Below are 72,089 nucleotides of genomic sequence, written 5' to 3' on the forward strand. Positions count from 1 at the left end.
ACCTCATTTGAACCTTCCAGCAACCCGATGAAGCAGCTTACTATTAAAGAACATGCCAGGCCCCAAAGCTCAGGGGTTAGAGCACTGATCTTGTAAAGAACATGCCCAAGATTACCTAGTTAGCTATAGCATTCGAGCCCAGGTCACGCCAACTCCGGTATTGATAACTCCGCACTGCTCTGCTGTAGAGGGAGGAAAATTATGTCTGTGCACAATGTCTACAAAACCCAAAGCCAATCAGTTTGAAGAGACACCAACTGCTATTTTTGAAACGAAACATCTTTTTCTTTCTTAATTTCAGAAGGCTAACTGTGGAGCTGAGCTCATTATTTGAGCCTTAATCAAGGACCAGCCACTCCCTGAAGCAGTTGTCCCGGCCATTCTACTGCCTCTAGAAAGTCCCTTGGGTTGGCTGGATGTTGGCTCGGGTCTAAACCTCAAATCCCAGCCCCCAGAAGTGAGGACGTATAGGGCTGAAAGGATCCTTGGAGATCATCCAGCCTGTTCCCTTCATCCCCTCTAAAGACGAGGAAACTGAGGCCCAGAGAGGTCAAGTGACTTGTCTGAGGGCACTCCGTGCGTCGGACACGCAGCCAGGTCTCCGAATTCCCATGCAAGTATTCTTTCCACTACACCATGCTGCAGTTGCTAAAAATTCCCCAGAGCTGCCTCCCTCGGCTCTCCTCTTGACAAAGCTGCTTCCCCCACCCCGCACAACTACACACTGTCACATTTGGCAAGAGGTCCTACCAGCCCTGCTCTGCTCATGAAACGCTGTTTTGCAGTGGGGCCTCTTTGTTCGTGAGCAACACAGACAAAGAAAACTGTAGCGCAGTCTTCTCAGAAGGAGATGTTTCTTGTTTTAAAGACGGGAAGAGAGCTTCCTGGCTGAATATGGCTTGAATCAGGAAAGAACGCAGAGGAGGTTTAGGTCTTTGCAAAATTTCTAGAACATACAAGGAGGGCACATGGCAGGAAGAAGCTTATGGGAAATGTTTCAGAAAGTATTAAAATGTACGCCTAAACAGAGTAAACAGAGCAGATTGGTTACCATCTTGTGGTATGAAGTAATTAGAAGGGGGGGAACCAGACTCATTAAAAACTCCCATGAAGTAATTGGCCTTCCCATTCTGGATTCCTGCTCCAGGCCTGGTTCCCAGCGTTCCTTCCCTTACAGTTTTCCTATCTGAGGTCTTTCCTTTCTAGACTCTAAACAAGCTACTTTGGTGCTTAGGGCCTTGAGTATAAGCTGCTATCCCAACTCACCCATTTTGTGCCTCTCCCCTCCAGCTCCACATTATTCATTGTTTTTGTTTTTTTGTTTTTGTTGTTGTTTTGTTTTGTAGGTTTTTTGGCACTAAATTTGGTCCCTCTTCTATCTCCCTAGCTTCCCAGACTGGCAGAGGCTTCCTAAAAGGGTGAGAGATCTTTATTCTGGATCAACGCTATGAACAAGGCTGACATGAGAGGGGGCAAACTTCTCAGGAGGTCGCCTCCTATGATTTCTCTAAGACACTTATCTGTCCAGGTGGCTGGATCAGTGGGGAAGGAGTAGACCAGATGATCCCTAGAGATACCTCCAAAGCCTAAAAATCTCTTGGCTAGGGAAGGAAACGAGATGGGGGAGGGACAGAGCCGAGTTCCACTGCAGAAATACAGGATTTTTCAGCTGGCAGCAGATGGAACGAAAACCGCCAGCTTCTAGTAGGAGGAGATGTGGTGTACACATTTCTCAGGGCTATTACAAGCCGCAGGCCTTCCAATCCAAAGGACCAGGTGAATGTCGCCTGAGAACCAGCCTCCTCTACATACACACAGCACTAGGTCCCAGGCACAAGATGACATCTCCAACAAGAAACTGGGCCAAATCAAAGTTCTCAGCTTCCCCTTCCCCTCTAAGCTTAGTCTAGCACATAGCCCAGCCCTCTCGCAGGCAAACCTGCACAAAGAGCACATACCAGTCCAAAGCCCCCTGTTTCATTTTCCCCTGGGAAAATCCCTACCTGCTTGTTAAACCTAAAAGAGAAGAAAGGGAATTAGCACCACAGGGAAACAGGGTCTAGTGGTCTAGCAACAGCCGCAAGCACCCAGGAGGGGAAGCTGGCGGCGCAGAGGAGGCCCTGGATCTCCTCGTGGCCTCCAATGCTGCTGCGCTGTGTGTCAGTGTTTATGAAATGCTTCTCAAATAAGGTCAGTGTTCTACACAGAGTTAGGGCTCTAATAAAATGCAGAACTGGTGCTGTTTGCCAGCTAGCTGCAGAGGCATACTTAAACGCTTTCTCGGATACAATTGTTCTCAGATTAATATTTTCCCCATGAGTTTTTTTAATTCTACTTGTACTTTTTTTTTTATTTTTTTGTGACATGTGAGTTTTTCTGCATATTTGTATCCACTAAAAGGGATGAGTGGACCTAGTTTTCATCAGTGGTTCCTGAGGGCTTGGTGTCGCCTCCCTTATTGTTCTAGCATCTCCCCCCACCATTCCATCCTCTCTGAACCTAGCATGGTGGCCTTTGCCTTGTCAGTCACTGGGTGGGAAGCAACAGCCCAGACTGCATTCCATGTCATTTTGAGCTATTCTAGTTATGAGGACAGTTCACTTGCTTTATTCATTGTTGTTCCTGGCACATAGTAGGCATTCAATCAATAGCTCCTTTAAACACCTCCATCCTTCATACAGCCCCTACTGTGGTTCTACTTTCTTGGAAACTGTCATTTCTCAATTACTCAGGCGAAAATTCCTCTAAACTTCCCCTGGTTGGGTGGCTGACTTGGCTGGTGAGGTGCTTTATTTGCATTTGTAAAAGATGCCCCTTAAGAAGTGAAAAGGAAAACCTAACAAGAGTCTGAAGGCATGGGTGACTTTGAACTCATTATTGAGTTTTCTCTTCTGAAAATGCACGCTGATCGTCTTTCAGATATAGGATTTAGTGGTTAAAATCAGATATCGTGGGTGGACTCATTAAGGTATTCACAGAGCTCTAAATTTAGGAGGCATCTGCAGACATCTGATCTCATATAAACCTTGCATCAGCCCCACAGGAGAAGGGTTAGTCCTACCATTCTGAAGGTTTCAGATGAGAAAACTGAGACTCAGAAAGACACTTGTGCAAGGTCCCACAGTTAAAAGAAAAAGTGGGGGTGGTGATAGAAACCAGGATTTGGCCTCAGTCTTTTTACTCAGTTAAGGTTACATCAAATTGTACTCATTATTGGTTTCTCATTAATACCAGTTAAAAACCCCATATATATCACATGCCCTCCTTAATCCCGACACCCAGGAGCACTGGATGTTATACACAACTGATGAATTATTGAACACTACATCTGAAACTAATGATGTACTATGTTGGTTAATTGAATTTAAATTAAAAAAAAGAAACCCCATATTTAAACACTTATCTATGTACACTCTAGAGCTGGGCAGAGATGGGGAGGAGAAGAAAGAATATCAGCAAAGTGCTAGACAGGCCAGAAACTTCTGTACCACATTTCTGAACAGGACATCTCTTCAATGAAATCATCACTGCTGAGCTTTTCAACTGCAGAAAAATCTGCTCTACTCTCTCTTTGGGTTGTAGGAAACTCGGCAGCACACTGTAAGTAATAGATCATGCACAGCGCCCAGCCCTGGATCATCTCTACACTTCACCCTGGGCATCATAAATGCCTTCAGGTGGCCATGAAAAGGAACTCTGAGGTGTTTCCAGGACACAACCGCAAGCTGGGCGTCTCCAGTCTCCAGCGAAGGTCCAGGCCACAAAGAACCTCCTGAAATCCAATTCCAGGACCCGAGGCTTTAGGTGGTAAATGTCCAGATTCAGTGTCGATGCTATGGAGAGCTACTTGAAAGGGAGGGGAGGGTGAGAAGGCAAGAAGTCAAGCTGGAAGGGTCAAGGCAGGGGCCAGGAGCAGCTCAAGTTCAAGGAGGGAAGCACAAAATGTACAGGTCCATGGTTAAGCCCACGTATCTCAAATTAGAAGAGGACCATGGGCTCCACATCTTGTAGACCAGCCCGAGTCAGGGCATACGCTAATTCTAGAGGGCAGGGGAGCAAGGAGTGAGTATGCCAGGTAGCAGACAGGAAGTACAGGAAGTAGGGAGCCCGAAAAACTCAAGAGGGAGTCAAGGTGGGTGGTTAAATGTGCTGGCTGAATTTCAGGAACCACAATCCACACTACTGCCAAAGTGCAGAATGAATCAGGGGTCGAGAAGCCAGACTGGCGTTTTGGACAAGAGGAGTCGAAGCCCACACAGGCAGTATAAGGCTGTGGAAAGTGGAGGCATATTTACGCCAACTGGGATGCATCTTCTACAAGTCCTATTCTATCAGGACCCGATCTCAGGGTGGGGGAGCCCAGAGATCAAGGCGGAGAGAAGCCCAGTGGTACATTTAACTGGGAAGGAAGGCAATCCCAGCAAAAATTTAAGCAAATACTTTTGGGGAAAACACTGGTCAAGAAGCCTCCTCAGAATTCTTCTTAAGGAGTTTATCCCCTCAAATCCAAAATAAAAATATTAGCCATCTAATCATGGTGATACTTTTCCTCAGACTTGACCTAATGGATTCTTCTCTAAACACCCTTGTTAGATGACACTTCTTCAAGAACAGTTTCTATTCACTCTAAATTGGGCTCAGGCTCTCTTTTGTTCAACATAACCATGAACTCCTGCAAATCTGTACCACGTTTCCATCACTCCCAATGGGAACGCTATTCATCCTTCAAGCTCCAATCTGAATGCCGCCTGCTGCCCCAAACTGGACATGACGGCTCTACCACCAACTATCCAGAACGCAGCCCCAGCATTCCTTTCGGAATGCCTCGCATCAAACAGGTGCTCACTGTTTCAACCGGGACTCATTTTTTTTTTCTCCTTCTTTCCTCCTTCTTATTTGAGAATTGGGTTTGGCAGACAAGCAAGGGGCTGACTTAGAAGGCTAGTTGAGGAATGATGGCACGATCAGCGGAGGGAGCTCAGACCTGAGACCAGTCTGCTTGAATGAGCCCTGACTCTACTGCTCAAACCTGGGAAAATTACTTCACCTCTCTTAGTTTCCTTATCCGTCAAATGAGGACAGGATGGGTTTCTGCCTTGCATGATTGTTAAATTAAATGACAGAAAGTATGTAAAGAAAGTGTAAGAGTAGGGCCAGGCACAATGAGGGGGTTAACAACCCGCAGCTGTTGTGGTGGCAGTGACTGTGGTTGTCATTAGCATTATCATTGGTTCAAAATTTGGGGAGAGCCTGTGCACCTCTATGCCTCATTCCCCATCACGTCCATGCCCAGCACTGCTCAAGCAAATGTGCTCCGTGCCAGTGGGCGCCCAAGATGTTAAAGGAAATCACTTCGCAAGAGTGAGGCTTCTCCGCGGAACTCTGCTGCTGAGAGAAGAGCTAACTTCACACGTTACAGTACTTTACAGGAGAGAACACACACATGTCACATCAAGGCCCATCCCATGCTGGTGGGGCTTCTGGCACCAGCCTAATAGGACAAGGATGAAACTCAAATCACAACGGAAAGGGCCAAGAGTAACCAAGATTTTAGAAAGTATTTGACAAACAGAGGAATTAAGCATTAACAGGAAATCATTCCAGAGAAAATATGAAAAACAGAACCTCAGGGGAAGAAGATGCTACTGGCCAACAAGACCGCAACATTTCTATGCATCCCAGCCAGAAAGAACAGGACAATATATTCATGTAATCCAAACCCCAGCCATAGAAAGACTTTAAACAAGCAGAGAGGACTCTGCTGATTCCATTGACAACCTGGATAAAGATCCACGGGCCAAGCTCAGGAACCCTGCACAGGGAGAAGGGGGAGGGGTAGTAACACACTAGATGAGAGAATCCAAATAGAAAATGTCGCTGAAGAGCTGATGAAATTAAACTATTTGCCAAAATTTAATTACGATAATGCAGAGTGTTGCACTTAGACTCCAAAAAGTCAACTGTGCAAATCTGGGATGGAGAAAATAGGACCAACGGCAGGGAGGGCTGGGAGACACCAGGGACGCAATGAATAGCCTGGTGGGAATGAGCCTAAGCCAGGGGTGTGGCTCTCTGAAGTGAAAATGTCCCTTTGGGATGTTGATAGAAGTTCAGATAGCAAGGGAGTGGAAGGACTCATTCTAACTCTTAAGACCAGCAAAGAAGACTGGAACCTATTTGGAGGAAGATAACTAGGAACGGGAAGAGGGCCTGTCTCAGAGCCTAACACACACAGAATAGTTGAGGCAATTATAAAAATTTATGGAAGAAAGAAGAAGACTAAGATAAGTGGGTAGTGAGAAGCACGACAGCAGTAACATTTTTGAAATCCTACCATTTGGAAGAAGGATTATATTTGCTCTGTGTAACAACAGTCAGGGGGAGATAAGTTCAACCCCCAGGCAAAGAAAATTTTCTTGTTAAAACTGTTTTCTAAAATGGAATAAATTGCTTTAGGGAAAACTGAGTTCCTCCCCACTAGCTGTAATCCAGCAAAGGAGAATGGCCGCTCTCTCCTAAATTATGTCGGTGGAAGATCAGTCTGCACGTGGTTGGAACATGAACCAGAGGAGACCTTTCAATCCTGACAGTCTATGTTGTTCCCATCAGGCTGTGACTTGGGCTTGCTCCGGAAGGATAGCTACAGTCAGTAAGAATCACTATGAAAACCACACTAGGAATACTTCGGGAGGATGCACTGTGATCCGGGCAGTCCGTGTGAGTAAATTCAGTACTCACAGCATCCTACGAAGGGGGTAGTTTTATCATCCCCACCTTACAGATGAGAAAACTGAGGTCACCCAACTGGTAAGCGGAGAAACGGGGAGTGGGCCCTGTCTGCCTCTGAAGTCTAGGCCTTTACCCAAAGGTTGTTCGTTTTCCCACCTCTCCATCCACTCACTACTGAGGGCTTTTAATGACACAATCCTGACGAATGTTTTCCAGGGAATGCTGTATCAAATATAGTGCTGGCCACAGAGCTACAAAGACCACAGTGAGTGGGAAGGAAAGGACAGCCTTTGGCAGACCAGCCCTAGCAGTACTTACGAAACACAATCCAGGTCTTCAGAACCGAGAAGCAGAGGATTCCCACTATGAGCGCTTCCCACCTGGGCAAGGCTGATTTGAATTTAAGGCTGGAGAATGCCTTGGAAACTCAACGCCATGCTCCCGAGCAGGATACCCTCTGCATCTATCCTATCTGGGATTAGTAATGGTCCAGAAAAGCGTCCTGGAAAAGCCTTCCTGCCTCACTTTTTCCTTTTCAGCCGTTCTGAAAAGGGTTAAGACCACCTTACGTAAGGAGGGTGGAGCGTACTAGTAAATACAGCTGTTTCAAGTAAAAGCAGTAACAGAGGCAGACACGGGAAGTCAGTAAAAGGTATTTAGGGAAAGACAGAAAGAATGAGCTTTGAAAAAAAAAAAAGTCAGGGCCAAAAATTCCCCCATGAAAATGCAACCCCCCAAAATAAATAAATAAAATACATTCCTTATTTAAATATACCACAGAGCAGCACGCCCATGTTAAAGATATAAACCACTTCAACCGTAATCCCCTTTTCATGGAACGGAGGCCAACCTGGGTTTAGCTGGAGAGGAGAGGGAGGGGACCAGGCACGAGTTACGCCGGGCACAGCGTATGGGCAGGCGAGGAGCTTGCCTCAGTGGAGCACACTGAAACAGTGGGCATCTCCAACTTTCCAGTTGGATGGGGCCTGAGATGAAGCAACAGAAGAAACGGCCATAGTCACTACTACGGATAGCTGGTGGAGGCCTAAGTGCCAGGTACTGTGTTAAGCACTTCCTGTTCATTATTTTCTCCCCGAGAGGAGCATTTATTACGCACACCTTACGGGTAAAGAGCAGTAGCTAGAGAACTGGGCACTGTGCTGAGTGCCCGACATGGCTCGTCCGGGGCCACACTCACAGCATGCTCACAGGGCCAACGCGATCATCATCCCAGTATTACGGCTGCGGAAATGCAGTACAAAGGGATTAAACAGACTATAGCCCAGAGGAGCAGAGTCATTCACCCAGGGTGCAACAGCAAAGCCCTGACAGAGACAGAATTCAAACCAGAGCTGCCTGTCTGCAGAGCCCACAGCCTGAACTGGGAGGCATGGGGTTCTGAAACCTTGCCACAGCCAACTTGGTCCTTGCAAAAGATCCCATTGCTCTCAGATCTACCATTCTCACTTTGCAGGGGAGGAAGAACTCAGAGACAACAAACAGAACCGGAGAGAAACAAAATAACAATCAAAATGCAAAAAATGCAGAAATATACAAGACCCAGATGATGTGCAAAAGCAAAACTTAATAATGATCCTACAAATACATCAATTAATACAAGAAGAGCAGCAATCAAAAACCACAGAGAGCTCAGGATGATGCTGATGAGGTTCTGATTAGAAAGGCCTACAGTTTAAGTGTTTAGGACTGCCAGCTCTTTTCATGGGCATGTGCACAGTAGGAGTTTTGCAAGGTTGCTAAGCAACGCCTGGCAACCAGACTCCAGAGTGCATCCCTCATTAGGAGTCCTTGGTAACTCTAGTAAGGCAATAATTTTAGTTCATGAAAGCCAAATTTTAGAAACCCTTAATAACTCATGTAATAGGTTACTAGTAAGTCGCCCTTGGCATACATAAAAAACACAAAACCATAATCACCCATCTTTTACTTGTAAGAACTAAAGAAAAACTTGTATTTTTGAGACTTACTTATTTAATCAACACATACCGGTTGAAAACCTACCATGTGTCAGGCACTGGGGAAGAGGACCATACAGGGAAAACTATTAGGACTACACTAGACTTCTGCTTTCAGGAAAGGGAAGCCCAGAAAGGCAAAGCAATCCATCCAGTAGCACAGCACACTGGAGGCAGGTGCGCTTAACTGCCCCCGTCCAGCCCACGGGTTCACCAAGAGAGCACCGTGCTTCCCTGAAAGGCCACATCACCATGGGTGGCTCAGAGAGGGCCCGTGATTCACCGAACTGCCCCTCGTCTGCTGGGCTGGCTCCAAGGCTAGAAGTACCAGGATGCAGGGCTTGGCTGTAGAGCATCTTGGAACGTCTCCCACTTGACCTGGAGACCTCTGTGGTCAAGTGAGGGAAAGCCTGTGACACGGTGTCGGTTTTTATTGGACCCAACCACCGGCAAAGCTTGCCATCATCTGGAGTGATGGAGAAAATTAAGTTACCACATTCTCACGTTTCAGCCTTTCGCCCGTTTTCCTTCGCAAACAGGAAATGTTTATTTAAATACAGCAGTCTCCAGCATGTTCCAGAGCCAAGTGAAAAACCAAAGATGTCCACTCTTGCCCCATTCCGCTGTTTAGGCCACCACCTCGCTGCGGGTGAGAAGTAGGCCTCTGCCTGCCTTGAGGCGGCATGGGGAGAAGGGGCCCCTTGTGAGAGTTCGTTTTCATCTGTCTCCTCTTTTTCCAGGCTGAGATTGTGGTTGGAGAAGAATTACATCTGTGGGCTCCTTTTGTACTCAGAAGGGTAAATGCGACATCTGTTTACTCTGTGCTCCATGGTAAATGTTTTGTTTCAAGCACCACCATTCACTTCCTCTCCTCTTGTCCTCTATCTTTGCTGCACGGATAATAAATTACACTGAATTCTCCCCTGCGTTTATTTAGTTTTCTTGTGGGTGTCACCTCTTCACTGAGGAGGAAGAAATGTCAGTAGTTTATAAACGATAGAGAGTTTCTCTTTCTGTGTAATGTGCTGACATTATGGAGAAGAAGCTGGAACACAGACCCCCAACTCTGATACCAGCTTAATTATGAATAATGAAACAAGCCCCATTCCAGGCCTGAAGCAAAAAGTCCACATGGTGACCACATTATCCCCATACAGATTTTCCCTAAGGAGTAGCATGAGCACATAAGGCCTCAGAAGTTAAAACCCCCAGAGAGACAATGACACACATTTGCACATGTATGTGCACACACATACACACACACACACACACACATACACACACTCCTACAGAAAAGCCTCTCTGGGAGGCCAAGTAGTAGGAATGGAAAAAGGGAGAAAATGCTTCTCCTTTGTTATAAAATACAACATAAACATTAGAGATCAGAAAACTGGATTTGAGGAAAGTCCTGAGCATGTCATGCCAAGGCTGACAGACCATATGCCCCGTGAAGAAAACGAGTCCTGGGGAGTTTCAAAGCCTGACTAAAGGAAGTTTCCTTCTTCTGTCCTCTGCTTACATTCTTTAAGCTGAATTGCTGGTTTTCTTCTGTATATGCAATGATTTTATATACAGTTACTGGAATGCACAGAGGTTCAAGTAATGTTTGTTGAATGAATGAAGAAAGGAATGAATGAGAAATTCCTCCCTTAAAAAAATCCTTCCCATGCTTAGAAATGCCAAACATCCCCCCCAAGAGTTTGCAGAACTCAAACGTTCCATCTGCGTTGACTGACAGAGGATGAGAGGTGGTGAAGGACTGTGGGTGGGCTGGTCCTCCCCCTGCAGCCCTCCTGACCAAGCTTTCTTCTAAAGGCTGTCCCCTCTCCCAGGGTAGGAAGCCCAAAATGAGGAGCCAGCCTTGGTAGCCACGTCACTCCACACACCCCAGCCCAAGAGGCACCAGTGCAAGGTAGTTGAGACTCAGATATTCCAAAGCACGTCCCACTCTGCCAGTGCCTGCGAATGACCGTGACTGCAGCAGGGGGCCATGGGAATCCCCAAGACTCAGTCTCCACCCAGTGTCTCCAGTGGTAGAGCAGATGGGGCGCTCCAAGCTGCCTGGGTCTCTCTCCCGGGGAAGGTGGGTCGATGGCATACTGACTGCAGTGCTGTGTCTATAGCTTTTGAAGACTTCCTACCTGCCAGCAGGAGAAGGGCCCATCCCCACCCCCAGCCCCGGTTTCCCAAACAGATACCATGATTTTGAGGATGGAGGAGAGGTAGTCTCACGATTCCAGACAGGAGAGCCAATGTCATAGCAAGCTGAATGTTGGCGGGGTCCACCCGAAAGAGTAACAAGAGCAAGCTACCCTAAGACCCAAGCCCAGCCAGAACCCTCCCAGGACCATCTATTTACAGATCTTGGTCCCAACTGACCCTTGTTCCAAAGATGGCTAGTAGAGTGGGAGATACCCAAAAATACCACGACGACAAGTTTTTAACTGGTACTGTAAAATATAAGATCTGAATTAAGCTGTGGACACCTGGATTGTGGCCCCTTTATTGCCACTAACTTGCTGCATTACCTTGGACAAGTCTTTTCAAATGTCTGAAACTCCTTTTCTACATATGTTAATGAAGGTTCGGCTCCAGTGTTCTAGAATTGCATGACCACACAGAATAATGAATGCACTTGGAAAAAAAAATGTATGTTTTGAGCCACAGGAAAGCTCCAGGAGAAAGGAAAGCAGTTATACTGAGTCTCTGCCTAGGGACACACGGAGTTAGAGGAAGAGAAGTGAGGTGACAGGAGGTGATCAACAGGAATAACATGCTGCAGGAGAATTCAGTCTCGCGCCACTCTCTTCCAGCCTCAAGTCAAGAGAGCAGAATGGAAGACCCAATGCACCCACCCCTAAGATGCAATGGGCAAGGGAGACAGAAGGAGAGCAAGACACGGAGAAGTTGATTACACTGGAGCAAACCCTCACCCACTTCTGGGCTGTGTTCCCAGGCCGGTTCCAACCCCCTCCTCCATTTCTCCTTCTTTCCTTACTCCCCAAGTGTGGGCTGGGAAGAGCCCACCCTCGGAGTCCAAGTTTTGAATTTGGTCCGAGGATCAAAATGATAAATGTTTCCAAAACGTTGACATATGAAAAGTAAATATTTGGTTGCACAATTGGGGTTAAAACGAGGGTCAATCCACCCCACTCTCCAAACGCCTCTCCTCTCGCTGCCAAACCCGGGATCCGAGGCTGAGTGCGGTTTGTAAGATTATAGCGCTCGGTCTCATTTAAAGGGCTGTCAGCATTTCCATTCTCCGGCCCGTTTGGGGAGGCATTTATAACCAAGCCATAAAAAATTCACCCCGGCTGCAACTTGGCATCTGGGAGGCTGCGCTCCAGGCAGGGCGGGTTTTGCAAGCACCCACTCTCAATTCGTTTGGTTCCTCAGAAGTTAGACCTTTACACACACTCTCAACTTCGCTTCTAAGGGCAGCCGGAAAGTGACTGGCCCTTTCTGATCTTCGGGCAGGTCGGAGTCTCGGCCCTCTCCGGCCTCCGTGCCCTTACGCCCCATCACCTTTCGGCTTTCTCCTTCGCCCACCTCTTAAATGTGCGCGGATCCCTTGCCCTCGTCCTAAGACCTCACTGACTGCAGTGTTCCTTCCTCCCCTCGCTTCCTGCCAGCGTTCTGCTGGAAGCTGTCACCCGGCCCTGCGTCTGGAGCCTTCACCCCTGGAGAAGCACTGCTTTTTGCCCATCGCAGTGGGCTTCAAGACCTCTCTCCCTAGACCTGCCCAACGCCACAGACCCCAACTCAGGGGATGAGGGATCCGACCCAGGAGAGGTGACAGCAGAGACTGCACCCAGTGCGGCCAAGGGGAGAGGAAAGATCTGGTGCCTGGGGGCCCCACTGTGGACCCAGGTGGGTGGCCCGGGTTGGGTGGGGCGGGGGTACTCACAGGCGTTCGGCGTTGCGGGGTATGCCCCGGGGAACCCCCCGGAGGCCCAGCCCGTGGCAGTCCACGCTGGCGGCGGAGCAGGTACACTTGGTGGGGCAGGCGGCGGTTGGGGGCCCGCTCAGGACGCTCGCCAGCGCCAAGGCCAGCGCCAGGCGGGCGCGCACGGCGGCGCCGGCCCCTGTCCGCCCGGGGGCCATGGTGTGCAGAGGCCCGCGCCCAGAGGAGGCTGCCTTGGCGGGACAAGACGCGTGGAGCCCGGGGAATCGCGCGCGGAGCCCAAGCGGCCTGGGGAGCGGGCGGCGGAGTTGGCGCGGAGGAGGAGCGAGCTCGGCGCTCAGGCGCACGGGGCGCGGGCGGAGCGGGGCGCGCCGGGCGGCGGCGGCGGCGGCAGCAGCTCCATCCGCGGGGCTGCTGCTGCCCCGCTGCGCATCGCTCGGAGTGCCCAGGTACAGAGCGCCTCCTGGGCCCGCTGGCCCGCTGCCCCGGGCGTGGGCCGGGTCGGGGACCTGGGGGCGAGCGCAGTGGGGCACGGCGCTCGAGGAGGTCCGACTTGGGGCTGAGCTCGGGAGCGCGGCGGCGGCGGCTGGGGCACAGGGCGGCCGGGTGAGCTGGCCGGCGCTCGCTCTCTCCATTCACTGAGCAGGGCAGACACCGGAGACGCGGGGCCCACCCCTCCCCCCCCCCCCCAAAAACGCCAGCTCCGCCTCTCATTGGCTGCGCCGCACGTCATGTCGACTAAGTTGGGAACTTTGCTGGAGCAACCCAGAGCCGCGAGGGGAGGAGGCAGGAGATGTGTTAGAGGGAAGGAAAAGGGGCTCGGCCAGCAGGGTCCCAAAATTGAGACCCATTCACTGTTACGGAGCCAAGGTGATAAGGCTGGTGGCACTTTCTCTTTCTGGCACTGAGCTAGGCACTCAGCTCAGTTTTCTTTCCTTGGGTTTCAACACCGTCCCGCAAGAGGGCATCTGAGTACCCCGTTTTATAAATGAAACAAAGTTCAGAGAAGTAAAGGGACTTGCTCAAGGCCACACAGCTCCTAGGTACCCCAAACCGCAGTCCTCACATTCACTCATATTTTACACCACAGCCCATCGAAGCTGTGTCCGTCACTCATCTAGGAAGATCCTCAAAGATCCTACCTCATCTTGGCAAAGATCCGCAACTTCTTCCTAAAGGACCTGTTTTGTTGATACTAACGCATTTCACAGTCACACGTGTCACATAAAATATTTGATAGTGTTGTTCATCAGGCTGCTGCTGACAAACCCTACACGCAGACGGGTCCTGCTTTGCCTAGACCCAACGCCCGCTGTGCAGGTAAAAGTCGCGATGGCCGGAACTAGGGCCCCTGGACTGACAATGCGTGTCCATAGTCAGCTTTCGCTTCCTGACTTGGTGACTCCGGGCCAATCATGTCCCCTCTGAGCCTCAGTTTCCTCAAAGCAAGGGGCCACAGCTCTGTTTGGGACCACCTCACTGGGTTGTTTGGAGCATCAAAGAAGAGAAAGTGTTTTTACAAAACAGACATTCACGTGTGAGACATCCCTTCGCCCCCCAGAGCCTTCATTGTTCCATAGCGCTCTAAATTGGCCAGGTCTGAGTTTTTCCAGATGCTGGTGGGGAGGGGCGCGTGTGTTAGAGGCTCCATAAATACTTGTAGGAATGATTTTGTTTGTTTGTTTGGAGGGAGAGGGCAGCAACTGGAGGAAGTATTGCCCAGACTTCCTTAAGGTCTGCTCACACTGGAAAAGTCTAAATGAGCCCTGAACATGCACGTGCGTGCACACGCCCCCCCACACACACACTTGCATGCACACACATGCTTATACTGAGGCTCACACACACACCCATATACACCCTCACACTCAATCACATACACACATGTGTACATGCATCGCCTCACACTATGCACAATCACACATACCACAATAATAATTACGCTACTGAGAGCTCTTTCCTTTTCTTTCATATAAATGCTATTCTAATTCCTTCTGCCTCATTTTCCTTGAAGGAAATTTTCAACGACTTGACCGTATCCTGTGAATTTAGAGTAGAGGTGTAGATTTTATTTTATACCATTTAACATATTTTCAAAATCATAGTTCCAGGCACCCCACTGCACGTACGTGTACGCGTACATACACAGTCACACACCCTTCAGCCCCTCCATCATTCATAAACACATTAGGCGTAATTTACTGCTGTTTTTCTTGGGAGCAGCTTTCCGTACCGATGCTGTTCTCAGCGCCCTCTGGTGGCCATAGAGAGTCTAAGCCCTGGTCCATAGAGTGACTTCAGCTTTTAAGAACTCTAAACATCCTTTCCTCTGAAACTTTCCTCCAAACCTTGAACCAATTTAGTACCAGGACTGAGGCAGATGAGAGAACTGGGCAAAGAACCAAGGGCACAAAAGCGTCTCAGACTGTCTGGAGCAGAAAAGAGTGGAGTTTTCTTTGTTTTCCCAAATGCACGCTAGAGCATGTTTTGCAATCCTTTTAGGCTGGGCCTGGGTCTGTGCTCTGAGCACAGTGTGAGGGTGGGGTGGGGGGCAGGGACTTTGTTTTCCATTTAAGCTGATGGGAAATTTCATGAGCCTGACTAGATCTTTAAGTGACTTAATAGGCATTCAAGTGTGCTTGCTTTTCTTTGGGAGAACACTTTAGAACAGAGCCTGGGAGTCAACCATCCCAAAGAAAGAGGCAGTAAAGAGGGCATGGGCCATACAAAATTAGGAAGCAGGGCTGGAACCACCTTGAAAGCCACCTGATCCAGCATTTCTGCAAGTGTGTTCTGACGACTACTAGTTCTATGTGTTTCTTCAAGAAAGTGGGGAAGGGGGGTTCTTGGGCAAAAATAGGGTGAGAAATGCTCGCTTTCACCACTCTTGGAGATTTGTATCACCCATGAGCATATTTAAGATTCTGAGAAGTCCTGCAGTAAGGAAACTGGTTTAAGGTTTGTTGAACCCAGTTTCCCTGGTATAGCTGACCCTTTTACATATAAACTTAAAATTCTTTTGAAATTTTTGGAGAACACCCAATATAATTCAGCCTCTGTATTCAATAATGTGGAAACTGAGGCTCAGAGAGGGAGGGTCACTGGTACAAGGTTATCCAGCTAATTAATGAAAGAGCCAGAGCCGGGACCCAGGGCTCCCAGTGCTTAGAATTAGGCTCTACCCACTCTCCCCTACGGCTTCTGAAGCATTACTCTTCCCAGAGAAGTATGAGTAAGTCCTTAGGAGGCGAGTTTGTTGGGTAGGACTTATTATGTCTAAGTACCAGAGATGGCATTTACACCTTATGGTGTCATTTTCAGAGTTCCGCATAAGCCTCCAGGGCCAACTTTTGGATTTTTTCCTTTAGTTCTCTCAAGGCTTCTCAAAAGCAAACTGCCCACCCATTCCCCAAAGAAACTCACCTCAAACTTTCTCCTCCACTTGTTTTCTCTCTCTCAGTGGAAGGCACCATTATTTACATGGCTACTATAATCAATTGATGTTTTCTGGTTTCAGCAATAGAAAATAGCTCATTGAAGATAAAAAGAAATAATTGTTATGAACGCCTTTGGGTAGCATACAAAATTAAGGAGGAAGAAACTAAAGAAGGAAGTTTTTAAAAAGACACAAACCAAGCAGGATCTAGGATCAAGCCCAAACCCAAACTTCCAAATTCCCAAGACACAAAGACTGGCCTGGCTTAGGTTATGTAACCACCCTGTTAACCACAGAAGGCCAGAATCTGTGGATAATAGTTCCGTGAAAGCTATACTCAGCGAGGCAGGCAGGAGCAGTGTTCTCAAAGGAAAACTGGGGAGCTGTAAGCTGAAAAAGTAAGGGGATGACGAGAAGGCAAAACAGCACCAAAGCATCTTCCCTCTGTTTCACACCACTTCAGTTCCCGAGTCCCGTTAATTATTCCTCATGAGTATCACTTGATCTGTCCCTCTTCATCGTTGGGTGTCCAGCTCTATTGTTCACATCCTTGTTTCGGGTATTGCCATTGCTCACACCAGCCCCCAACTCAATTCTCTATCTTTGTTTTTGTTGTTGTTGTTGTTGTTGTTATTCCAACAATTCATCCTTGGCCCGGATGATCAAGGGATTTTTTCTAAAATGCACACATTGTAATGCAAACCTGAACTTTGAAGGAGATTTCTTCCTCTATATCTCAGCTCCTCCCGCTCTCCCACACCCACTCAACATAACATCTCTCCTGAACATTCTTCCTGGCTCTTTCCTGTCTGGCTAGCCCAGAGTTAGTTGAGCCTTTCATTTCTCCAGGAAACCTTGCTGATCCAGTCTATTAGATTTTCAAAGTCAGGGAATCTACAGAATCTATTAATTCCAACATTTATTATAGAAATTTTCAAACATACAGAAGTATCTAATTCATTTTTGCATGCGTGATGCCTAGAGGTACAAATTCATCTCTGATGATTGGTGAATGACTAATTTACAAGTATGCAAATGAATCATCTCTCCAATCACCTAGCTTATTTGACACCCTCTTGCTGCAGTTTTACTTATTTCGATCAGTGGTACTTGATCTTCTGTGGGAGGAGGATGAGACTATACTCTTCTAGAAACTCTGAGTGGGTGGTTTTTTTTTTTTTTTTTTTGAAAACTATATACATTCTCCGTCCCACCCAACATTCTGATATATTTGCTCCCATCCCGCTCAAACTTACCATTTGTGCTGGTTGTTCCCCAGTGAATTGTCCAGACTGCTCTGCCCACTGTATGGACTGTATCACCTGTGCTCCCTTGGGTCTGCCCATGTGGGGAACTAGCCCAGAAATCTGGAGGAAAGTCAGCGCTTCCTCTATAAGGACAGCAGTGTGGCAGTGCCTCCCTTCCTTTACTGAAGGTCAGAGTTCATGTCCTCCAGCTGCCATTCCCATCCCTTTATCTCTTTAGAGGGTAGGAGTAGCTTCCCGTTATTGCTAAACCTTGGGCAGTCCCCATCTCTTGATTCCTTAACCCTATCTCACTTTTCTAAATAGCCCCTCTACTTCACCTTCTTCAAATTACTCCTTTGGGTTGCGTTGTCTGCTTCTTACCAGGGGCCCTGAAACTGACACACTCCCTCACTGAGCCATCCTAGTAGATCTCTGAGGAATATGTGAACGGGGAGGGAAGGGAAAGATGGCAAAAACTCCAATCTGAGATTAAGACTGTGATTCCTACTAAATCTTCCCAGGGGAGGGAAAAACTCACATATGTGAATTTTAGGTCATTTCTGGGGAGCAGGATTGAGTAAAGGTACCATCAGCTGGACCTGGAAGGTCATTTTTTTCCCTGCAAAGGCTTCTTTTTCTCTCTGTTGAGAAAAAAAGAGTATTAAAGTTTTACTGCCAGTTACACTATTGAGCTTTCCCAGGGGGCAAGATCTACTCTGAATAGATAAATGTTTGCTGACTGAATACATAACTTTAAAATTTATAACCTATCCTGGGGAACAAGATAAAGCAATAGAACCTTCCAAAATCCAGAGTGGCCTGTAATGGACAACTCTTACTTCATCTTTCACTCCAACTATGTGATTATAATTTAGAACTTCCTTGTTATATGATCTTGCCTCCCTCTCATGATAGTGATTTTCTAGGGGGGAGCACTGACATAAAGCCAATCAGAGTCTTCCCTGAAATTTTTCCAACTGGAACTGGAGAAAGAGATTCAGTTCCTCTGTGACTGTAAAGTTGGAACATGTGAGAAACTAGAATGAGTAGACGTATTTTCAGTTGTGTGGCCCAGCTGGTATAATAAAATGGATTTGACCCATTTTCTAGAAGCGTAAGTGGCATGTAGCTTAATTTAGCAATCGAACAGCCATTTATTGGGAACTTTATATATGCCCAGAAGAAGACACAGCTCACAGCAGCCAACAATCCAATTAGGAAGAGAAGTTTAAGATATATGAAAGAAGATAAAAGATATGGTATATCATTAAATGCTAATTAATGTGAGTCAGATAGTAAGTGCTACAAAAATTCTAAAAAGGAAGAAAAAAATCACTTCAAGCTGGATTGGAAGTGCTGAGGAATGCCAGTCAGTTTTTGGATAATACACAGATTTGATGAGCTCAATGTGAGGGAAAAGGGTCTTCCTCTTGAGGGAAGCAAAGGCTATGAACCTATGCCTATGAACAGGCAGGAAAAGAATGGTATATGAGTGTAAGGAAAGGGCTTTGGGAATGTGGAATATAAGAGAGTTTAGGACAGATTCCTATTGGTCTGAGAGCAAATTCGAGAAAAAGCTCTGATACTTGATTTGCTTTTGGACATGGGTTGGCCATCTGGGCTCTATGAGAGATGATACAGATTGGAATCCCCAGAAAGGAACCAGAAATATATCCCAGATCAGCTTTGCCCTGGTCTGAAAGGAGGCTAGATGAAGTGAAGAGCTCTTTTTTCTCTAAACTGGTACATCAAGATGGTGGTGATTCAGCCAGATATGGGGTCAGGCTCTTGGTCCTCAGCACCAGAGGGCGGACCTGAGAGGCCTGGCAGACAGGTGAGTGCAATCATGGGTCTGTCCAAACTATGCAATGAAGCTTTGTCTCATATTTGAGCAAAGCAAGAACTGTCACTGGGGAAATGGCTCTCCAATTTGAAGAGTATTAATCACCTAATTAACCAGAACACCTGCTCATAAAATTCATCCCACCCAGGGAAACAAATTAAACAAAGCATGAGGATGTGCCACACGGACTTGGCGGTGGCATCTGCATTCTTGGCTGGCTTCCTTGGGCACTGGGGCTCAAAAAACTCTCCAGCCAGCTGTTGAGTTTGACAGAAACTTTAGAATACCACCCTTGTTTAGCAAGCAGTGATTAGTGCAAAATCAGAGAAACTCCTCTTGCAACTTAACCTGACATCATGGATGCCCCCAATATGCTGGGCCTGTTCTGAGTATTTTACATATATTAACTCTCTAATCTTAATAACAACCAAATGAAGTCCCCTCTTGTGGCAGAGGCCAGCTTGATGCTCACAGATCCAGTTTCTTCTTTCTGGGAATACAAAAAGACTATATTTACCAGCCTCCCTCCCAGCCTTCCCAGCAGTTAGGGTGAGGTCATATGCTTCATTCTGACCAATAAAGTTTGTGTAGAAGTGATGCACACCACGTCCAGACTTGATCTTTGAAACCTCTTATGTAATCAGGCAGGCCTTCTCTCTTTGCCTGTTCGCTACACAAACAGAGGGGATCCAGTGAAGAATCACAGTGTCCCGCCCGAGAGGATGGTGGAGCCACAGAAAGGAAGACACTGGAATCCTTGAATCACTACATAGAAGGCAATGACCATACAGTCTGTAATAGGAGAATAACCCAACACCCCCGCTAAGATTTGGGGTTGTTCATTATTATTATAGGCTGATATACCAATGCAATCTTTTTTTTTTAATGTTATGTTAGTCACCACACAGTACTTCATTAGTTTTTGATGTAGCATTCCATGATTCATTGTTTGCATATAACACCCAGTGCTCATTACAATATGTGCCCTCCTTAATACCCATTACCAGGTTAACCCATCCCCACACCCCCTCCCCTCTGAAACCCTCAGTTTCTTTCCCAGAGTCAAGAGTCTCTCATGGTTCATCTCCCCCTCAGATTTCCCCTCCTTCATCTTCCCCTTCCTTCTCCTAATGTCCTCCAAGCTATTCCTTATTTTCCACAAGTAAGTGAAACCATATGATAATTGTCTTTCTCTGCTTGGCTTATTTCACTTAGCATAATCCCCTCCAGTTCCATCCATGTTGATGCAAAAGTTGGGTATTCATCCTTTCTGATGGCTAAGTAATATTCCATTGCATATGTGGACCACATCTTCTTTATCCATTCTTCTGTTGAATGCACTCAGCTCCTTCCACAGTTTGGCTATTGTAGACATTGCTGCTATGAACATTGGGGTGCCCCTTATTTTCACTCTATCTGTATCTTTGAGGTAAACACCCAGTAGTACAATTGCCGGGTCATAAGTTAGCTTTATTTTTAACTTCCTAAGGAAGCTCCATACTGTTTTCCAAAGTGGCTATACCAACTTGCATTCCCACCAGCAGTGTAAGAGGGTTCCCCTTTTCTCCACATCCTCTCCAACATTTGTTGTTTCCTGCCTTGTTAATCTTTGCCATTCTAACTGGTGTAAGGTATCTCAAAGTGGTTTTGATTTGAATTTCCCTGATGGCTAATGATGTTGAACATTTTTTTTCATGTGTCTGTTAGCCATTCATATATCTTCTTTGGAGAAGTGTCTGTTCATGTTTTCTGCCCATTTTTTGACTTGGTTATTTGTTTTTTGGGGGGTGTCAAGTTTGAGAAGTTCTTTATAGATCTTGGATACCAGCCGTTTATCTGTAATGTCATTTGCAATATCTTCTCCCATTCTGTGGGTTGCCTTTTGTTTTGTTAAGTTTCCTTTGCTGTGCAGAAGATTTTTCTCTTGATAAAGTCCCCAAAGTTCATTTTTGCTCTGCAAAAGCAAGGGATAACAATGCAATTTTGAAATTATGTCTTCCCCAAATCACACAGGATGAGTCTTAGGAAAAGCCATTATCTATGTGGTATGATTTCAGAAACAACAGGAAATTTCTCCCTTCCCAAAATAATACCTCCTCCTATTGGTTAATTAATGAAATGTTTTTAAATAGTAACCCTAATTGTCTGACTTATTTATTTCTTATTTATTGATTCAACATATATTTACTGTGTACTTTTTGGATAAAGGTCACGTCATATATGTTCTAGTGAAGACAAGGTAAATCATAATTGTTACTCTTATAGAGTCTTATTTGGGCAATAGATGTAAAACAATCAATTAACTGTAAAACAATCAATTAATAATAATATATAATTAGAAATTATAAAGTGTTGAGAAGGGAATCAACAAGGTGATATGATAAAGACTAACTGAGGCTGGAAATATTTCAAAAATGGCCATGGAAGGAGATGCAAAAGACCTGAAGAATATGATATATACATATGTATATATGTATATATCCATATATGTATATATGTATATATCATATATATGATATATATATGATATAGAGCTATGATATAATAAGGTATGGGATAGGTCACTATTCCAAGAGACAAACATCCAAAGGCCCTATGCTGTGAGTTCACTAGTTGAGGAACATAAAAAAGGGCACTGTATGAATCCTAGAATATGAAAGACACTTTTTCTGGGAAGGCCAGAATTATTTCTTCTTCACCGTTGTACTGATCCTGGGCTATGTGAAGTACTACAGTGAGTGGTATTACCCCTATTATTTGTATGTATGAAGAGAAGCCTAAATTTTTGGACTAATCTGACTGGACACAAAATCAGTTGCAATTCCAGGGATATTTGTAGATAAAGAGGCTAGTAAATGCACATGAATTAGGGGATTTGAGTTAAAGGTATGTTGCATAAGTAGCAACATATTTTTTTCCCACAGCTTTTAAGTTTTTAATGTGGCTAGGGGATAAGGGATGGAGTTAATGAAGTCCACTAGAGTAGGAGGTTAAGGACCTTCTAACCCACTCTTGGAGCCACCAGCTCATTGAGGGATTATCTAGTCTTGGGAAAGGAGTGTGCTTTTCTGTAAAATATTTTATTTCCCAACTTTAGCTAATGGCATCACCATCTACCCAGTTGGCCAAGAAAAAAACCTAAACATCATCTTTAACTTTCCCCTTTTATTCCTTTTAATTTACCCCATCCATCAGCTCACCCAGACCTCTTGACTCCTCAGCTTAAAATGTTGTGAGTTCATACCCCAAATGTTCCCTCTCCTTGGATTTGTTCTGCCCATAATGGCCTCTCACCCAGGCTCTTACCTGGCTTCCCTGCTCAACTCCTCCAGTCACATTTCAGAGCCTTAAAAGTATTTCCATTACTTACAGTGTAGTCTAAACTATGTACATGGTAAAGAAAGGTCTTTGTCTCTGCCTTTATCTTTTGCTTCACTTTGTCACAAATCCTTCTTCCCTCTTTAGGCTGAGCCATAGAGAATTAGAATTTCCTGAAAGTGTTGAGGTATCTACCATCTGTCAAGTTATCCCATTCTCTTCACACTTTCTGCAATGCCATTGCCCACCTCCTCTGGTGAAATTGTCCCGGTTCTTTGCCATGCAGCTAAAGCATCTCCACCTCTGTGAAGTATTTTATGCTTCCCTCCTATATTAGAGACTTCTTCATTTGATTGGTGGCTGTAAACCTCTATTCTGCACTCCTACACTGATGTAATTATCTACTTATGGATATTCCTCTTGCCCAACTAGATTGTGGGTCTCTTGACAGATGGAATGTAATTGATTGACCTCCTTGAGAGAGCTGTCTATCCTCACTGTGTCTAACTCCTCTATTCTTTCTTCAATCCACCACCCCTTTCAGAATTTCTCCCCAAAGCTGAAACTGTTGTTTCCAATGACTTCCCCATTTTCTAGTTAAGTAAAAAGTCTTAGAGTCATCCTTCATTTCTCCCTTCTTTTCATACACAACTAAATAATCAGCAAGTCGCATTTATTTTTTCTTCGAGTCCAGAATTCAATCCTTTTGTTTCATGTCTACCATTACAACAAATGATGGTCACTTCTGGCCTGGATTCTGGCAATCATCTCCTAACTCCTTGCCTCCATCACTCCCCGCCTTCTATAGCCAACCTTTAACTCAGCAGCCCCACATTGTTAAAATATACATCAGATCATGTAATTCTTATGATCCAAAACTTCCTATGGAAACTTCTGCTTCTATCTATGATGGAATAACTGAAACTAGATTTACCTTTCCACCTTAAGCCTATAGAAAATAGGACACAATATATAAAAAAGATGATTTTCAAACATCGAAAGATAAGAAGTATATGACCCCTCCCTAAAATGAGAAACAAGTGAGGTGAGCTGTACAGTTACACCTTACTTCCTATAGATAATTTCCAGATTGCAGTATAGGGATGAGAACTCAGCATTCTAAGTTGAAGTTGAAGAGACAGACTGGAAAGACAACTTTGTCTAGAGTTTTAACACTACAACTAGAGTTGTAACCACGAGGTGGGAGCTGAACAGAAGAGAATTCTAGGATCTACTGAGAGATTTCCTTGAGTCTTTGGTGAAGTATTTATTAGAGAAAAATACATGAGGCTGAGGAGCGAACTCTCTGACAGGAATAAGCTGAATTATTCTCACAGTTCACATAAGACTAGGAATAGTGTTTCCACCAGCCACACTGAAAGACCCTCATAATATAAGGCATTGAGTAGAAACCTCAGAATAATATTACCTTTGTAGTGGAGCTGAAGACACTTGGGGCCCACCCCAAGAAAAGCTTAAAAACAAGACTCAAATGTCTCCAACTGATTCTGTGTAACTTAACGTCAGAAGAACAAAGTCCATGCTTTTTATTATTTATTTATTTATTTATTATTGTTTTTTATTAAGTTATGTTAGTTACCATATAGGACTAGTTAGTTTTTGATGTAGTGTTCCAAGATTAATTGTTTACGTATAACACCCAGTGCTCCATGCAATACATGCCCTCCTTAATACCCATCATGGGCCAACACATCCCCCTAACCACTCCCCTCTAAAGCCCTCAGTTTGTTTCTCAGAGTCCACAGTCTCTCATGGCTCATCTCCCCCTATGGTTCCCCCCCCCTTCATTTTTCCATCTTTCTCCTAATGTCCTTCATGCTATTGCTTATGTTCCACATGTAAGTGAAACATATGCTAATTGACTTTTTCTGCTTGACTTATTTCACTCAGCATAATCTCCTCCAGTCCCATCCATGTTGTTGCAAAAGTTGAGTATTCATCCTTTCTGATGGCTGAGTAATATTCCATTGCATATATAGACCACATCTTCTTTATCCATTTATCTGTTGAAGGGCATCTCGGCTCTTTCCACAGTTTGACTATTCCATGCTTTTTAAAGAAATAGTAGAGCAACCAACAATGGAAATTTCACAATGACTGCCATCCAATCAAAAATCACCTGGAACACAAAGAAGCCTGAAAAATATGATTTACCAAAAAAAAAAAAGAAGAAAAAAAAACAATACAAACAGACACAGAAATGGTAGAGATGATAATAATTAATAGACAAGAATATTAAAAGAGCTATTTTAAACATAACTTGTATATTTACAAAAACAAAAGAAGATATAAAAAGAAGCAAATGGAACTTCTATAGATGTAAAATATAGTATTTAACATGTAAAGGCGCTAGATGGTATTGGCAGCAGGTAAAATTCACCAAAATCTTGTACCCAGAATTTATTTTAAAAAAACCCCCAAAACTAATATAGCTCCATAATTAAAAGACAAATAGCCAAATTAAAAATAAACCCAAGATTTAAAGAGGTACTTCATCCAAGGAGGTAGATGAAGAGATATGAATAACAAGTAGACACATGGAAGAATGCTCAAAATCAGTCATAAGGGAAATGCAAATTAAAATCACAATGAGAGACTACTACACAGACATTAAAAAGGCTAGCACCAAAAAGACTGAAATTACTAAGTGTTGACGAGAATAAATAGAAACTTGAGCACCCATTCAGTGCTAATAGGAATAAAAATGGTACAAACACTTTGGATAACAGCTTGGCAGTTTCTTAAAAGTTAAACATATACTTATCATATGACCCAATAATTTCACTCCTAAATGCCTACCAAACAAAAAAGGGAAATATATGTCTACACAAAATCTTGTATAGCAATATTATTCATAATAGCTCAAAATTAGAAACCATCCATATGTCCATCAACTGATGACCAGATAAAACAAAATTAAAAATGATATATCTACACAATGGAGTATTACTCACTCATTTAAAGGAACAAACTCCTGATACATGCAATGATGTGGATGCAGATCAAAATCATAATGCTAATTGCAATAATCCAGATGCAAATATAAGACTACATTTTGTATGAATCCACTTACATCAGATATAAAGAAAAGGAAAGTTATAGATACAGAAAGCAAATAAGTGGTTTCCTGGAGCTGGGTGTGGGGTAGGATGGGCAGTAGAAATTAACTGCTAACAGGTATAAAGGAAATTTTTGGAATTGTTCAAGAGTGGATTGTGGTGATGATAGTCACTCAACTATATACTTACCCAAACTCAAAAGTCAACTGGACTTAAAAATGTTTGCTGTATTTAGGAGGAGTCAAGATGGCGGAGAAGTAGCAGGCTGAGATGACATCAGGTAGAAGGAGATCAGCTAGATATTTTATCAAACCATTCCGAACACCTGCAAATCCAACAGGAGATCAAAGAGAAGAAGATCAGCAATTCTAGAAACAGAAAATCGAACACTTTCTGAAAAGTAGGACCGGCGGAGAAGTGAATCCAAAGCTACGGGGAAGATAGACTGCGGGGGGGAGGGACTGGCTCCCAGCAAGCGGACTTAAATTATACCTCAATAAAGCTGCTAAAAAGGTAATTGTTTAAAGTAAAATGATAAAAGTGTACCACTGAGTTTATAATATGTGCAAAAGTAGAGGATATGAAAATAATAGCACAAAGGACAGGAGAAGGTAATGGGAGTATACTGTGTAAGGTTACTATACTATAGGAAAAGTGGTATAATATTATTGGAGAGTAGAAGATAAACTATGAAAATTTAAAATATGTGTTATAAACAATATTTTAAGGAAATCATAAAACAAAACAAAACAAAACAAAGACATATAAGTAAATGCCAGTAGAAGAAATAAAATGAAGTGATAAAAATTTCTCACTATATCTAAAATAAGAAAATAAGAAAAAAGGCAAGAAAGAGCAGATGGAACAAATATTAAACAAATAGCAAGACAGTAGACTCAAACCCATATGGCCATAATAACGTTAGATATAAATGGTCTAAACAATCCAATTTAAAGCCAGATACTTGGGGCACCTGGGTAGCTTAGTTGATTAAATGTCTGCCTTCAGCTCAGGTCATAATCTCAGAGTCCTGGGATCAAGTCCGTCCTGCATCAGGGTCCCTGCTCAGTGGGGACCCTGCTTCTCTCTTTCTTCCCCACCTGTGATCTCTGTCTCTCTATCTCTCTGTCTCAAATGAATAATTAAAAATCCTTTTTTAAATATTTTTATTTATTTAACATACAGAGAGAGATCACAAGTAGGCAGAGAGGCAGGCAGAGAGAGAAGGGGAAGCAGGATCCCTTCTGAGCAGAAAGCCCAATGCCGGGCTCGATCGCAGGACCCTGGGACCATGACCTGAGCTGAAGGCAGAGGCTTGACCCTCTGAGCCACCCAGGCACCTCAAATAATTAAAAATCTTAACAAATAAATAAAAAAAATAAACATAGCCAGAGACTTGTGAGATTGGATGAAACAAAGCAAGACCCAACTGAATGATGTCTATAATAAATCCTCTTTAAATATAAAGACACAGAAAGTGTAATAATAAAAGGATGGAAAAGAATGCAGCATGAAAACACTAGTCAAAGAAACCTAGAGTGGCTATATTATTATTAGAGAAAGCAGAATTTAAAATTTGAATAAATTCAAATTAACAGAGAAAGATAATTTTCATATGATTTTACTTAGATGTAGAATTTAAGAAACAAAACAGATGATCGTAGGGGAAAGGAGGGAAAAAAAAATAAGACAAAGTCAGAGAGGGAGACAAACCATAAGAGACTCCTAATTATAGGAAACAAACCGAGGGTTGCTGGAGGGGAAGTACGTAGGGGGGATGGGGTAGCTGGGAGACGGGCAATAGGAGGGCATGTGATGTAATGAGCACTGGGTGTTATAATGCAACTGATGGATCACTAAACTCTACCTCTGAAACTAGTACTACACTATATGTTAATTAATTGAATTTACATAAAACTTTTTAAAAAGAAACAAATAAAAGAAGCATTATTTTCCTCGATAAAGAGAATATGTTTCATAATGATAAAGGTGTCAATTCCCCAAGAGAACATAACAATCCTAAATGTGGATGTGCCGAACAACAGAGCTTCAAAATACATGAAAATAAAATGCAGTAGAACTAAAAAAAAGAATAGACCATTCCACAGTTATGTTGTGGGTATCAACATTCTTATCTCAGTAATTGCTACAAGTAGACAAGAAATCATTAAAGATATATGAAACTGAAAAAAAAATTAGTAACCAAATAAGACTAATTGACATTAGAGAACTCTCCACCCAACAATAGCAGAATACACATTATTTTCAAATCCACTTAGCATATTCACTAAGATAAACAATAGTCTGGGTCATAAAGTAAGTTCCAATAATTTTAAAAGGATTCAAATTGTATAAAAATATTCTCTGACCACAACGGAATTAAGTTAGAAATCAAAGACACAAAAGATACATGGAAAATCACTTAAAATGTTGAAAATTAAACATCACTCTTCTAAATAAACTATGGTGAAAGAAGAAATCACAAGGGAAATTAGAAAATATTTTTAATTCAATGAAAATGAAAACACCACATGTGAATATTTGTGGAATGAAGCTAAAGTAGTGTTTAAAGGGAACATTTTGGCATTAAATGCTTTTATTAGATAAGAAAGAAGGATGAAAATCAATAACCTAAGTTTCTACTTTAAGGAACTAGCTAAAGAAGAATGTGTCAAACCCAAAGTAAACAGGAGGAAGTAAATAATGGAGAACAGAAATCACTAAAATTGAAACAGGAATGCAACGGAGAAAACCAATGAAATCATGTTTTTTTTCTTTGAAGCGATAAAGTGGAAGATCTCTAAAATAACAATCATGAAAAAAAGAGAAGATATAAGTGATCAATACCAGGAATTAAACAGGAGACATCTCTATAAAGCCAATGAACATTAAAGGAAGAATAATAGAATATTATGAAAAGCTTTATGCCAAACATTTGATTATTTAGATGGAATGGACAAATTCCTTGAAGAACACAAACTACAAAAGCTTATTCAAGAAGAAATAACCTAATTAGCCCTACATCTATTAAAATTTGAATTCATGGTTTAAAAACCTTACCACAAAGACAATCCAGGTTAGATATTTTCACTGGCAAATATAACCAACTTCACATAAACTGTTCAAGAAAACAGAAAAAAAGAGAAGAGTTTCTAACTCATTAGTGAGGTTAGAATTATCATGACATCAAAAAAGTTAACAAAATTTCACATCTATTCATGATAGAAATTTTCAGAAAATGGGAAAGATGAAACTTCCTCAGACCAATAGCATATATCTACAAAAACTCTACAGTTAGCTAAGATTAAAAAAAAAAAAAAAAAAAGGCTTTCTTCTTAAGATCAGGAGCAAGGAAAGGATGTCTGATTCAACACTCACTTCCAACACTATGCTGGAGGTCCCAACCGATGTTGTAATATTAGAAAAAGTAAAAAGGCATGCAGATTTTAAAGGAAGACATAAACTTGTATTTACAGACAACGTGATTGTCTACATAAGAAATCCTAAAGAATCTACTTATAAGTGAATTCAGTAAGGTTGTATGATATAAGGTCAATATATGAAAATCAATTGTTTTCTCAGATACTAGCAATGAATAACTGGAAACTGAAATTACAAAAATAGTACCATTTACAACAGCATTAAAAAGTATGGTGACTAAAATAACAATAAAAAATAATAAAATTTAAAATAAATAAATAAAAACAAAAAATAGCATTAAAAAACATGAAATACTTAGAGGCAAAACTATGTACAGGATTTAAAAGCTGAAAATGACAAAAAGGTTGATTAGAGAAATCAAGAGGACCTTGTAAATGGATAGCTATATACCTGTACTCATGGATTAGAAAATTCAATATTGGTAAGCTGTCAATTCTCCTCAAATTCATTTATACATTCAGTGTAATCCCAATCAAAATCCTGGTGTGAATTTTTTTCTTGTAGAAATTTACAGGTTAATTCTAAAATTTATATAGAAAAATGAAAGAACTAAAAGACGTAAAGTAGGTAATTTTGGACATGAAGAACAAAGTTGGAGATTTCAGATAACCTGATTTGGAGGTTTACCATAAGGCTGTAATAATCAAGACAGTGTCGTATTAGCTGTAAGAGAGACAGAGATGGAGGGAATAGAATCTGCAGTTTAGAAACAGACCCTTACATATGCTCCCTGATCTTCAACCAAAGTGGTAAGGTAATTCAACAGACAAAAGATCATCTTTTTGGCAATGGGTGCTGGAAGGATTGGCTACTTATATGCTAAATAAGGAAACAACCTTGACCTTTTCCTGCATCATATACAAAATTAACTTGAAATGGCCTATATTTAAATGTCAGTGTAAAATGTATAAAAACTTCTAGAAGATGAGACATAGGAGAAAATCCTTTTGCTCTCGAATTAGGTAAGGATTTATTAAATAATATGCATAAAGCACAGACCAGAAAAGAAAAAAAATTGATAAGTTGAACTGAATCAAAATTAAAAACATCTGTTCTTTGCAAGATACTGTAACATACATAAAGAGGTAAGTAGCGCATATCTGATAATGGGTTCATGTCCAGAATATATAAAGAGGTCTCGAAATTCAATAAGACAAGAAACCAAATAAAAATGGGGTAAAAGCTTTACCAAAGAAGACACACATATGACAAATAACTTGTGAAAAGAAACTACACATCACCAGTTACTGAGGAAATGAAAGTTAAAATCATAATGAGATATCACTAGATACCCATTAGAAGAGCTTGAACTGAAAAGTGCTCTTGACTATATAAGGCATCTGGAAGCCTCATACACATGAATTATGGGAAGACAAAATGGTAAAGTGTCTGGTGCTTTCTAGGAAAGTTAAGCATTCACTTACTGTGTGACCCAGAAACCCTACTCCTAATACTTATCCAAGAAAATGGAAAACCTATGTCCACAAAACATGTATATGCAAAGGTTTGTGGAAACTTTGTTTATAATAAAGAAATAGAAGCAACTCAGATGCTCATCAACTGCTAAATGGATAACCGATTCGTGGTACATTAATATAATAGAACACAATTCGGCAATAAAAAAAATAAAGCATCAAAACAGGCAAAAAGTAGGTGAATGTCAAAAGCACTATGCCACTATGTGACTGAAATAAAGATAAAATATATTTATGACTAAACTTACATACTTTATGATTACATTCATATGACATATTGATAAGGCAAAAAGCAGATCAGAAACCAGATCGCTGAGTGCTAGGGACTGGGGGTGAAGGGAGATAATTGACTATAAATAGACACAAAGGAACTTTCTGCAGTAATAGAAATGTTCTGTCTTAGTTATGGTTTGGTTATAGGACTATACCCATTTGTCAAAACTTACTTCACTATACTCTTAAAAAGGAAATATATTATTGTCTATAAATATCTCAATGAACCTGATTCCTCAAAATTTCATCTTAAGTCTCAGTTTCTTCATCTATATAATTGCAGCTACTGTTATAATTTTTTTAAAATGATCTTTTCCATGAAAATATCATTCTGGCCCTGGTTTCTAATTCATTGCTCTGATTACTATTTGCTATTTTGTGTCATTAAAATAAAGATAAAATATATTTATGACCAGCATCTTTTATTATGCTCCATATGTACTGGTAAATTGGGCAATACTTAAGTGAGCATGACATTTAATAAAAGAGGAAGACAGAGTCAGTCTTCTCAGGGTCAAGCAGATACCCTGGAATTCAGACTGTAGCGAATACATTCTGCTTCTTGAATTCACACCCTAATCTCTTTTCTTAGTTTGCATTGGAATGTTGTCTGGGTTGAAGGAAAAATTCTAGAAAAATGTTTCTATTTATTTCTCGTGGCCTAGGAGGTATCAGAGTTCTGACATACAACAGTACAACATGTAAATGCATTTTCATAGCTGACATAATTACACTTATAGTAACTGAATACATTTTGTGTTTTCTTCCACTTTCTCTGGAGGTGGGCTTACTCCTTCATTTGGTCTCAGAACTCAGCCTGTGTCTAGGTCCCATTACAACTCTAACAGTAATGCTTGTGGTTTGACCTTTGTATCTACTGCCTTCACAGATTTTCTCCCCCAACTGTCCTGAGGTATCACATCTTATGGGCCCAATTTCTAGTCATTTATTTCAACTGGAGACAAACTCCTTAAGCATACCCATAGCTAAATGTTCTATACCAGACCTATCTGCAAACTGCACCGCCATAATCATTATTTTGCTTTTTAATTATAACAATTATAATAATGATAATAACATGGCAATCATTACCATTCATTGGTAATTGTATGCAGGATGATACTAAATACTTAGAACTAACCCCCACAACTATCAGGTGACGTAGATATGGTTCCTATTTCACAATGATGAATTAAGGCACAGAGCATCTCATTGGCTTTGCCTTGGGCCATATACCCTGTGCATCACAGATCTGGGCTCTAGTACCTATGTTTGTTGTCCAAAACCTATATTCTTCCCTGGCTGAAAAGGAGCAAGAGCTCACTCTATCAGCAAGGACATGTTGACCCAGGAATTAATTTAGATCAAACTTTTGAAAAGAGGGGAAGAAATGAGACTTAAAAAAAAAAAAAGAGCAGTTTGACAAAACTTTCCTTTTAAGCCACTTATAACCTTTAGATCTCTTCTTTTATTGTAATAGGGTCAATCTCCAGAGAGCTGAATGCCTGGTCTTCCCTCTAAAACTTTGTTGTCTTCCCCATCTCAGTGAATGGCAACTTTATCCTTCCAGTCTCTCAGCCCAAAAACTTTGTAATCATCCCTGACTCCTTCCCTTTTCTCACCTCTACATCCAATTTTTCAGGAAATCCTGTCAGTTTCATTTTCAAAATACATTCAGATTCTGGCTAATTCTCACCCTTCCATGACCCTTCTCTAAACCATAACGACATTTTTCTTTGTTTTTTTGCAATAGTCCCTTAACTGGGTTTTTTCTATCATTGCTGCCACAACACTCCAGTGACTTCCAATTTCACTCAAAGTCAAAGTCTTTATAGTGTCCTAAACTCCACATAGTCTGACACACACCCCGATTACAACTTTGACCTTCCTTATTATTCCCCACTTTGTGTATTCCACTCCAGCCCCACTGACTTCCTTCCTGTTCTTTGAATATACCAGGCACCCTTTTGTCTTGCTTTGCTCCAGACTTTCCCTAAGCCTAGAGCAAACTTCCCCTAAATACCCCCTTGTCTCACCCTCCCCTCTTACAAGCCTTTGTTCCTATCTGACTATTCAATGAGTCCTATGCTGACCATGTTATTTAATATAGCAATCTACCTCCATTTCCCTACCTATTCTCCTGACTCCTCCTTGCACTATTCTATTTTTTTCCTTTTTGCCAAGCACTTATCTTTTTTTTTTTTTTTGGTACAATATGTCACTTATTTTTCATGTGTATTGTTTATTGACTATCTCCTATGCTAGAATATGAACTTCCTGAGGGAAGGACCCTCTATTTTGATTAGTAATATAACCCAATGCTAAGAATAGAGCTTGGCATGTAATAGGTATTCAAAACAGTGTCACTGAATAAATAAACTAATAAACAGATTGCTTAATTTCACGTGGTAGGTTATAGAGCTGGGTCTATCTGAGTCCCAAACCCAAGCTTTTCCATTCAACCCATGCTAATATAAGCTATTCATATGCTTGGAGAAAACCATTTATTGAAATAAAATCTTGAAAAGAATAATAGGCATGTTGTATTTCAAGGATCCTTAGAAATCTCTGTTCTTCTTTCAAATATGCTTTGAGGAAGTCTCTTCCCATCTTTAACTCTGGGTTTAGGCTTCGTGATTCTGAAGGTAGATCCCTGTAGCTACATCATGTGTGTAGGAAGGAAGTTATTATACTATACTGCCCATTAATCTCTAAACATTAGTACGTAAAAATGGCTGTCCATGAGGTGGGGCCATAAATATCTTATGGTAGGCCATAAAATATCTTATGGTAACTGGAATGAGAGATTGGAAAGATCTTAGATCTATGAGATGCTAAAGCTTAGGGAGAAGAGCCTTAAACTCAGGAAAGCAAGCAGGACAGGCCCTCACAGTACAGCTTTGGAAGGAATCAGACCCAGATTAGAGATCCGGGCTTTCCATTTGCTAGGAAAAATTACTTAATAAACAAGAGTTTCATTTTCCTTATCTATGAAAAAGGATTCCAGTTGTACTCTTTACACTAGGAAGCTATAAAAAATTAATTTTAGGGGTACCTGGGTGGCTTAGTCAGTTAAGCATCCAACTCTTGATTTTGGCTCAGATCATGATCTCAGAGTTGTGATATCAAGTTTCCTGTCAGGATCCACACTCAGCGGGGAGTCTGCTTGGGAATCTCTCTCCTTCTCCCTCTGCCCTTCCCTCCACTCACACACACTCTCTCTAAATAAATAAATAAATAAAATATTTTAAAAAATAATTCTATGATTCAACCAAATAGCTTAGTACAATATCATTGTACTGTTAGTATTTATCATTTGTCATAAGTGTGATGTTAGTTGTAGAGTTTTGTAGATACATTATTACTAAACAACTGAATGTTTTCTCAAGAATAACGTGAGGATATTTATGTGAGGCATGAAACAAAAGCTTTTATGTTAAAGAGGAAGAAATAAAAATTGTCTATATTCACAGATAATATGATTGCCATATAGAAAATCTCAAAGAATCTCCAAAAATCTGCCAGAGTAACATGTTACAGGATAAAGAATTAAAAAATCAAATGTTTTTCTATATGCTAGCAATGAAAAATTAGAACTTTAAATAGCAGTGTAATTTATATCACCAAAAGTCATGAAGTAAATAGGTATACATCTAATAACATTTGTGCAAGATCTATATGCTAAAATTACAAAATATTGAAAAACAGTTTTAAAGACTTAAAATAGATTCTTCAGAATTATAGAGTGATAAACACAATATTCTACAGATGTAAATCCTTCCCCAAATTGACAATATAGATTTAAGATAATCTTAACCAACATTCTGGTAGAAATTGACAAATCGCATCTAAAATCTATTTGTAAAGGAAAAAAAAAAACTAGAATAGTCAAAACAATTAGAAAAAGAAGAACAAAGATGGAAAACTTAAACCACTTGATTTCAAGACTTAATGTCAAGCTATAGTATTTAAGATAGTGTGCTATTGGTGAAAAAGTAGACATTTGAATCAATAGTACAGAATAGTGTCCAGAAAAAGTCCCACCCATATATAGACAATAGATAAATGCATAAAGGTAATTCAGTAGAGAAGGTTGGTCTTTTTAACAATTTGTGATGGAATAATTGGGCATCCACATGAAAAAATAAAATAAAAAACAAAAGCCCTCCACCCATATCTCGTACCACAAACAACAATGAATTTAAAATAGATACAGACCTAAAGGCAAATCCTAAAACTATCAAATCCCTAGAAAAGAGCATAGGAAAAATTTTTTGTAATCTAAGATTAGGCAAATATTTCTTAGATAGGACATCAAGAGCATCATATATTTAAAAAATCCACAAATTGGGCTTCATTTAAATTAAAAATTTTTGTTCTTCAAAATATAGTTAAAACAATTAAAAGACAAAACCAACAACTGAACTAAAATGGGCAAGGACTTGAATACTTAACCCATGAAATATACCAGTGATAAATGAGTACATGCAAGGATACAAATTAAAATGGCAATGAAATATCACCACACACATTTTTAGAAGAAAAAATGGGTACTACAAAGTGCTGGTGAGGATATAGAGAAAACAAAATTCTCATATGTTGCTGGTAGGAATGCAAAATGGTACAGATACTCACAGAATGGTACAGAAAATCATTAGTTTCCTCACATAGTTGAATATACACTTGTCATATATGACCCAGCAATCCCGTCCCAAAAGAATGGAAACATGTTTACACAGAACTTTGTATGCATATATTTACAGTATTTTTTTCCATAAATTTTATTGACTAGAAACAACCCAAATGCCTTTCTACTTGGTGAATAGATAAATAAACTGAATTACATATATTCAATGGAATACTTCTCAGCAATAAAAAAAAAAATGACTCTAGATACACACAACTTAGATGAATTACAAATGCATTATATTGAGTGAAATTAGTTTTTCTGAAAAACCCACGTTCTGTATGATTCCATTTATATGATGTTCTGGAAAATGAAAATTACAGAGACAGAAAATAGATCAGCGGTTGCCATGGACTGGGTGGGAGGAGGGGTTGATCACAATGAGGCATGAGGGAATTTGTGTGTGTGTGACGGAAACATTCTGTAGCTTGACTATAGTAGAGTTTGCATGACTGTATGCATTTCTCAAATCTCACACAACCATACGCTAAAAAGACAGAATTTTACCTTACGGAAACTATATTTAATACACCTGAGTTAAAAAAAAATACATAGGCTGACTGCTCTGCTTCTGCCTCAGAACTTTGAACTTATTATTCCACTGCTCTCAATCCTCTGTTGTTGATAATGGTATTTCTAGGCTTAACTACAATATATAAAGGGACGCATTTATTTTCATCTTTTTAAACCCTGCTTTCTAAATCTGAAGTCTCCTATCTTCTATTAAGCCTGGACAATTTTCAGCATTATCTCTTTGAATATTCCCTCTTCTATTTTCTCTACTCTCTCTTTATGTAGCATCTATTAAAGATAAACTTGATCTTTCTCATTCTTACACTCCTTTCTATATTTTCCACCTTTTTATCCTCTAGTTGCATTCTGGAGAATTTCTTCAGATTCACTTCTCAATTTTCAATTTTCACCCTTATTGTGTCGATCTGCTTTTTAAACAATCTACTGCCTTTTTAAAGTAAAACTAGTTATTGAAATAAAAAATACATACACAACTATACATAAATCACAGATTTCAACTCATTTTCCACAAAACAAACACTGAGACCACCACCCAGATCAAGAAATTGAGTGTTGCTAGCACCAGTAGACCTGTTTTGCACCCTTTTTCAGTTATCCAGACACCTGCCAAGGCAACCACAATTCTGATTATAACACCATAGGTTAGTTATACTAATCTTAAGCTTAATAGAAATGGAATTTTCTACTTGAGCTCTGTTGGCTTCTTTTATTCAACATTATGTTTGTGAGAGCCATCTCACCATTGTGTGCAGCATTCATTTTTCACTGTGGTTTAGTATTCCATTGTATTAAGACATTACACATGATCCATTTGACATTTATGTAAATGTGGGTAGTTTCTCATTTTAGGTAATTATGAATAAAGCCATGTGAACCTTCTTGTACATGTCTTTTTTGTGTATGCATCTCTGCATTCCTGTGAGTACCTATCTGGGAGTAGAATTACTGGGTCACAGGATAGATTCATTTTGATATTGTGACAAACTGCCACAGACAAAGTGGCCTAAGACAACAAAAATTTAATAACGTACAGTCTGTAGGTCAGAAGTCCCACATGAATCTCACTGGGCTAAGAGCAAGATATTTGAGGGCCTACCTTTCTTTCTGGAGATTCTAGGAGATAATCCATTTCCTTGTCTTTTCCAACTTCTAGAACCCACCAGCTTTCCTTGGCTTACACCTGACTTCCTCTAGTAACTTCAATATGGATCCTTCTTGTTTCATCCATTCTCTCTTCCGACTCCTTCTTCCACTTTTAAGGACTCCTGTGATTACAATGGACACATTCCAGCAATCTCCCTCTTTTAAGGTCAGGTGATTTGTGAACTTAATTCCTCTTTGCCATGTAACCTAACCCAGGTTCTGGAGATTAGGACACCAATATCTCTGGGGATCCATTATTCTACCACATAGAATATGTGTATGTATATATATATATATTACTCTGTAATAGTTCTCTAAATTATCTCTACCAATTTACACTCCTATAGCAGTAGAGGGGAGTTCCATTGCTTGATATCTTTGCCAATACTTATTTTATTTTTTCATTTTACTCATTTTGGTGGATTGTTATCTTACTGATGTTTTAATTTGTTTCTTTTAAAGATGGATTTATTTATTTATAGTTGGGGGAGAGGCAGGAGAGGGAGAGAGAAAATCCTCAAACAGACTCCCTACTGAGCTTGAAGCCCAATGTGGGGCTTGATCCCAGGACCCTGAGATCATGACCTGAGCCAAAATCAAGAGTAGGCTGTTCAGCCAACTAAGCCACCCAGGCACCCCACTGATGTTTTAATTTGTATTCCTCTGATTACTAATAATATTGAATATCTTTTTCAGTGCTAAGTGGCTTTTGGAAAGCTTTCTTTCTGAAATACTTATTTTAAGTCTTTTGCCCATTTCTCTATTGAGTTTATGTCTTTACCATTATTCTGTGGTAGTTCCTTTGATATTTTGTCAGATATACATACTGTAAATATCTTATCCCATTCTATGGTTTGCCTTTTCACTTTCATAGTGGCATTTTCAGACAAGCAGGAATTTTTATTTCTAACACAGTCCAAAATGTCTTTAATTAATATTTTATAGTTATTCTACTTAGGAAATCTTTGCCATGAAATATTTTCCATATTTTCATGTAGAAACTTTATTGTTATATTTAGATCTGCAATATACCTGGAATTTTTTTTATAATGTGAGATATAAATCAAAATTCATTTTTCTCATATGGGTATCTGATTGATGAAAAATTAAATTATTGAAAAGAGACTCTACTTCCTACTACATTTCAGTTTCACTTCTGTCATAAAATGAGTAAACATATGTGTGTGTGTGTGTGTGTGTCTTCTTTTCTTTTCAATTTGAAATGCAATGCTTTTCCTTTTTAACAGGTCAGTTAATTTTGTTTTCAAATAAATTTTTAAAAAATTTCCCAATACTACCCTGTATCTCTGTAAATGGCACTTTAAGTATCTAAAATTTACTTTTTAATATATTCTCTATCATATAGTTCCATTATTTCAGACTTCTGGGGCATTATTCCCATTTTGCTATATCTGCTGTTCTCCTTATAGTGGATGGCCTTCCATGGTAATTTTAATTTTTGTATGAGATCTTCTTTTCTTTCTTTTTTTATTTTTTTTTAAGATTTTATTTATTCATTTGACAGAGATCACAAGTAGGCAGAGAGGCAGGCAGAGAGAGAGGAAGGGAAGCAGCCTCCCTGCTGAGCAGAGAGCCCGATGTGGGGCTCGATCCCAGGACCCTGAGATCATGACCTGAGCCGAAGGCAGAGGCTTTAACCCACTGAGCCACCCAGGCGCCCCAGTATGAGATCTTTTAAATGAGCATTGGTTGTGTGTGCATTTGTGTATAAGAGTCACACGCAGTACAAGTTTGGGCTTAACACATGAAAGTTTATTTTTCTCTCACGGAAAGTCAGCAGCTCCTTCCAAGCTGTGATCTGCCAATCCAGTTGTTTCCATCTAGGGGCTAAACTATCTCAAGATGGAGCTGCCACTGTCACTGAGGAATTTTTCATGAAGGCCAGATCTCATGCCTTCTCTTCTATGCTTTGGTCCAAAAGTAACCCATGTTACTTCCACTTCAATCCACTGCTTAGAAATAGTCACATGGTGGGATGCCTGGGTGGCTCAGTCAGGTAAGCATCTGCCTTCAGCTCAGGTCATGATCCCAGGGTCCTGGGATCAAGTCCCACATCAGGCGCTTGCTCAGTGGGGAGCCTGCTTCTCCCTCTCCCTCTGTTTGCTGCTCCCCCTGCTTGTGCTTTCTCTGACAAATAAATAAATAAAATCTTTTTTTTAAAGAAAAAAAAAAAGAAATAGTCACATGCTCCTAACTAACTGTAAGTGGCCTGAAAATTGTGAGGAACATATGAATATTTGGTGAACAGTACATGTTTCTGCTTTTTAATCACTGAATACTCTTTTGCCCCCTTCTTTCCAGTTGTAGAACACATTCAAGCCATCCCCTCCCCCAAGGGAAGCTACCCAAAGGTCCATCCATTCATTTCATTCAGTTTAAATTCTATCATATTCGGACATGGTTCCTCTTTGCCTTGAGGTCTATGAACCAAAAAGTAAATATTTGCCCCTCTCCCCAACACAGCAATAGAACACCAGCAGGATAATTTCAGGGAAAACATCTATTCGGAAAGGGGGAAAAGGAAGATACATGTTGTGATGGCCCACTTCAATAGGGATAGGAACTTCTTGATTGTTATTTAGTTTCTTTAGGAATGTTCTATAATACCCACTTCTGGGAAGGCACATTCTTCATTTAGTGGTGTCCACTGACTCTTCTTCATGATGTACTACTTTCTACTCTTTGTTTGTTTGAGAGCTGATTATCAGTAGGGATTTATGCGTGCACGAGTGTGGTAGTCAGTCATGTGTACCGCAAGTGGTGAAAGTATTTCCAACGTATGTTTTAGGCATTTATCAGTACAGGACTGCTTTTATTAAACACCAGTTTCTCAGCTGGAGATTTTTATGTCATTCAAGTACTGTAAATTTAGACTCCTATTCAAGGGAGAGGAGGGAAAACTGAATGGGAAGAAATCAGAGAGGGAACCAAACCCTAAGAGACTCTGGATACCAGGAAACAAACTGAGGGTTATAGGAGGGAGGAGGGTGGAGGATGGAGTAACAGGGTATTGGGTACTAAGGAAGGCATGTGTTGTGATCAGCTCTGGGTGTTATACACAACTGATGAATTGTTGAACACTACATCAAAACTAATAATGTACTCTACGTTGGCTAATTGAAAATTAAAAAAAATATGGACTCATATTCATCTAAGCAACAAGCTTGGGGATGATTTCTCAGCCACAGAGCATTCAGTTAAAGCTTTTCTTATCCCCTTTCCAACTCCGTTCCCCAGAGGTGATTCATATTCTGAAGATGGCTTGTGTCTTTCCTATTCATGTATTTATACTTCGACTAAGTGTCTAAAACTAGTATATAGTGTTGATCTGTGGTTTAAAATCTATACCAATTCACATTATATTACGGTTATTTACTGCAGTCTATTTTCTTCACAGTAAACATATTATCAAGATTTAAATATGCTGACAGATACAGATCAAGCCCATTCATTTTAATTGCTGTATAGTAATCCACTATAACATTTTTTCCCTTTTTCAAAACTCAAAAACAACATTTTTTCCATTTTTCTATTCATGGAAATTTAGGTTGTTTCCAATTCTTCACTATTATAAATTATTATTGCATGAATATTCCTTGTACACATTTGTGGAAGTGTCTTTGGGCTATATACACTTATGGGGTTATAGGATTTGGACATCTTTAACTTTATTTAGTGTTAGTAAATTACTATCCTAAGTGGTTGTGCTAATTTATAGCCATAAGCATTTTGATAGAGAATATGATCTTGACTTTTCAATATCCAACTTAAAACGTGGTTTTGTTAGATCTTTTACCTTTTTTCCATCTGATACAGAAAGTTCTCTCATTATGGTTTTAATTTGCAATTACAAGATTACTATGAGTTTGAACTTTTTTCCCATGATTATGGTTTTTCAGGTTTCTTCTGTGAATTATCCATTTTTCTATTGCAATTCAGTCTTCCCTTTATTTGATTTATGAGGAAGTTTTATAATTTCTGGATGTAATTGTCAGCTGTGAATTTTAAGTATTTTTTTTCCAGTTTGTGGTTTGGAGACTTTCCTTAGGGTCTGAAGAAAACCTTACTTGATTAAGATTTCTGTAGTCTGTCTGCTAAAATGTATTGCTTATCCTTTTCCACCTTGTTATAGTGTGGTGTGGACACCATAGGAGTAGGTGAATTTTCCATGTTCTTCTGGGACCCATGTAGACACTGCTCTTGAAGCTAGACTGATCTTCCTAACTGATTTGTGTCTTTCGGGCTCTTGACTGCCAGTAGAATCTAGGGTGCACTGATCACCCAGACCTCCTGAACCATTTCACCTGACACCATCAGAATGAGAGCTAAAAAGACTGGAATCCTAAAATGTCGCCACTTGAGCAACAACTGACAAGCAGCCAGGAAAAGATTTCCTACATGTTTTTCACAGACTGAAAATTGTGCCTAGATTCAGAATCCCTGAATGAGAAACTTTATATTTCACATAGAAAAGTTACAAGCTATTCAAAAGATTACACAAGGTTTCTACCACAACTTGTAAGGTTTAATCTTTGAGAGAGCATCTCAGAAGCAGGAAACAGATTATGTTACAGCCACCCCACATATGATCTCTTGGTTGTTATTTAAAAAGCATTGGCGAGACTTAGCTGTGTACCCCCAGGCAATAACTGCTTTCTTTTGAAACCTTGTTCTCTCCAAATACAAAATTAGGAAAAGGGATTTGGTATCTAAAATTTTACCACTCTTTTTTTCTCTTACCCACACAATTTCTATTACTAGAAACAATTCCCTGGTTTAGTTGTTAATCTCAAACTTTGACTACCAAGTACTCTAATGAGGAGTCTCCATAAGATCTGTGCAGTAGTTCTAAGAAGCCTCCCAAAATGCAAAGCAGGGCGCCTGGGTGGCTCAGTTGGTTAAGCAACTGCCTTCAGTTCAGGTCATGATCCTGGAGTCCTGGGATTGAATCCTATGTTGGGCTCCCTGCTTGGCAGAGAGTCTGCTTCTCCCTCTGACCTCTCTCCTCTCATGATCTCTTTTTCAAATAAATAAAATAAATAAATACATAAAATGCGTAGCATTTGTAAATTCTCATTCTTTATCCTAGATTTTCATGTGAATTTTTTAGTCTGCTGCACATTATATCTGGATTTATTTTAATGTAAACATGATGTATTTGAAACTTAATTTTCAAGAAAGTTGAAGCTCCAGGAAGAGATACTGTGTTATTCTGTGACTTTGAATAGCCCAAGTTCATGTGTAAAAACACCAATGGGGCTATGGTTCCTGGAGCAAAGGCTTCCTATAGCCATATGTTTCACTACTGGCCAAACACATTCAGGGCAATTCAGTCGTATGGTCTATTTGTTGTCCTTTGAACTTTCTATTTCTTACCTAAAGATTTTTGCTGATAGCATTTTCCATTCCGGAATACTTCTCCTGTTAATTTTTCTGAGAACTTAAAGACCCTGCTTCTCTGATAAGACTTCCCAAGCTTATGGAGCTATTCTTTTTGTGCTCAGAGTATCTGCTCTTTTTGCTGTGGACTCAGAGCTCACTGTCTTGTATTGTTGGTTCCTGTATTGCGCACATTTATCACTAACTGAACTACAAGCTCCTGCAGGTCAGGTCCGTGTCTCAGACCTCCTTGTCTTTCTTGGTCCTCGTTAGGGCAATCCTTCCAGGTAGGAAACTTCTACTTCTTAAAAAAAACAAACAAACAAACAAACAAAAAAAACCTGTAAATATTTGTAGGCCATGATGAGATTACCCTCATAAAATGTAGAAAAAGAAGGGAAGGGAGAGAATTCATATTTTAGTTCATTTAGCTGCTGTTAAGAAAATAACACAGAATGGGTAGATTATAAACAGAAATTTATTTCTCACAGTTCTGGAGACTGGGAAGCCCAAGATCAAGGCACCTGCACGGTCACACTCTTGTGAGGGCTCTTTCTGGTTCATGGCTGTCACCGTCTCACTCTGTCCTCACATGTTGGAAGGGGTGAGGAAGCTCTGTGGAGTCTCTTTTATTTATTTTCTTATTTATATATATATATATATATATTTTTAAAGATTTTATTTATTTATTTGGCAGACAGAGATCACAAGTAGGCAGAGAGGCAGGCAGAGAGAGAGGAAGGGAAGCAGGCTCCCTGCTGAGCAGAGAGCCCGATGAGGGACTCGATCCCAGGACCCTGAGATCATGACCTGAGCCGAAGGCAGTGGCTTAACCCACTGAGACACCCCGGCGCCCTTATTTATATATTTTTAAAGATTTATTTATTTGAGATGTGGGGACAGGCAGAAAAAGAATCCTCAAGCAGACTCTCCACTGAGTGCAGAGCCCGATGTTACTCAAGGCCGTGACCCCTGAGATCATGACCTGAGCCAACACCAAGAACCAAGGGCTCAATACTCAACCAACTGGGTCACCCAGGCCCCCCTGTGGAGTCTCTTATAACAGCATTAACCCCATTCATGAGGGCACTACCCTCAGATTCCTATCACTTCCCAAAGGCCCCACCTCCAAATACCATTACATTGGCCACTGGGATTTGAAAACTTGAATTTTGAAGGGACACAAACATCCAGACTATAGCAAGAAGCTGACACTGACTGATGCTAACTCTGTGGATGCGCTGTGCAAACAACACGAACATGCTGTACATATTACACTCGGTCTTTACAACAACGCTGTGAGGTAAGTATCGTTGTTAGCCACATCTTACAGATAAGAATACTGAGGTTCTGAGAGATTAAATAACTCCCCAAAGATCACACCACTGTGAGTGAGCTGGAATGCTGGCCACTAATTCCCTGGTATTGGATCTTAAGTTCTTAACTATTAAGAGGAAAGAGAAATGGGAATATAGGTCAGACCAATTTAACATAAGTGGGGGGATTGGTGTAACACAAAATATTACCCGTGGTTAGGAGGTGGGAGGCTGTGCTCTTTCTTGTAGATGGAACTACTATTTTTCTAGCAGGAAGTAGAGGCTTTCTAGTCAAACGGTTGTCTTAATGAGGTCCAGGAGAGACTAAGAGGTCTGAGGCACGGACCTGACCTGGAGGAGCATGCAGTCTAGTTAGGAATATGTGTGTATAATACAGGAACCAATGATATAAGATCGTGTTCTGGGCTCAATTTAATAGGCGCCACTGCACAGCAAGAAGGCCCAAGGCACCGGTGAGAGGGCCAGAAGAAAGGGCAGTGAGAACACAAATTCCCCCAGAACCAACTTCCTTTCTTCTAGCTGACCCCTCATAAAAACCAAACTCTTACTCAACCTGTCAGTCTGATACCATGCCTGGCCTCAGCAATTGTGCCTGCTCAGCATTCCCACAGACGGATATCATTTTCCAGAATGGAGGGCAAAAAAATGATATTTTTCTTCTGCCATGATAACATCCCCACAATTAGGGGAAAAATAGCCAGGAACTGATATTTTACAAGGTCACGCTTCATTTTCTCTAGCTTGATGCAGCCCAGGGAGGAGGGTTTAGTTTCTAAGAAGCCAGTGGGAACTCTGGGGGGATGAGTATCTAGTAGAGTCTGTGCCCCCAGAGTTTGATGGGTCTTCTGCAGAGTCTCCTTAAGAGGGAGAATATGAAATTGTACAGCGAAATGGTTTAACATGCAGCCAGTCAGTGAGGTTTTGTTGGATCAATGAAGGCCAACTCTGAGTGTTCCCTGCTGGGCTTCCTAACGCCCTGGGACTCTCAGCTGAACTATCTATTAAGACTATTTTCCCAAGTCATTTGTGTTAGATTATAGGCTATAAACTGCTTATTGTTGCCCGTCCGCCGTAAATATAAAGCAATCATTTTTAATGCAAGCAGCTGTTGGGCTGGCTTCTTCAAGATGCTTTGCCCAGGGACTCACATTCTGCTGTTTTCTCCTTCATCAAGTGCTTTTCTGATTGTTTTTCTGCTCTGCTGCATACCACACACGTGGTGGTGGTGGGGGTATAAATTTTCCTTGCAGAGCTTTGTTTGGACACATGGTTTCTAAAAATATCCAAAAGGAATTGAAGGTGCAGAGGGGCAATTTAAGTCGTAGGAAATCTGGTGACTCAAGTCCTCAACACGGCATCTAATTTCTTAAAATGACCTTGGAAGCACCAACTCATTTTTTCTAATCTCCTGTGGTAAGATCTGGAATTTTGGATTATATGTATTGATTAAAAAATTCTAAATGTGCCAGGGTACCATGCTAGATGTTGAGGATATAAAAGTGAGCCAAAATTGACATGGTGCCTATTCCCTGCCTCTCCCCACCCCCAGTTTTACTGAGGTATAATGGACAAATAAAATTGTAAGATGTTTAAAGTGTACAATGTGATGATTTGATAAACATACACATTGTGAAAGGATTCCCCCCAGTGAGTTAATTAACAGGCCCATCACCTCATGTATTTCCTCCCCTCTTTTTTTGGCAAGAACATTCAAGTTCTATTCTCTTAGCAAATTTCAATTATATAACATAGTGTTATCAACTAGAGCAACTATGTTATATGTTCAATCTTCAGACCTTATTCATTTTTTTAAAAGATTTTATTTATTTATGTGACACAAAGAGAGATCACAAGTAGGCAGAGCAGCAGGCAGAGAGATGGGGGGGAAGGAGGCTCCCTGTTGAGCAGAGAGCCTGATGCAGGGCTCGATCCCAGGACCCTGAGATCATGACCTGAGCTGAAGGCAGAGGCTTAAACCACTGAGCCACCTCGGTGCCCCCAGACCTTATTCATCTTATACCTCAAATCTGTACCCTTTGACTAGCTCTATTTCCTCCACTTCCCAGCCCCTGGCAACTATTTTTCTACTTTCTGTTTCTATGAGTTCAATCCCCTGCCTCTTATAGTCTAGTAGGAGAGACAGACTGATCAAACAAATGCATAAATTGTGATATAAATATGAAGGAAATTTAAGAAACAAATAAAATGCCAATCTAGTGATTTGTGGAGATTTTCCCAAGCAAGCAGCATTTGAGCTGAGGGTAAGTTGAGTGAACTCTGCAAGGGAAGAGGGATAATGAGGACAGGATTTCCAGGAAGGCTTAAAGGCACATTCAATGGGAACGAGCATTGTAAGAACTAACTTAAGGGCAGGGTACTAGATTCAGAGGAGACAAATAGCCCAGTGGGGCTAGAGAGGCAAGCAGGGTCTAGATCTAGCAGGGCTATGGGGCCCTTGTGAAGAAGAGCTTGGGCTCCACCCTGAGACCAATAGGAAGCCACTGGTGGATATAGCCCTTAAGACGTTAGGAGGTAACTGCTGGTTTGCTTGAATCATACTTCAGTGAAATGTTGGGATAATTTACAGAGAGAATTATTTTCCTGTGCATGGTGGAGTTAAAGGGACCAAGGCAAGATATTAAGGCACCCAAGCAAAGCTACAACGAGAAGCCATTTTTACCCCTACACCTGAAGAGGCAAGGGGAAGAAGCAGTGACAGCTGGAGCCAGGATAGTGAATTGCCCTGCAGAGCTGTGGTCATGGAGTATCACAGATAATGACAGAACTGAAGCATTCCATTGGAAATAAATATTTCAAACTCTCTTGCCTTGTGCCCTCCAGTTTCCTGCTGGATCCTTCATTGACTGAACCTAAACAGAAGCCAGAAAGCCAAAGGAATTCACTGAGATCAGCATCCTCTCCCACACCCCAAACAGGTACAAAGAAGGGAGGTACTTATTAACACCCTTTCACAAATGAGCCAAAAGAGACTCAGACAGGTTAGACCAATTGCCCAAGATCCACAGATGGTAAGTGGAAAATCCCAGACTCAAACCCAAGTCTCCCTGCCTCTATACACCTATGGTCTTAACCACTACTCTATACTGGTTCTTACCTACATGGCACAGCATTATGCTGGGCCCTTTGTTTGGGGTTGGGAGGAAGAGTTTGAGACTTCAAAGAGTAGGAAGTGGTAAACAGTCGAAGGTGGCAAGAATCAATCCTTTCCCTCCCTGTGTGCATGTACTCTTCATGTCAAGTGAAGTTGTCTAATTTCTCTCTTCTTGAATTTGCCTCAGTGACTTTATTCTAATCATCTGAAATCTGAGATTTCTGAGGCTAGGTCACAAAAAGATTGGCAGTTTGCTCTTCCATATGCTCCCTCTTAGAGGACAGCTGCCATGCTGTAAGAAGTCTGACCCACACGGAGAGGCCACAGGTAGACTTTCCAGGTGGAAACTCAGCTGAGTTCTAAGCTGAGAGCCAACAATAAATGCAACCCATTTTAGTGAGCTGTCTTGGACATCCAGGCCAGTTGAGCCTTCAGATAACTAGCCTCGACCACCATCTGATTATAACCACATGTGAGATGTCTGAGCAAGAACTACCTGGCTGAGCCCAGCCAACTCAAGAACTGTGAGAGATACTAATACTTTAATTGCTTTAAGCTGCTAATTTAGGGGTGGTTTGTTATGCATTTATGGGTAGTCAGAACTTAGGGTAAGGTTTCTGACTTCATGGAAACATTATTTAGATAAATAGGACATAAGCATACCACACGCACTCCCTCTCCCATGTGAGTGTTAATAAGGAAACTTATTTTTTCTGGAAACTCTCCTTCCTCTGCACAAATCTGGATGTCACTAATTCTTGAGCCATCTCCTTGTTAGTCTGTAAGGCTTTCCCTTCCTGTGAATGCCTCAGGGTACAAATGAAAGGACCAGACAGGGAAGATGGGGAGTAACTTGTATCAAAGCTCCCTGCCTTCCCCTCCATCCCAGCTTCCGGCCACTCATGCTCTCCACCAGTATGGAATAAAGGTGTGTAACATACTCTAGGTGCTACAGGACTCAGACAAGAAGAAGGTAAACCAAGGTTGAAGCAAAGGAAGATTTGTAGGAAAGCTTTTATCAGAGAAAGGAAATAAAAGACTCATAAATTATCCTAGCCTAGGGCTAGAGTTAAGCCTGGGTCTAGCAGGGTTTCTCAGACTCAGCACTACTGATCTTTTGGACCAGATAATTCTTTGTTGTGGGGACTATTCCACGCATTATAGGACGTTTAGCAGCATCTCTGGTCTCTACCCACTAGATGCTAATAGCATCTCTCCACCAGTTGTGACAACCCAAAAGAAGTCTCCAGACTTTGCCAAATGTTCTTGGGGGCGGGAGGAATGGCAAAACTGAAAACCTCTACCCCCTTCCTTCTTTCACTGAAGACATTCCTTCTCAGATGGTGAGAAAAACCTGTGATTTCCTGCCACAGCTCTCCTTCACCCTTCCAGGTACATGACCAGCACCAAATTCTTTCATATGTCTCTACCAGATTCCCCTCTCCCCAGTCTTCCTCTGGTCAGATGGCACTCAGGCTCTCTGGGGGCTTTTCAGAGACATGACATGGTATTTCAGTCTGAGTTCATTCTATACCCCAGGCTAAGAATGATGCAGGCCGGATTAATGGGTGAGCCACTAGGCAGCTATCCAGAGCACCAGTCAATAGGGGCTCCCAAAATGTTACTGGCATAAAACTAGAGTAGGGATCCAGTTAACTCAGCTCTCCACACACGATGGTTAACAAAACTGGTGAGACATAAACTGGCTTGGCTGCAGTTAAACACTCCCTATACTGCCAACCTCTCTCTGTTGATATTTTTTTGTGTGTCAGTACATGGTGTGTACCAGGCTTCACCACTAACTTTGAGACGGGCCCTCTGAGAGTTCTGTGTAACCAACCAGACTACTGAAATTCTGAAACTGAAAAATTCATGATGCTGTATGTGGTCTTTTCTGGAGATGGCTTCTTAAAATGTCTACATTTAAAGAGTTTAATATGCCTCCTCAAGAAATTGTCTAGTTCAAAAATCGTGTGTAGTATGTACATGGAAAATATTTCCTTATTTTAAACATAAAAAAGCATTTACTTTTATTATTTTTTTCCATTCCTATTAAATACTGAACAGACATATAAGGAACAGACAAAATTGTGTAAAAAGGATCCAGGTTATTCACCTGACATGTCCAATGTCTCAGTCTGACAGGACTGCATGCATAGTGTTGCTGGGAGGTGAAGGGACAGAAACTCATAAAAATTGCACTGGACTTGTACTTCCCTGATGGCAAGTGATGTGGAGCACTTTTTCATGTGTCTGTTGGCCACTTATATTTCTTCTTTTGGAGAAGTGTCTGTTCATGTCTTCTGCTTATTTCTTGGATTATTTATTTTTTGGGTGTGAGTTTGATAAGTTCTTTATAGATCTTGGATACCCACCCTTTATTTGTTATGTCATTTGCAAATATCTTCTACTATTCCGTAGGTTGCCTTTTAGCCTTGTTGACTATTTCCTTTGCTGTGCAGAAACTTTTTATCTTAATGAAGTCCCAATAGTTCATTTTTGCTTTTGTTTCCCTTGCCTTTAGAGACGTGTCTTGCAAGAAGTTGCCATGGCTGATGTCGAAGAGGTTACTGTCTGTGTTCTCCTCTAGGATTTTGATTGATTCCTGTCTCACATTGAGGTCTTTCAACCATTTTGAATTTATCTTTGTGTATGGTGTAAGAGAATGGTCCAGTTTCATCCTTCTGCATGTGGCTGTCCAATTTTCCCAACACCATTTATTGAAGAGACCATCTTTTTTCCATTGGATATTCTTCCCTGCCTTGTCAAAGATTGGTTGAACATAGAGCTGAGCCATTTCTGGGCTCTCTATTCTGGTTCATGGATCTATATGTCTGTTTTTGTGCCAGTACCATGTTCTCGTGATGGTCACAGCTTTGTAACATAGCTTGAAGTCAGACATTGTGATGCCCCCCACATTGGTATTCTTTTTCAACATTCCCCTGGTGATTCAGGATCTTTTCTGGTTCCATTTTAGGATTGTTTGTTCTAGCTCCAAAAAATGTCAATGACATTTTGATAGGGATTGCACTGAAAGTGTAGATTGCTCTGGGCAAGATAGACATTTTAACAATGTTTATTCTTCTAATCCATAAGCATGGAGTGTTTTCCACCACTGTGTGTCTTCTTCAATTTCTTTCATAAGTGTCCTGTAGTTTCTAGAGCACAGATCCTTTACCTTCTTTAGTTAGGTTTATTCCTAACCATCTTGCGATTTGGTGCAATTGAGATACCACCTTGCACTAGTTAGAATGGCTAAGATTAATAAGGCAGGAAACAACAAATGTTGGTGAAGATGTGGAGAAAGGGGAACCCTCTTACACTGTTTGTGGGAATGCAAGCTGTGCAGCCACTCTGGACAACAGTATGGAGGGTCCTCAAGAAGTTAAAAGTAGAGCTACCCTATGACCTAGCAATTGCACTACTAGATATTTACCTCAAAGATACAGATGTGGTGAAAAGAAGGGGCACATTCACACCAATGTTCATAGCAGCAATGTCCACAATAGCCAAACTGCAGGAGGAGCTGAGATGTCCTTCAACAGATAAATGGATAAAGAAGATGTGGTTCATATACACAGTGCAATATTACTCAGCCAGCAGGAAAGATGAATACCTACCTACCATTTACACTGACATGGATGGGACTAAAGGAGATTATGCTAAGTGAAATAAGTTAAGCAGAGAAAGACAATTATTATACGGTTTCACTCATATGTGGAATATAAGACATAGTGCAGAGGAGAATAGGTGAAGGAAGGGAAAACTGAATGGGAAGAAATCAGAGAGGGAGCCAAACCATGAGAGACTCTGGACTCTGGAAAACAAACTGAGGGTTGAGGAAAGGGAGGTGAGGAGGATGGGGTAACTGGGTGACGGGTATTTAGAAGGGCACACGATGTGATGAGCACAGGGTGTTACACACAACCAATGAATCACTGAACATTATATCAAAACTAATGACGTACTATATGTTGGCTAATTGAATTTAAATTAAAAAATTGCACTGGAAACCTTTTCTTTTTACTCCCATTTATTTCCATGTAAAATCAGATCAAGATGAATCTTCAAAGTAATTTTGAAGTATAAATCAAGTAAAAATAAGAAACAGTCTGAAATTTAAGTCAGGAAATCGGGAAGAGCAGATTATCTATCTGACCTTAGGGTCTTGACGAAGACTGGGTGCTAACTGCAAGTATAAGAGTCTCAGATCTTTTTCAGCTCCATTAGGTAAGTCCAACTCCTCTTGTTTGAATTAATAATTCCTTAATGCACTGGCCAACCACTGTCTCCTGTACCCCAAGCAAGAAAATGCTCATCAGTTATTGGGGTTGAAGAAGTCTCCCTCCTGTATGCTTCCTATGTGCAATCTCAAGGTCGCGAATGTGTTACTCCTGGTCCTGCAAGAAGCAGAGGCCAAGAAAGAATTAGACATGCAAGAGATCCACTGGAAAATGTCTGTAAGAGATGCAGAGGGGGAGTTTGAGAAGGTAAGAAGAGATATCTGACCACAATGCAGGGCTGACCCTGTGCAGGCCAGAGGGAAGGAAGGATAGGCAGCTGGGTTGGCAGAGTCTCGGACTGTAGCACAGAGCTAGGACATTTTTGACCAAGCTGAAGGAGAGTCCTAGAGCCAATGTACATAGCACCTCATAAGTATGGGCCTGACTTAGTACCCTTCTTGTGCTCAATCATTGGGTGAGAGTAGCCCAAGGGAAACAAAGCCTCAGAGCAGATGGCATGGTAGATTTGGAGCACAGCATCTGGGGCTGTTTATCAATTATAGTCACAATGACACAGTAGGAATTCTGAGTGGTGCATCTTCAAGGCCACCATAGCTATGGAAGCCTTAGTGCAGCAGAAGGCCATGGGTGAAGAGGACAGTAGAGGAAGGAAGAGGGATATCAGCAGTTAAAGGAGGCCAAGACTGATTTGACCCAGTTCTGCCCGAACCCAACTTACACCTTAAATGAGGGTTGGGACTACTTAGAGGCTTCTGACTCCTGAGTCCCAGGTGAGCACCAATAGCCACCAAATCAGCTAGTGAGTAATAGTTTGGAAAGCAAGCACCATTGACCATATTTTACCTAAAAAAATGTAATTCAGGTTTCAAACAACCAATTTTCAATTTGATTTTGGGATTGCAGACATACCAACACAGGGGACTGTCAACAAGAGAGTATTTTCCCTCTTATAATGAAATAGCAATTATCAGAGAATATCCAATAGTAGGATAAAATACCTACCTTTACACAACTGATACTGTTATATAGCTGAGAAAATGCAATGATTTCTCTTAGAAATATTGATTAAGTGCCTCATGTGTTGTCAGGAATTGTCCCAGATGCTAGAAAAAAGGTAGATATATTTGGAGTTATTCAAAAAATGAAAAACTAAAAAATGCAGGTACAAGTCATAGGGAGATAGATTTAGATTTGAAATACCAAAAAATATCTTAAAATTTTTCAATAATTCTGTTACACATCATCTTCCATTGTGCTTCCCAGGTCTTTGGTCATACAGCTGTTGTCCCATTGATTGCCCTGTATTCCAGTTAGTTATTTATGGATTTCTTTTCTCCTGAGAGTTTCCAAAATCTCCAAGGAACACATGTATTAATTCACTAATTAAATAACTCATCGCTCATATATTTATTCAGCAAAGGTTTTTTGAGTGCTTTGTGCCTGCTGTTGGTATCTGGGGAGGCCAAAATAAATAAGACAGAAGACCTGTCCTCCAGGAGCTCAAGTAAATTAGGGAGAAAGATGATGAGACATCAGTATAAATCTGAATAGTGTGTGCTATGGTGGAGGTATTTACTGAGAAAAGCAGGAGCATCAGGAGGGAATACCTTGTTCTGCTGAGGGGGTGTCAGTGAAGGAAATTCATCATAAAATTGCTGACTCTTCAGCTGTATCATGAAGGACAAGCAGAAGTTATCCAGGATTTTATCCCTAGTTTCCAGCACAAAACAAGTCCTCAATTCATCTCTGCAAAAATGAATAAATGAATGATACATAAATAGAGTGTAACCGAGAGTATTTTTTCCTGACCAGCAATAATTGCCTGGCATCCTGGTAACAGCACCTCACTGCTGGCTCCAGAAGTGGGCCCATGACCCAGGTCATGGCAATCACATGAACAGCTCTGGTCAGTGACTGGTTCAGGAGACTGGACATGGTTGAACTTGGTACAGTGAAACTCATCTAAGGACCTGCTTGAGCAACTGAAGGATAGACTCTCTCTTTTTGCTGACTGGGAGCTGTGAGGTTGTCAGTCTGGGGCATCTGGGGACCTCTTGGTTGAGAGAAGTCTGCTGAGGGTGAGCAGGGAGCAGGGGTAGCGAGGGAGAAATTGTGTCCCGTTAACGTTGTTTTGGCTCCTGGATCCGACAGTATAACAAGTAGGTCTACTCCTTAACTGTTCTTTGGGTGATCAGTAAATTCCCTTTTGGGGGGGTATGTATGAGGTGGGGTTTAAGCCAGTTTTAATTGGCTCTTCTATTACTTGTGGCCAAACATGTGTTAACTAATAGAGATAAATAGCTATTTATAGTATAAATTGCTTCACAAATTACTGAGTTCTTCATTTCCAGAATGGTTCATTTAAAATCAAGTCTATCAGAAAAGGAAATGCTACATTACTAGAGAATCCTAAGTCTTTTTCAGCTTTGCTGATTGAGCTTAGGTTTCTGTCTGTTACCTATGGAAGAGAGTGCTTGTGAAAGAGAGAGAAAGAGAGAGAGAGAAAGACAGGAGTGGAGGAGAGACTTGGCACCATAACATCACCAGATTGCCCAGCATCATTTCGGAATTACAATTTATTTCTTGTGAGTGACAAAATATACCCAAACCAGAAAGAACTGACACACTAAAATTTTTATTAGAAAGAATTAACAAATGTGCAGGTTGGCTGAGAGAAAGAGATGTGGCACTGAGGTATAGCGGCTGAAAAAGATATTTCTTCTTTTCCTTCCTTCCCCTAAGTGCACCATCTAAAGGAGGAATTACTATCAAACACAAACATCCTCACCACAGTGACAACCTTGGCAGGGACCAGAGGAGAAAGTGCCCACTGGCCCTGTTCCCAGGGGTCTGAGTCAAGAAGACAGGAATCTGTGTAGCACATCTGGGGCAGGAGAGCAGACGCCTAATAGAAGCCTAGGACCAGAGAAGGTGCGTTTTATGAAACAGAAATACAAATAAATAGCTGATACCAGAAGACAGAGCTTCTCCTGACTATTAAAAACCTCTGGTTCTATTTATAAAGATGACATGTTCCACAGAACCAGTTTTCTCTGTTACTAATTGAGACTAAAGCATCAACATATTCCAGGCACATGTGGGAAGGGATGAGATGTGGGTTCAGGACTCCGACCTCTTTAATGAAATTACTCTGCATCTGGGTCAGGACACATGCAGTGTGATTTGTACTTTTTCCTCTCAGTAACTAGGAGAGACATAGATGCATATTCTTCCTCTAGATTTCTAGCCCTTCTCATCTTCCTGTCTGTTTCATCTTTCTTCTTTTTGGCTTGTCTGCCACCCCTACATCTTTTTCATTCTCTTCTAGCAGAGAACGCGCCTGGCTGCTTAAGGGACATGGATTCTGGTTTGGAACTGGCTATTCAACTTCAGGTGTCTTATTTAATCTCTCTGGACTCCAATTTTCTCATCAGAAAAGTGGGCTTAGATAAGTGTTTACCCAATTCATGTTTCCTGAAATATGAAAAACTGGGTTGCCTGCATGGATGTTGAAGACCCTGAGACCTATTTCAGTAAAGAATCATATTCAGCTTTGTTTTGTCAAGGATGGCTCAAATTCATCTGAGAACAAAACCTCTTAAAAAAAAACAAACAAACATGGGGACACCTGGGTAGCACAGTTGGTTGAACGTCCAACTCTTGGTTTTTGCTTGGGTTGTCATCTCAGGTCCTCAGATTAAACCCCATGTTGGACTCCAAACTCAGTGAGAAGTCTGCTTGAAATTCTCCCTTCTTCTTCCTCTGCCCCTCTTCCTATGCTCTCTCTCTCTCTCAAATAAGTCTAAAAAAAATAACATGTAGCTACATGTCACTATTCTATGGTATACAGGTTGAAAATTGCTGGTTTTGGGCAATCCTTGGATTGGTTCTCTAAACTTTCTTTTTACCATCCTTCCATTTAGAATAGTTAGGAACAAAAATTACACTTCTCAGACTTGGGCAGCTAAGGTTTTGTATTTGGATTACATCCTACCAATGAAATGAACTCATGGGATATGGGGAAGATATTTTCATTTCTTGCCCAATCCTGATGGATACACTAACCTAGACGAGCTCTAAAAGTCTTGTTCAACTCTATGGGATTTTTATGTTTTCTCTCTCAGCCATACCTCTTCTTAGGCAAAAACTTCATTTAGCTATCATGAATCTGGTTCATTTATTTATTTATTTATTTTCTGAGTTGTAATACATCCCAAGAAAGAGACCAAGGACAAATTAGGAAAGAGTGAATGCTAGCTGGGGGTCATCTTGCTCTGAAATTTCCATCATCTTCTATAGTTCATTTCTGATTTAGTGTGCTATAGTTCATCTTGGGGTCTTACAGCAATTCCAAAAAAAAGAGAGGCTTGCTAAAAAGTTGGAACTATAGCCATGATGTCCCATTATGAGGCCACCATTATGAGGCTGGGTTGAGCTGGGTACACAGACTGTTTCCCTTCAGCATCCCCTGTTAATTTTATTGGGATGATTATATTTCTCATCACATTTCAGGAGCATCTTAAATGCTGCTCTACTTCAAGAAGACAGTCTAGGATGGGCAGGGCCTAGCTCTGGCTCCCTGATGGCTTCATAAGCAGCTTGGTCAGGACAAATAACTACTGTGTCCCTTTGATTATCTGGGTCTAAAATCAATGAAGCAGCGTTTTCCCTAGCTGCCAGTACTTTAGACAAAGAGCAGATCTTGTATGTAGTGTGGTGAGTTTTAAATTTGAGCTTTTTAAGTGAGTGTCAGATGTTACCAAACTCACTCCGGAACCTGATTCCATGAAGGTTAAACCCTGGAAGCTGGACTCATCAAAACGTGAGATGAAGAGAATTTCTGGGTGGATGGTCCCTTGACAAAACTGGAAAGTGGTTAAAATTTGTCTTTTTCTCCTTCCAAATGACAAAAGTTCAGGTTTCCAACTTTTAGCACTAGAAAGCTTTCCCTATTCTCCTCTGCCCCTTAGAACTGTGCAGTGTTTTAAGTCTGTCCTTCTCAGAGCAAGGAAAAATAGTAAGTTCATTTATCCTGAGGCTGTTGTTTTAACCCTGGCATCCCATCAGTCCTGGATAGCTTCAGAGAGCATAAATGCCAGGGTCCCACAGCTAGAAACCCAACACTTGGTCTTGGATGGGGCCCACATATACTAACTATTCCAAAGCTCCCAAGGGTTGAGAACCACTAGGGTATTGTTACCTAAACATGCCTCTTCAAAGAGAATCATGGAAAAATTTCCAGGGATCAACTAATCTTCTCCCATTCCTACTCAAAATTTCCATAAAGCAGATTATTGCCATTCACTTTCATTTGCAAGCTTCAAGGTAACCAAACCAGAAGTACAGCTCTTTCCATAAATAAGAAGTTCATAAAATCTTGAGATAATGCCAAGGTTACTTCAACATAAAGCTTCTATCTAGTAGCTGGTACTTTGTTCTAGAAATTCTGTGCCCATTCTGCTTCCTGGCTTGACTTATGCTCGATTATCCCACCCCTGAACACCCTCAAAACCTGGTTTTCATCCTTTGCCCGGTATCCTGTTCTTCACCTAATCCTCCAGTACTAACCTGATGACAAACACATGGGCTTTGAGTTAGATCTTGTACAAGTTTTGACCTCACCACTTTGTAACTCAGGATCCCTTGGGAAAATTATTTGGAGCCTTGGTTTCTTCACCTGCACAGTAGGAATGATATTTCTTATTCTATCAGTTCAGACTTTTACACATAGTAAATATTCAACAATTGTGAGGCCTCTTTCCCTTCAAATCTCATTGTTTACTTTGTACTTATTTCTACCTATTGTTTATATGACCATAGCCCAAAAGGTTTTTAAAAGCAGGATTTAGAGTATCAGTATAAAGATGTTTTAGGCACAATAAGACCTCTTAGCTCCCACCATAAGGGGTCTGACCAAGGCATTCAGGACAGTGATGGAATGGAGGAAACTAATGGATTCAGTGGGAGGAGTGATTTGAAGAAACCCTTGGTAGTCACCAGTGGGAAGCTGAAAAATACATCCAGAGAAGACCTGGAAAGGGCAGACCACCAGATATCCAAGTAGGAAGCAGAAATCCTGACTGGAGTCTGTTTCAAACCACAGACTCTGAATTTAGGGAAGAAAGCATTAAAAACAATAAATTACCTAAAATGGCAAATTTAAGATTCAACTGCCTCAAACTGTAACAACTTAGGCACTTGTAAAAGAGAAATATTCCAGATGGCAAAGTGGAAGGATGAATTATAGAGAAGGAAGTGGCTAATATCCTGTGCAATACAAAAAAAAGCTTTCCTTGCAGGAGCCAGGCTGGGGAGCCTGGTGTTTCTGGAGACAGAAGCGGGGTGCCATTTGATCAGGGTCAGCTGGCCCCACTGGCCAGCCCTAGGTGCTCAGGGTTCAGGTTTGGTTTCAAATTGCTTTCTGTCTTCTAAGAGATTCTGGAACAAATGACCTTGGTGTCATAGGAGGGGCAAATAGAGTGACTTCCTAACATGCATAGGACTTTTATTTGACTTGGTCCATCTGGCCTCACTATTTCATTCAGGATCCCATGGGCCTAGATATGATTTCAAATTGCATCTTTTTTTTTTTTAAGATTTTATTTATTTATTTGACAGACAGAGATCACAAGTAGGCAGAGAGAGAAAGAGAGAGGAAGCAGGCCCCCCACTGAGTAGAGAGCCCTATGAGGGGTTCGATCCCAGGACCCTGGGATCATGACCTGAGCTGAAGGCAGAGGCTTTAACCCACTGAGCCACCCAGGAGCCCCTCAAATTGCATCTTATACTTCTTATCTTATACATCTTATACTTTTCATCTTTTACTTCCCTTTATATCAGGTGACTCCAGCTCTGGAACCAAGGGGATTGAATCTGAATGGGTAAACTGGAGACAAGTGAAGGAATCCAACTGCATCCCTGTCAAAGGGTCCTTAGTTCTGGCTTCTTAAAATGTAGTCCTCAGACTGCATGATCTGACTATATGATGCCTCAGTATCACCTCTGAGATTACTTGAAATGCAACACCCTGGCTGCTCTATAGCAAGCCACAGACACTAGTCTTTGTTCTGCAGGATGGGGGTCAAAAGTGGTCAAGACTAAGGCTTCCTTCAAGAGATACCATATGAAATTTAGAAAAAGATGAGAGGGTAAAACTGATTACTATACTCAGAAATGCTTGGTAACTCAGGATAAAAATAAGTACAACACACCTAAATACAGGATGATAGTGCATGATCAAAGTAGATGTCATTTGTCAGATTGTTTATGCCTGTAGAGAAGGAGATATGATAGTCTGTGCAGCTTATGCTTATGAACTCCCAATGTATGGTATAAAGGTTGGCCTGAAAAATTATGATGCATCATATTGTATGGGCATGTTGCTGGTCTGCAGGCTTCTCAACAGGTTTGGAATGGACAAGATCTATGAAGGCCAACTGGAGGTGACCAGAGATGAATACAATATGGGAAGATTGATGGCCAATGTGGTGCCATCACCCACTATCTGGATGCAAGGCTTGCCAGAACTACTACTGGAAATGAAGTTTTTGGGGCACTCAAGGGAGCTGTGGATGGAGGCTTGTCTACACCTCACAGTACCAAATTATTCCCTGGTTATGATTCAGAATGCAATGAATTCAATGCAGAACTACAATAGAAGCACATCATGGGTCTGAATGTTGCAGATTATATGTGATACCTAATGGAAGAAGATGAAATACTTATAATAAACAATTCTCTCAATACACAAACAATGCAACTCTAGACATGATGGAGGACATTTTTAAGAAAACTCACACTGTTATATGAGAGAATCTATTCTATGAGAAGAAGCCTAAAAAAGAAGTGAAAAGGAAAAGGTGGAACCATCCCAAAATGTCTCTTGCCCAGGAGAGAAACTGCATAGCTCAGAAAAAGGCAAGCTTCCTAGCACCCAGGAGTGGGCTGTTGAGAGCTAATAAACCAAACCACATTTTTCTATTAAGATTTTTCAGGTAAAGATAATAAACTTATCCATCAAGCAGCTTAAAAAAAAAAAAAGAAAAGAAAAGGAAATCTACCAAATCAGAACCTGCATTTTAACATGAACTGCTAAGATGTTTCATATGTATGTTAAGGTTTGAGAAACAACATACTCATAGATTTTATATGCAAAGGAAGAATACAGACCCCCAAAGAGCCCAGTATGCATCATAAAGGACATTGCCTGTGTCTAATTGTTTCAACAATAGTGCATATCATGGAGTCTACAAATTCCTAATAGCAATGCCAAGGCCTTGATCCCTAATAATAAAGGCCTTTTGGCCTGAAACAGGGTCCATAAGCAAAGGGCCATCCAGCACTCCATCTCAGCCTCAGCTATTCTGTTCTATTGTTTCTCCTTCTCTCATGGAGCTTTCCATGCCAAGTGAAGGAAAGTGATAACATGACAGAAAGTTGTATAAAACTGGTTTGCTATCACATTCAGAATAGTTCAGATTCCTTATTGTGGTCTCATAGGGCCCTTCATTCTCTGGGCCTGACTACTTCTTAAAATTTATTTCTTGCCCTCTGTAATGCTGCTCCAGCCATTCTGGCTCTTTTATTTCTGGAACACACTGAATTCATTCCCAGCTCCTAGCATTTCCTGTTTCCTCTATGGGAATGCTCTTTCTTTCCTCCTGTCAGCATTGCTGAGTCCTCATCGCTTATGTCTCAGCACAAACAATGCTTTTCTAGAAAGACCAAGCCTGCTACTCTGTTTGGGATGCCACCCCACCTATTTTGTCTCTATCAGATTATGGGATTTTCCTCATTGAATTTAATGTTACCTGGTACTCTCATGTTTATATTTACCGATTTACTTCTCCTCCCCTACACATATAAGCTTTAAAAGAGCAGGGAACAGATTCCTCTCCCTGACTGCTACATCCCAAGTGTTTAGAATAATACCTGACAAAGTATTTTTTCAAAGAATGTTTACTGAATTTGAGTGAATGATAGCACTGGGGTGAAACTACTGGCTTTTCAAGGATCTGTGTATTCCTGTTTTCTCTGCTCTAATCACTCCACTCATGCCCACAGATAACTCAGAAGGGCTTAGATGGCAGAGCCTGAGTCAATCATATTTTAGGTCTGGCCCACAAAATTGAGATAGGTCACAAAGTGGTCACTTCAGGGCTGTGTAGTATTCCAATTCAATACAGGTCTGTAAACCCTTATTGACTGCCTATGTACAAGGTACTGTGAAATACAAAGGCAAAATATAAATGCCAAAGGCATCCCAGGAAGAGTATAGAAGCAAGAAAGGGGGTTGGGAGAACTGCAAAACTTGGTGATACCAAATGCAAAGTGCATGCACAGTTTGGACAGACAGAAGAAAAGAAGGTTAGGGAAGGAACCAGAGTGCTTGTAATAATACATATCTTTGAGGTGCTGGACCTACTTTATGTTCAAGGACAGATGCAAATATCTCAAATTCTTTTTAGTTGAAAAGAGCCAGCAGTGAGTTTAGCTGAGAGCATGTTGCAACCTCTAGCCCTCCTCTGTGCTCCCTTTGGGTACCACGAGTACTATACCCAGCAATCTCAAAATCCCTCACATGCTGGACCCATTAGGCACTGCATACTCCACTGTCTGAGTCATTTCCCCTCTGCCAATAGTGACAAACCCAGAGGAACTCTCCACTAATTGAATCTGAAATGACTCACTCTAAACCAGGGACTTGAAACTTGAAAATCTCAGCAGCAATACCTTGGCAGTAAGACTCTTGGTTTAAGTTGTCCGGCTTATTGTTTGGGGAGCCAGTGGGCGTAAGGAGATAGAGTAGAGGGTATCTGGGAGGAGGGCTTTGGAGCAGGACTTTTGGGTTTTCTCAGAGAGCTGGAAAGACAACAGCATCCACTGTATATCATTGATTGTTCGAGCTCCCAGCTGGTTGCCAAGTGCTAAAAAATGACACTCAGACACGTTTTGTTTGGCACACCTAGTTTTGTTCATAATATTTGATGCAGTATTTAAAAATAAAGAGCTTTCACATTAAATTCTCAGATTTCTGGATTCTCTCAAATATTTAGAAAGACCTGGCAATAACCCACTACAAGTGAAGAGAGCATGCCCTTTATACAGGCTGTATGCTCCCCAGGTTTCCGTGGTCTACACCTCAACTTTTACATTCCTAGTGCTCCTGCACTTATACCCAGAATGCCTCATTGGTTTATTATCCCTTTTGGCTCCTATAGGATTTCAGTTTGCAACCCCTATTCTGACACCATCATTGAGAGGACAGACTTTGATGACATTTTCAGTAATAGGAATGGACCTCAAAGTATGATCATTATGGAAAATTTCATCTGATCAGTGCTAAGAAATTTATTAGAAAATAATATAATAAAAGGGCATGAAAATGACCAATCTCTACCCTCCATTTCTTCTCTCCTAGAAGAATACATAGTACTTACATTTGAGGCTGGGGTTATGTTTTCTCTACTGTCTTATGTTCTTCATTATAATTACATCATGGTGTATATTTAACTAATGCCCAATAAATAGGTAAGGAATGATACAGTGTTGCTGGTCAAAGTCTTATGCATCTGGTATCCTTCCCCAGAAGATCTGACACCCAGGGTTTGACATCTTTTGTTCTTTTTTTCAACCATTCATATTTTAATGGTCTCCTTCCTTCCCTATGTACTTATCTGCCTATTCTAAGAAGCATTCCATGACTTCCCCAAGTTGGAAATACTAGCTTTCTATGCTTTATTTAAAATTGGTACTTATTTGTTTTTATTATGTAACTTCCTGAGTTTTTATTTCCCTCATGGGAAAAGCAACATCTACGTCATAAGATCATTATGTACATTATGTCTGGGTGTGGTGAAATAACCATTGTAAACACTTATATATCACTTACTATATGCCAGGAACCCTTCCAAGTTCTTTGTGTATGTGACTTATTTAATCTATACAACATTGTTGTAAGGTAGGTACTGATATTATAATCCCCATTTTACAGACGAAGAAGCTAAGGCAATAAAAGCTTAACTAACTTGCTCAAAGTCACCAATCAAAAAGTGCTGGAGATGGGCTTCAAATGCCAGAAGTTGGACCAGTATGTATGGCCCTAGCCACTACATAATACTGCCTCTCTTCTGAAGTGAGGTCTATAATACATAGCCATATTCTTTGTGATTAAAATAGAAAATTGCCTTTCCTTACCCATTTTTACTAGTGCTGTTTTGCATTGTTAGTTACATATAGCCGATTGAATCCTGTTTGCTTTTAAAGATTGATTTGACTAGCTGAAGAGAAAGGTGGGGAGAGAAGTCTAAAATAAGATAAATAAAACTAGAGGTGGGATCCAGTCTTTCCTTCTTTTGCCTTATTTAGGCAGGAAATTCTTCAGGCAGAGAACACTTTTGAAAAATAGCTTTATCAGTAGATCCCTCCTGAGAGCTCTTTGTCATCCAGAAGGACCCTACATCCAGCCTAGATGCAAAACATCCCTGAGGCCAAGCAAAGACTTGGAACTAAAAGAATGCAAATGGCGTTGGTTTTCCATTTCATTTTCAGATATGGATCTATTTCCCAATCTTACCTGTACAATTTGGTACAGACTCTTTTATACTTGTCCTTAGTTTCTTCATTTGCAAAATGAAAGATTGGAAAAGGCCGTGAATGGCAAACAGATTTGCTTTTGTAGGCCACATCCAATTGATTAGTCGTAAGTGCCTTGGCCATAAGCTTGCCGTATATGAAGTATAGAAATATCTGTCAGCATATTTTCTAAGAATTTGCCTCCCTGGATTAGATAATTCCTCATGCTCCCACTCAATTTTATCCTCACGTGAGAACAGCTACAAGAGGAAAAGGGAATAAGAAAACAAGAGATACGAATAAGATTTTTTTAAAAAGGATGATGAAGGAAAAAAAGAGTATGTCTGTAGAACTACCATTTATACTGGAAGCAGTGAAGAGCAGGATTGATATTGCAGAAAATCCAGTCAGTACTGTGGTAGATAAATACGAAAGTAACGTAGAGAAAAATAGCGAAGTGAGGACTGGGACTAGGACTTAGTTGTGATTATAAAAGGGCAACATCAGGGATCTTTGTGGTGATGGAATCTTTTGTATCTTGACTGTGGAGGTAGAAAATGGACCAATGCATATAATAAGATTACAAATAACTAAGTATGCATACACACACAAGGAATATAAGTACAACTGGAGAATCTGAGTAAGATTAGAAAATTGTAGAAATGTCAATATCCTAACTGTGATGCTATATTATATTATATAATATTTTTGCAAGGTACTACCACGGGAGAAAACTGAACAATGGGTATATAAGATCTCTATATTTTTCTTACACCTGCATGTGAATCTACAATGATCTCAAAGGAAAAGTTAATTCACACACAAACAAAACAAAACTATAAGGACATTTAGAGAATTAGAGATAAGAGAATAGATACAATATCTAATAGATACACAAAGATAAGAGAATAGATACACAATACATAGACAAATAGTATTATAAAATGGAACTAAAAAGTAAAAAGAGATTAAAATGTTTCTATGTTGAAAAAAATGCCAATATTCATGGATTTAAAAGACTCATCAAAATTTAGGCATAATGAGAGAAAATAAATTTTATTTATTATGCATGTCACCATACAGTACATCATTAGTTTTTGATGTAGTGTTCCATGATTCATTGTTTGCATATAACACCCAGTACTCATGCAATACGTGCCCTCCTTAATACCCATCACCCGACTCACCTAGCCCTCCACCCCTCTCCCCGCTAAAACTCTCAGTTTGTTTCCCAGAGTCCATAGTCTCTCATAGCTTGTCTCCCCTTCTGTTCCCCACCCTCTTCATTTTTCCCTTCCTTCTCCTAATGTTCTTCATGCTATTCCTTATGTTCCACAAGTAAGTGAAACCATATGATAATTGTCTTTCTCTGCTTGACTTAAAAACAGTGTCAAACTTTCTATATTAGGAGGCTTGTAGCCAAAAATGATAGTCAGATGAAGAAGCTAGGAGCCAAGAGCTTGTGAATAGCCCTGGGGGCCACAGTGGAAATTCTAAGCCGATGGCATTAATAAGCCCTGCCCCATGATTTGATTTAGGTATTCCATTCCCCCCTTAAGCCATGGACTGGTGACAAAACCAAAAATGCTACTGAATCACAGGTGCCGCATGAGGAACATTTGCACTGAGAGAGAGATGGGATAAAGTTTCCTACCATTCTGAAGGATTCCCTACCATTCATAAATGATTTCTTGAAAAACATAAAAGTGACTTTTACAGTTATTACTTAGATGTAGATCTAGACACAAAGCATTCCTGTATTTATCCCAGAAATGTTTCTTTAACCTTAAAGGCCATGCATTCAGTCAATGGACATTTATAGACATGGCGGGCAGAAGATACAACACATGTACAGAAGTACCGATTTAGCATGACCCCTACCCCCAAATAGCCTCTTAGAGATAAGCATGTGATACCAACAAAAAAGGCTGTGATTTATTGTTATCTGCATTCCAGATACTGCACAGGTGTTTTATATATTATTTAATTTAATGATCTCAATTATTCCACTGAAGACAGAATTAGGATTTTACTTCATGTTTGCATGACCCAATGACTGTGATATTCTCTATGCTCGTTGCCCACCATTTTTCAAGATGAATTATGTCCTAATTATGTCCTAATTATGTCCTAATGTCAAATCATAAAGCTACCATGACTCTTTTATAAATGAGTATAGATTCATCACTCATCCATCCATCAACAGATATTTATTGGCATCATCTACGTGCCAGCCTTTATGCTAGGTCCTGGGACACAATGGACAGGAATCCATCCTCAAGGATCTTCAAGTCTAATAGAAGAAACCAGTATTACCCAAATGATCAAATTTATGTATAACTATATGTATCCACAGCAAATGCTACAAAGGAAAAGATACATGTTACTTTGAGAGCTTATAAGGAACCAATTTAATCTATTCAGGGAGTTAGAGAAGGTTTTTCAAAGAAGTGACTCTTTTATTTTTTATTTATTTTATTTATTTTTAAAGATTTTATTTATTTATTTGACAGAGATCACAAGTAGGCAGAGAAGCAGGCAGAGAGAGAGAGGAGGAAGCAGGCTCCCTGCTGAGCAGAGAGCCCGATTTGGGGCTCGATTCCAGGACCCTGGGATCATGACCCGAGCCGAAGGCAGAGGCTTTAACCCACTGAGCCACCCAGAAGCCCCTAATAATGCACATCTTTAACTCAATGGAATATTATACTTCCTTTGACTCTTTTACAGTGCCTGATATAATACTGAGCTGATCAAAAGTGGAATAGAAAGAGTGCTGCCCTTCAAATAAGGACACTGAGTTTGTAACTAGTTCTGCTATGTACCTGAACAAGAATGACTTTTTGTGTCCCAGTTCACTATTCTATCCTATGACCACATGACCCCTGAGGTTCCTCCCAGATCTACATTTTCTCTATGCAACAGCTGCCTGCCAACAGCTCTAGGAAGAAAACTTTGAGGCTTTTCTCTGCTAGACAGAGTGCCTTGCATAGAGGTATGGGGACCACCCATACTTCTCCAGGTAGAAGGCAGTAGGGAATGTGCCTGGAAGCCATACAGTTCTGAATTAGAGACAGAACACTGAAGACTCAAGAAATTGAATAACAAAGGAAAGTTTGTATATGCCTCATATTAGCCAGAGTTAGGAGCAAAGCAAGGGCTATATTATGGGTTGAACTCTGTTCCCTTCCAAAAGGTATTAATGTCCTAATTTCTAGTAACTGTGGATGTGAACTTATTTGGAAATAGGGTCTCTGCAAATGATCAAATTAAGATAAGGTCATTGGGATGGGCCTTAATCCAATATGACTGTGTCCTTATGAAAAGGGGAAATTTGTACATGGAGGCAGACACATACAGAAGTACATCAAGTGAGGTCACGGAGGGAGAACATCATCTGCAAGTCAAGGAATGTTTGAGGTCAACAGAAGCTTGGAGAGGAAAAAGATTCTCCCTCACTGCCCTCAGAAGGTACCAATTCTGCTAACACCTTGAGTTTGGACTTCTAGCCTCCAAATTTTGTTTCAGCGGACTCAGAAAATTACTATGGCTGTTCCTGAGGGAATTACATTACTACAGTGATTCAGAGTCTTTTACCTAGCATCCTCCTCTGCTTCTGAGAGAGCAGCAGATTATTACAGGCCAGGGGTTGGAAATACATAAAATTGAGATTACAACTTGTCCTCTAACACTCTCCCACATCTGCTTTCTACACCTGGCAATTACTTCTCATGTCTCTGGCCTCAGGTACCAGCACCATACTCTGTCTTCCCATAGCCAAGAATACCTTCTAGTGCTCTCCTCAGGGGCACTGTGAGTGTTACTCTCAACCTTAAGTCCATTCTGCATCCTCCCTTCTCATTGGCCTTCATCTCATGTGTACTTTAAAAATCAGTTTTTGGCACAGGAAAGGTATGGGGAATTTTGTGTAACAGGTGATAAATCTTGTGGGTGTCTGACAGAACTTTCCAATGGGTGAAACACCTTTCAGTATGTAAGATGGATTACTTTCAGGAGACTTTCTGGTGAATTGGAGGACACTTAACATTTGGTTTGATGGTTAAGACAATGTGGGACTTCCTCCATCCAAAATCTTCTTTCTTCTATATTGGCTTTTATTTTCATTCTGAATTAATAGTAGTCTATTTGTAGGTCAAAGCCCAACCCCAGTCACATCCATTAATAGGACCCCACCCATTAATGCTTCATAAATTGCTACCCCTCAAGGCCAAGACTCTACCCCACCATGGCCCCTTTCTCCAGATCCACAAGAATGGAGGGTTGACCTAGAAGGTAGTTAAGGTCCCTGCCAGCTCTAAGATAGAATGAACCTAGGATTTCATTCTTATCATATAATCTCTGCTCACAGCCCCATGTCCTCTATAGTCACTTTCTCTTCTAATGGCCAAAACTTTCTCATTCATACCTGCCTTTGGGGTATGCCTGGAAATGGGGGCAATATTGAAATACAAATTCTGTGCAATATCCACTGTGGAAAAATAATGTTTATAATTATAAATATAGCTTTCATTTATTGAGAGCTCAGTGTGTGCCTCAGTTGATGTTAAGTGTTCCATAAGCATTTTTTTTTTTTTTTGCAGGTTTAAAATCTTTATTCTACCACTTCTTCACCTTAGGCAAATCACTTAGTTTCTAAATTTCAGTTTCCTTATCTGTAAACCTGGGATAATAATATTAATTCTCAGTATTATTATAAATATAAAAAAAGATTATGATTGTAAAGTATTTAACACAACGCTTGACATATAGAAATGTATGTTATAAATAGCTCTTATTATTATAAGAAAATATAACTTTTTTTCTTTACTTCTTTGCACTTCATATGTTTTTTTGGGGGGGGTGTGGTGCATAAACAATGAATTTTGGAACACTAAAATAAAATAAAATAAAATTTAGAAAACAAAAAAAAGAATGTGTTGTTCAAAAGATACTGCTGTTTTGGGATTAGAGTTTTTAGTGCTTAAAAAACACTTTTTTAAAAATTTAATTTTGTGTGTGTGTGTGTTCCAAAATGCATTGTTTATGCACCTCACCCAGTGCTCCATGCAATACCTGTCCTCCTTAATATCCATCACCAGGCTCACCCAACATCCACCTCCCTCCCCTCCAAAACTCTCAGTTTGTTTCTCAGAGTCCAGTCTCTTCATGGTTTGTCTTCCCCTCCCATTTCCCCCAACTCACTTCTTCTCCCCATCTCCCAATGTTCTCCGTGTTATTCCTTATGCTCCACAAGTAAGTGAAACCATATGATAATTGACTCTCTCTGCTTGACTTATTTCACTCAACATAATCTCCTCCAGTCCCATCCATGTTGATACAAAGTTGGGTATTCATCGTTTCTGATGGAGGCATAATACTCCATTGTATATATGGACCACATCTTCCTTACCCATTTGTCCATTGAAGGAAATCTTGGTTCTTTCCACAGTTTGGTGACTGTGGCCATTGCTGCTATGAACACTGGGGTACAGATGGCCCTTCTTTTCACGACATCTGTATCTTTGGGGTAAATACCCAGTAGTGCAATTTCAGGGTCATAGGGTAGCTCTATTTTTAATTTCTTAAGGAATCTCCACACTGTTTTCCAAAGTGATTGCACCAACTTGCATTCCCACCAACAATGTAAGAGGGTTCCCCTTTCTCCACATCCTCTCCAACACGTGTTGTTTACTGTCTTGTTAATTTTGGCCATTCTGACTGGTGTAAGGTGCTTTCTCAATGTGGTTTTGATTTGAATCTCCCTGATGGCTAGTGATGATGAATTTTTTCGTGTGTCTGTTAGCCATTTGTATGTCTTCATTGGAGAAGTATCTGTTCATGTCTTCTACCCATTTTTTGATATGATTATCTGTTTTATGTGTGTTAAGTTTGAGGAGTTCGTTATAGATTCTGGATATCAGCTCTTTGTCTGTACTGTCATTTGCAAATACCTTCTCCCATTCCGTGGGTTGCCTCTTTGTTTTGTTGACTATTTCCTTTGCTGTGCAGAAGCTTTGATTTTGATGAAGCCCCAAAAGTTCATTTTTGCTTTTGGGAGGTTTTTGATCACTGCTTCAATTTTGTTACTGATATTGGTCTATTCAGGTTGTCAATTTTTTCTTGATTCAGTTTTGGAAGTTTATAGGTTTCCAGGAATGCATCCATTTTGTCTAGGCTGCTTAACTTATTGGCATATAATTGTTTATACAAGCTTGCTATAAGCCTAAGATGTAGGTATGAATTGGAATCCAATTTTATAATAAAGACTGAGGCCCACATATTTTAAAAGTTTTCTATGACCAGATAGGAAGGGTAAGAATGTAATTAAAACCTAGATAGGGCCAGGAGCCCATGCTCTTAATCACTTTGCTATAGTGACTTCTCATGTCCGGTAATAAGGATGTGTTTGTTTATGGTTTAGGAAAATCTCCTTTTATCAGGTAACTTGAATCAGTTCTGGAAATTAGGAAAGAATTCTCCAAAAGCAGAGTTTTAACCTTAGAGAACATCTGAGAGATTTTTGTTTTCTCCCTCACTTTACAACTGAAGAATCTAAGGACTTCATAGACAAAACACTTGCCAGTGGATAAACACCTAGAGATGGAACTTTGCACTAAAAATGCTCACCTCTAGTCTCCTAGGCCATGGTACAAGAGAAGAGGAAGTTGCCCTAATCCTTGTACTACTGGTTCCCAAACTTGAACTAGCATCAGACTTACGTTGTAGGGTAGTTAAAACACAGATCCAAGGTTTTGATGGAGACTTGACAATTTTAGTTCACTTTCATTTCAATATTCATGCAATGCCTCTGGGAACCACTTTTTGAAAAATCAGTCTTTAAACCAGAGGACACTGTACTATTAGGTGAGTAGGCCTCTTACTCCGATCACTAAGGATGGGCTTTAATATAGTGGTTCTTAGCCTTGATTGCATAGTGAAATCACCTTGGTCTGAGATATGAACTGATCATTGGAGTTTTACAAGCTCCTGACATGATTCTCATGTGTAATCAGTGTGGAGAACCCCTGTCTTAACGCTTCCAACCCACCTGATTGTGGGTAAACTAGATAAACTCTTAGTGCTTCGGTTTTCTCATCTATATAATAATAATAATAATAATAATAATAATAATAATAATAATGGTATGTATGATTTTTGTGGCACATATGATTTTTGTATTAAACAACTCAATAAATTGAAAATATTTAGAAATAGGCCCAGCATTTAGTAAATGTTGTATAAATGTTGGCTGTTATTGTCATCATCACTGTAGTTGTAATTAGTGTTCTTTTCCTCTTTCCTTTTCTCTGTGTGTTCTGATTTTCATGGAGTCTTTTACATATGGGCAAAAACTAAATTTTTTTTCTAATGAGCTATAAATTAAAGCAATTAAAATTAAGTAGGGCCAACAGCCCCACATATCCCTTTCCCCTGGTAAAAAGACATTTCTCTTTTTTTTCAGTCATCACTGGTTAGTGAAAGGAGCACTTTCCATCCTTGCAAGTTAGAGTTTTATTTTAGGACTTTCAGTTCTATTCCATTCAGTTACACATCTATCCTTATGCCAATATATACTCTTTTGATTAGTGTAGATTTCTACTGTTTTAAAATCAGAAAGTGTTTTGGAGGGGAGGGGTGTGGGGTGTTGGGTGAGCCTGGTGGTGGGTATTAAGGAGGGCACATACTGCATGGAACACTGCGTGAGGTGCATAAACAATGAATTTTGGAACACATAAAAAAATTAATTAAATTAAATTTAAAAAATTAAATTAAATTAAAAAAATAAAATGGTCAAACTGACAAAACCAGGGAGTGGAATAATAGTTCCCAGGGCTGGAAGGATGGGAAAGTGGGGAGTTGTCAGCCAAAGGAGACAACGTTTCAGTTATGCGAGATGAATCCATTCTGGAGATCTGTACACCTTTATTTTTTGTACAATCTTTCTTTATCTGCTATTCTTCTTCTCCTTCTTCTTCTCCTTCTTCTCCTTCTTCCTCCTCCTCCTCCTCCTCTTCTTCTTCTTCTTCTTCTTCTTCTTCTTCTTCTTCTTCTTCTTCTTCTTCTTCTCCTTCCTCCTCCTCTTCTTCTTCTTCTTCTTCTTCTTCTTCTTCTTCTTCTTCTTCTTCTTCTTCTTTTTAATCTTCTTGCTCAGTGATCCCTCTGGTTTTTACTGCTTCATGCCATTCCATTTATAAACTAGGAGAGTCTTTGTCTCCTGAATTGTCTGTTTATGACTGCATGTTTTGTCTATATGCACTCCTCTTCCAGTGTTCCTGGAAACAGATGTTGCTGCCTATGCTTTCCCCAATGCAACAAATGAAACAGGATTGGAATATAAACTAAAACATTAAAAAAAAATCAGAAAGTGTGATTCCTCCAACATTGTTCTTTTTCAAGATTGTTTTGGCCATTCTTCTTCTCTTGCACTTCTGTATGTGTTTTAGAATCAGCTTACTAATTTCTGAAAAGATGCAGGCTTGGATCTGAATAGTGATTGCATTGAATCAGAAAAACATTTGGGGCAAATTGTAATCATAACAATATTAAGCCTTCTGATTAACAAACATGGCATTTCTTTCCATTTATTTAGGTCTTTATTTCTTTCATCAGTGTTTTATGGTTTTCAGATTATAAGTTTTGTTAAATTAATTCTTAGTGTTTTATTTTTTGTATTCTATTTATTCTCTTTGATGCTAATGTAAATGCAATTGTTTTCTTAATTTCATTTTCAGATTGTTCATTGCTAATATATAGAAATTCAACTGATTTTTGTATATTGATCTAATGTCTTGAAAACTTTACTGAACTCATTTAGTATTCTAATTGTTTTTTAGTGGGTTTTTTAGGATTTCCTAATACAAGGTCATATCATCTACAAACAGAGATTGTTTTACTTTTCCCTTTAAAACTTAAATGTCTTTAATTTTCTTGCCTAATTGTGCTAGCTAGAACTTCTGGCAGAGTGTTAAATAGACATAGTCAAAGCAGGCCTGGTTCTCAATTTTAGAGGCAAAACATTGAGTCTTTCACAATTAAGTATCTTATTTCCTGGGTTTGTTTTGGTTTTGTTTTGTTTTGTTTTGTTTGTAGATGAGCTTTATCAGCTTGAGGAAGTTCTTTTCCATTTCTAGTTTGACAAGTGTCATTTGTATTTTCTGCATTTATTGAAATGACCATGTGGGGTTTATCCTTTATTGACAAGGTATAGTACAGTGATATTCAGACACCATTTCCTAGGTATGTCAAGCTGTTATTAAAAGCAACCAACTTGTTATAATGGAAAATTCTAAACACATAGAAAGTAGAGAGAATAATATAATGAACCCTCGGCTTCAATTA

At 40.6% G+C, this 72,089-nt stretch overlaps 1 protein-coding gene and 1 pseudogene across 1 annotated transcript in view; one reads left to right on the forward strand and one right to left on the reverse strand.

The window, feature by feature from the left end:
• The window catches only part of SLIT3 (slit guidance ligand 3), a 582,494-nt gene extending 569,685 nt beyond the window's left edge, over nucleotides 1-12,809 (reverse strand). Inside the window, exon 1 of the mRNA XM_032851770.1 lies at nucleotides 12,613-12,809. Within this exon, the coding sequence (XP_032707661.1) occupies nucleotides 12,613-12,809 (197 nt within the window). The remainder of the gene's footprint in view (nucleotides 1-12,612) is intronic.
• A 6,236-nt stretch (nucleotides 12,810-19,045) lies between these two features.
• Nucleotides 19,046-59,228, forward strand: LOC116864429 (annotated as a pseudogene).
• The last annotated feature ends 12,861 nt before the right edge of the window (nucleotides 59,229-72,089 follow it).

Source organism: Lontra canadensis, unplaced genomic scaffold, assembly GCF_010015895.1.
Source record: "Lontra canadensis isolate GAN:19392208 unplaced genomic scaffold, GSC_riverotter_1.0 scaffold5, whole genome shotgun sequence".
Classification (NCBI taxonomy): domain Eukaryota; kingdom Metazoa; phylum Chordata; class Mammalia; order Carnivora; family Mustelidae; genus Lontra; species Lontra canadensis.